Source organism: Pogona vitticeps, chromosome 2 (assembly GCF_051106095.1).
Source record: "Pogona vitticeps strain Pit_001003342236 chromosome 2, PviZW2.1, whole genome shotgun sequence".
Lineage (NCBI taxonomy): Eukaryota > Metazoa > Chordata > Lepidosauria > Squamata > Agamidae > Pogona > Pogona vitticeps.
Window position 1 is genome coordinate 109,333,594 of NC_135784.1, and position 72,089 is coordinate 109,405,682.

A 72,089-nucleotide genomic window follows, 5' to 3' on the forward strand; every position below is an offset into this window, starting at 1 on the left:
GTTTCCCCTCATTTGATGCCCATATCCTTCCTGTTCTCCTTCTCACTCTGCAGGTCTGTTCAGCTTTCTGAAATGTTCTCTGCTTCACCCCTCCCACCATTTTGACCTGCTGCTGTCCCTAAATACACAAGTTTACCAGGGAACAGCCATTTCTCCATTCCACCCAACCCCATTGGCTTTAAAAGAGAATTTTGTTCCAAGTGGGTAGAAAGTAGGCTACTGTCCTCCACTTATGCCTCTCTCTTCCTTTCCTCTGGACCATCCATTCAGCCTTTCATTCATCTTGTTTATAACTTGCCTTTCTCTCAATAAAAGAAAAGCTTTTTTAAAAGATTTCAACTTGCAGAATCCTACTCCCATGCCCCGTTCTGGCTGTGGGAGTCTGGAAGTGTCAATATTTTTAAAAGGAATGTTTTCCATCTCTGTTATAGGTCTATGTGGGCTGTAGTGAAAGAAGATGTAGGGTCCAGAAAGATGCTTAGGAAGCCACTGTTTATACAGTAGACACTGGAATATAGGGGAACAAAGACAAAGGAGGAGTATGACATTTCTGTTTCTCTTTCAGGACACTTTATATTTCCCCAAAGCAAGAAACATTCACTGTTTTGCCTTAAGTCAGGTGCATGGATTATGTTTTGTTTCTAGATTGCTTGAATCAATCATCATGACACCTGCTAGGACACGAATAGCCACCCGTTGCGGATATGCTCTAATGCAGAATCCTGGAATGACTGAGAATTCACTTAAATGAAAGCCAGTCCTGAATTAATGACAAAATGAAAACCCATAAATACATCTCTGTATTGATGCTGTTTGGTTCTCTCATTCATAGCGCAGTTGCTCTGAGGTGCATATGCTGGAATCCAGATTTCCTAGATGAATCACAGCTGATGTTCCAAATCTGTGTGCCATTTGATTTAATAAAAGAAAAATGGGAAAACTGCACAATTTCTTACCAAACCAAGGAGACTCCATCTAATGATCTGCTATGCAAGATTTCATCAGCTGTTTATAATGTTCATGTGAATAGGAGGGGTTTAATGATTATCAGTGAAATGTGAGTATTTTCAGAGTCTGAATCCAACAATGGCTGTAAAGGGAGATCTCTCATAAAAACTATCTTGACATTAGATGTTATCAGTTTCACTTATTTCTCTATGCGTATCTGATTATCATTGGCTGATAGAACTCACATTATTTGTAAGCCATTGTGCATATTTCTAAATAACAAACAAATCAAAATTGCATTTTAAAAATCAGCTTTGATTTTTCTTATTTCTTTAGCTTCAAATCATTGATATATGCTGCAAAACACCTCAACTTAATATCATCCCCAATCAATAGTATACATCTTGAGTTCTTATGTATTCTCAAGGTTGATCTGAGATAGTTCATCAGATTGTTACTTGCAGGTCTCTGAAGGTGTCCATCCACAGCTTTTCATGTAATGTTGGTGGATTTCTTCGAATCTTTTATTAATAAGTCAATAAAACAGTATGATGTCTCAAAGAACATATCCCACTCTTTCTCTTGCCTATGTGCCCTTATCTGTTTGGCAGCTTTTAAGCTAAGATTATGGCAAGTATCCCACTTCTAACCTCAAATCAAGTAGACTCAGTTGCTGAGTTATAAAATATCATCTTTATAGATCACTAAAATCTCACAAACAGAAGATAGCTTTTCACATCGTTTGTTTCGTTTAGTCGTTTAGTTGTGTCCGACTCTTCGTGACCCCATGGACCAGAGCACGCCAGGCCCTCCTATCTTTCACTGCCTCCCGGAGTTGTGTCAAATTCATGTTGGTTGCTTCAATGACACTGTCCAACCATCTCATCCTCTGTCGTCCCCTTCTTCTCTTGCCTTCACACTTTCCCAACATCAAGGTCTTTTCCAAGGAGTCTTCTCTTCTCATGAGATGGCCAAAGTACTGGAGACTCAGCTTCAAAATCTGTCCTTCCAGTGAGCACTCAGGGTTGATTTCCTTTAGAATGGATAGGTTTGTTCTCCTTGAAGTCCAGGGGACTCTCAAGAGCCTCCTCCAGCACCTCAATTCAAAGGCATCAATTCTTTGGTGGTCAGCTTTCTTTATGGTCCAGCTCTCACTTCCATACATCACTACAGGAAAAACCATAGCTTTGACTATTCGGACTTTTGTTGGCAAGGTGATGTCTCTGCTTTTAAAGATGCTGTCAAGTTTGTGATCGCTTTCCTCCCAAGAAGTAGGTGTCTTTTAATTCCGTGGCTGCTGCCACCATCTGCAGCGATCATGGAGCCCAAGAAAGTAAAATCTGTCACTGCCTCCATACCTTCCCCTTCTATTTGCCAGGAGGTGATGGGACCAGTGGCCATGATCTTTGTTTTTTTGATGTTGAGTTTCAGACCGTTTTTTGCACTCTCCTCTTTCACCCTCATTACAAGGTTCTTTAGTTCCTCCTCACTTTCTGCCATCAGAGTGGGATCATCTGCACATCGGAGGTTGTTGATATTTCTTTCGGAAAACTTAATTCCGGCTTGGGATTCCTCCAGTCCAGCCTTCCGCATGATGTATTCTGCATATAAGTTAAATAAGCCGGGGAACAGTATACAGCCTTGTCGTACTCCTTTCCCAATTTTGAACCAATCAGTTGTTCCATATCCTGTTCTAACTGTTGCTTCCTGTGCCACATATAGATTTCTCAGGAGACAGACAAGGTGGTCAGGCACTCCCATTTCTTTAAGGACTTGCCATAGTTTGCTGTGGTCCACACAGTCAAAGGCTTTTGCATAGTCAATGAAGCAGAAGTAGATATTTTTCTGGAACTCTCTGGCTTTCTCCATGATCCAGCGTATGTTAGCAATTTGGTCTCTAGTTCCTCTGCCCCTTTGGAATCCAGCTTGTACTTCTGGGAGTTCTCAGTCCACATACTGCTGAAGCCTACCTTGGAGGATTTTGAGCATAACCTTGCTAGCGTGTGAAATGAGTGCAATTGTACGGTAGTTTGAGCATTTTTTGGCACTGCCCTTTTTTGGGACTGGGATGTAGACTGATATTTTCCAGTCCTCTGGCCACTGTTAAGTTTTCCAAACTTGCTGGCATATTGAATATAGCACTTTACCAGCATCATCTTTCAAGATTTTAAATAGTTCAACTGGAATGCCATCACCTCCACTGGCCTTGTTGTTAGCCAGGCTTTCTAAAGCCCACTTGACTTCACTCTCCAGGATGTCTGGCTCAAGGTCAGCAACTACATTGTCTGGGTTGTCCGGGATATCCAAATCATTCTGATATAATTCCTCTGTGTATTGTTGCCACCTCTTCTTGATGTCTTCTGCTTCTGTTAGGTCCCTCCCATTTTTGTCTTTTATCATGTCCATCTTTGCACAAAATGTTCCTCTAATATCTCCAATTTTCCTGAACAGATCTCTGGTTTTTCCTTTTATGTTATTTTCCTCTATTTCTTTACATTCATTTAAGAAGGCCCTCTTGTCTCTCCTTGATATTCTTTGGAAGTCTGCATTCACTTTTCTGTAACTTTCCCTATCTCCCCTGCATATTGTTTCCCTTCTCCTCTCTACTATTTCTAAGGCCTTGTTGGACAGCCACTTAGCTTTTTTGCATTTCCTTTGGGATGGTTTTTGTTGCTGCCTCCTGGACAATGTTACGAGCCTCTATCCAAAGTTCTTCATGCACTCTGTCCACCAAATCTAGTTCCTTAAATCTATTCTTCACTTCCACTGTGTATTCATAAGGGATTTGGTTTAGATTATACCTGAGGAGCCCAGTGGTTTTCCCTACTCTCTTCAGTTTAAGCTTAAATTTTGCTATGAGAAGCTGATGATCAGAGCCACAATCAGCTCCAGGGCTTTTGACATCACATAAGCCTTAATCAGTCTGGACATTATAGAGTTGGGGCAGATGTGCAGAAGTAATTGAAAAGTTCCCAAATCCATGGCTAGATGTGCAAGCCTGGCTTCCTTATTTAAAGCAAGTTCCAAAATGGAAATTGCAAGATGACTCAGAGTGGGTTTTAGACTTCACCTGTGGCAGTGTGGATCAGACTGTTCCTACCAAGCTTCCAGTCTCTTAGTTCCTCCCCCATTGCCTTATATGAAAACCAATGGTTCCTAGTTTGGCTGGGTAGAGAGGAACAGAGAAATTTGTCAAACCTTTTGTTAGAGAAGTAGGGATAAAATTTAGTTATACACTAGATAAACCAGTTGCAGATTTAAAATATTTCCTTGTGGTTGGAGGAAAATATTGCCCTCAGTTTACAGTTCTGCTTGGGCTATGTTGAATGTCTTTGCCTGCTTGTAGATGCTATCCTGGTAAGATGTTCAGGATGAAAATTAAAAACATACACCAACAGACAAGAGTGTTTCCAGTTGGGACCAGCAGTATGGCATATACCTACACTCCACACCAATGCATACTATTATTTAAATCCCAAAATAAATGTCCTTATAAAACATGTGAAGAAACTGAGAAAATAGCAGAATATGGACTCCATCTAGAAAATTCAGGCTTTGTGAGTTTCTGAAAAGAGCTAGCTGAGAATGTGGAGGTCACTGTCTGCCAAGTATCAATAAGGAAGTAACAATGCAGCTTATCTCTTATGAGAAAGGCCTTTAAGCCTATGTTGACTTCTTCCCTGGTTCTACACTATGTTGACTTCTTCCCTGGTTCTACACTAACTAGGAGATGATTTCAGCTGTGTGAAGCAAGTGGGACAGAAAGCACTCTTGTCTTCATCAACATTCAAGGTAACTCAAAACCTGATTAGCAGACCATTAGCAGAAGGTTCCAGAATGGGATGTTTAATGGATAAAAGGGGGATTAGAAATTATTTAGTTGGCTTAATTTACCTGTCAGGAGATGTTATGCTCAGTTACTGTCTTGCTATGCCATGTCTAGAAGGACACACCCTATAGGTATGTTTCAGAACTATGGTGACTCTATGCTAATGTGTGAGTATTAGATAAATTACTTTGTTATTTTCTCTGTATTCTTTTAATTGCTTTAGAGCAAAATACTATCTGAGACAAAGCTAAAGCAATTGTGACATTGTTTTGAAAATTTTTGCCTTTTTGTTGTCTTTAATAAAGTAAAAATATCTTTAACCAACTGTCTGGGGTGTTGGCTCAAAGGATTTGTGGTACTGAAACCAAATTTTGCCTTGACTGGCTACCGGGTATTTTTGTGGGTATGGTGGCGGTCTACCTTGCAAGATGGGTATGTTGGTTCTAAATGCCTAGTGTAATGTTTACCACGTAGCCCCTGCTTGTTTCACCAAACAAAGGACTCACGCTATGTATCCCACTAGCTGACACCAATTGTGACATGCCCCTCACGTGTCCCCAGGTTGTTTCACTAGCCTGAGGCACAAGACACGTTCTCTCCTTTACACTGCCACCAGTTGACCTCTGTCAACACCCTTTAATTAGAAAGATTCAGGTCCAAGCTAAACATAAAGTTGAATAACACAGGTTTATCGTGGCGCAGTGGTTAAAACGCTGTACTGCAGCTAAAACTGTGCTCACGACCTGGGGTTCAAATCCCAGGTAGCCGGCTCAAGGTTGACTCAGCCTTCCATCCTTCCGAGGTCGGTAAAATGAGTACCCAGCTTGCTGGGGGGGGCAATGTGTAGCCTTTATAATTAAAATTGTAAACCGCCCGGAGAGTGCTTGTAGCGCTATGGGGCGGTATATAAGTCCAATAAATAAATAAAATAAATAAATTACAGTTCGCTTAAACAGGTTCTTCACAGACTTTAATGTATTCATTAGATTAGTAATAACTTATTTCTCTCTTATTGCTCTATAAGTTCCACACTCTTAAGTCCTAAGTATGCCACACACTCTCTGACTACCACAGACTAACTTCTACTTCAGACTGTCATCAGTGATTGAACTCTCCAAACTCTGACTCACCCTCCCTTCTGGTTTCTCTGGCTCCGCCTCCCAACAGTTCTCATTGGTATATGCAAATAACCTACTACATGAGCCAAAGCAGGGTGATCGCCACACCTAGCCTTGTGAATTTTTGGACTCTCTGGAAGCACTGCTAGGTTTGGGAAGATTGGCACATTGGGAGGCATCAGTGCCAGGTTGGTTCCATAGTCTACATCACAATTGGCTCTCCTGGGTTTACCCACCCCAGCACATATATGCTGTATGGCTCGTTGGCTGGAGAGGGGGGCCCTGAACCTCTTACCATCAGAAAGCATATGTGCTTATAAAAGAAATCCAAGATCTCTCTATTTATTAATTTACAATCAATTAGAAGAGGCATGTATCATATGAAATACTCCTTAAAATATTGGTCCAATACCAAACTTTTACTATATCTTGATTGCTATGTATAGACGTAGAATGAGGTGTACATTGTTGGGTTGCTGAATGTGGTTTCCATTGGAGTACTGGAAAAACCAGGTCTATATGTCTGGTAGTGCAAGTCAATGTTGCTTCAAGATGCATTGGTAAAACTCTCAATTACATTTATATGGCTAGGGTAAAATTCAATAGGAGTCTGTCTAATAAAGTTTTGGAGTCATGAGGATTTCAGCCCTTATTCAGACAGCACTGCATTGAAATATGGCTGCCTAATTAGATATACAATGAAGTAAGATAATGAGGACTTCTGAGACAAGTATAAAATAATGGGTGCTCCACTTCATGTCTATAAATATGTTCTCTTTTAAATCAATAGCAACCTGATTGCAGTCAGACTGAAAAGGAAATTAGCCTTCTGAAATATCACAGCCAAACCAATAGACTTGCTTTCTTATTAACGAATATATTCATGTATTCCAGTATAAATGAATAAACTCAATAGTTTTGCATTTGGATACCTTAACTTATTTTATTTTACATAAGCTTATTCATTCTTGCTTGATGGAATGTGTTGAACACCAAGTATAGCCTAAGTATGTGATATCATCAAACTATTGCAATTTATTATTATGTTGTTGTTCATTTAGTAGATACCAGCATTTTTCTGTTAATAAAACTGGAAAGCCACTATGAGGAGTTAGGAATTATTTCACATATATACATGTGACTCAGCTTCAATTACACGTAGCCCAGTGCTCTTCAGCATTTTTGTTAATGACTTGGATGAGGGGGTGCAGGTAATGGAAAAATCAATATGCATTAAATCACTTCATCAGGACAAGCATTTTTTGTGATGATGCCGGCCTGCCTGCCTACCTAAAATCCTGTTGCTTAACAGAAGAAAATGTGTAACGTTCAGTTCTAGCCAGCAAATAAACAGTCCCTGGCATGATTCTCAGGAGCATTCAAACACAAGACAAACCAACATGCACACCTTTTGAATTGTGGTAGGGACTCTCTATTTGCTAACTAGGGACAGATGGAAAGTTAGGAATTTTCTTATGCTGATTATAAAGAACATGGGTCTCTGGAATGGGGTTGCAAGAGGCAATCGGGGGTAGACAACCTGTAAGGTTCAGAGGGCTGTGCTGGCATCTCCTCAAACCCACCAGGAGCCATATATCATTTGCTAAGTAGCCCAACTTCATTTGCGCAAGAGCGGTAACAAAACAAAACAAAACAAAAACAAACAAACAAACAAACAAAAAAAGCCCTACCTCCACAAACTTTTGCTTTAAAAGAAGAAGTATGAGGAATGTTCACCTTGTTTTTAACCCAAAGTAGGCTCCAGGAGATTTCTGGCAATATAATTCAACTTGAAGGTTTTAAATTAAAAGTGCCTTCCCCTCCACCCATTTATGGCTGCTACTCTTGCTGGTGGGCTGTGGAAATTTAGCAGCACAAAAATACAGTTGGCACAAAAGCAGATGGAACCCCCTGAGACATGCAGACCACATGTTGCCTTCCCCTATTCTTTTCCAAACACAAACACACACATATATACATCTGCCTCTGCATGAATCTCCTGTGTTTACTAATGAGGGCAACACACATTTTTACTGGCTGTTCCTTAACTGCTGTTGACAGATCTGGTAGAATTCAGTCACTTGGACAGAAATTGTTAATATTGTTGCTATGGTTTTCATACTAAAACTTGGAGAGGGAATGCATTAGAATGGTGGTCGGGAGAAAGCAAAATGGGCATTCCATGGGCACACTGGACAGTGGCTTTACTGTATGTGTACAGATGTCTGAGAAGGACTAAAGTTAGACTTTCAGTCCCTTTGTGTGACATGCTGTTTCCAGAGATGAGAAAAGGCCACTAAACCTTCTTCTAACCCTTTTTGCATTTTCCCCACACTGTTTCAGGCTTCTGACTTACCAGTGACTGTCCAGGTCCAACTAAAATTGTAGAACAATAGAACCAGAAAATAATGAAATTGGAAGGGGCCTATAAGATCAGCAAATTAGATAGTATGAGAAGCTGGACTTCATTTATGATTTTTCTTTTTTGCCAAAGAAATCAATGTACAGTAAGTTCAGTATTTCAAAATACATATAAAAATAAATCTCGGAACTCAACACCTGGGGAATGAATCTTAAAGCCTAAAGTTTTAGGCCAAAGTCTAATGCCTAGTAACTCAAATTCAAGCTCTTAAAAAGGCTTCTTAGTTCAAGAATCCTTCTCTCTCATAGAAAAGTAGATATGTCATGTGAAAAGACTGCTGCCTTCAAGCCAGCAGTTGCATGCCATTGCCCATGGCACATCTGTGGGACTGATGCTGATCTCAATATAATTAACAACTTAACAAAAGTGGAAGAACCATAGTAAGAGTCAGAAAGCCGAGCTGAAGACTAGAATTATATTGCAACTGGCTATGATTTTCTCATCTTGCTTTCAGACAGCTTTTATTGTGCTTGCTGGTAGAGCACTTCTAACATTTGTGGAAAGAAAAAAGCCTTCAGCATCTGCTCAATATATATAGTAGAACATGCCCTGCATTTATAACTACAATGGCGCCATCGCAGAATAAATCCTAGTTGGCTTAGACCAATGGGTGGGGAAATACTTGGTTTATTTGTTTATTTTATTAGATTTATACCCCCCTCCCATCTAGACAGAATCTACTCTGGGCGGCATTACAAAATTTAAAAACAATAAAAAATAAAAACAATGTTTGGGGTGGTATTTGTTAAGTGGCCATCTGGAAAGTGAGAAAACTGAAAAGAAATGGAGCTGCTACTTCCCTGGAAGATGATGAGCATCTTAGGTACTCAGGATAAAGAGCATTGCTATTCCCTGTTCATCCTCAGGTTCCTCCTCTTTTTGGGGGTGGGGGTAGGTCCCAGCCCATAATACCACTGCTGCCACAAACTCTTCTTCATTCTCAGGTATGAAATATAGGACACACTCTTATTGTTATTTGGTAGGGGAAAGGATGGACATGGTGTCATGGTGTCCTCCTTTCTTTCTATTAAAGCATACACCTTCTTTCTTGTGGGGAGGGGAGAATCACATGGATGGATGATGTTTTGTTGAAGATCCCATTTGTAACATGGTCTTATATAAAGGCTCATTGACTAGTGAAAGAGAATACATTTCTAGCATACCAGGTGAAAACATGATTGTAGCAATTTAGAAACATATTGCCAACCTTGCAGAATATATCATGCAGAATACATCATGCAAAAGGCTGGACTGGAGGAATCCCAAAATGGAATTAAGATTGCCGGAAGAAATATCAACAACCTTAGATATACAGATGATACCACTCTGATGGCCGAAAGTGAGGAGGAATTAAATAACCTCTTAATGAGGGTGAAAGAGGAGAGTGCAAAAAACGGTCTGAAACTCAACATCAAAAAAACTAAGATCATGGCCACTGGTCCCATCACCTCCTGGGAAACAGAAGGGGAAGATATGGAGGCAGTGACAGATTTTACTTTCTTGGGCTTCATGATCACTGCAGATGGTGACAGCAGCCATGAAATTAAAAGACACCTACATACATTTTTGTATAAAATTTGGCCTAACAATATTCATTCTTCTTGCATGCATTTTCCCCAATACAATGCACATGTATATGTGTGCATGCACACACATTTGTATATACATTTTTAGTTTGCAACATTTACAGAAGTGTAAGTATCTAAGTCTATTAATTCACAAACCATCTCAGGAAGTACCAATTTGGCAATTTGACATTCAAATGCAAACTGGACATGCCACCCCACCCCATGGACTTGTGACATGTAGATACTGGGCTTCTAGATCCTTATGGACCTCTCCTTCCAGATTTCCGAAAAGCCAGATTCGGCAGCTCTTGAAACCAAGAATTCTGACCCCTCCGGAGATGGGGGAAAGGTGTCTTTTTCTTTTTTCAGATGTCACAGAAATGATCTTGCCTTAAAGGATCTTTTGGCTCTGCTGATGCCATCTTGGAGGACTGTGCTGTGCTTTTGTGTTTTGCTTTCTTCTGGTAATGAAAGCTAGGATTACCCTCCTGCTTCTGCCTAATACCTTTTTACTGCACGGCCACTGCCCTCCTGACAGACTATCTACATTTCCTTTGATGGATTATGCAATTGTCCTGGTTCTTATGACATAACATGCTGCACTATCTCTCATTTCAGAAACAGCTGCAGGAAACACTTTTTGGAGATTTTTCTCCCCTTAGCCTTAAGGCAAAACAAAACACTGACTCAATGCTCTTGTAATGGTCCAAATTATTCACTTTAGGTTTATCTCAAGCTCCTTCCATCATGGTTTTTAAAATACATAAATGTGTACATGTGCATGTGTGCCCACACACATTTCTTCTCTTGCTATTTTCAAAATGACCTTGCTGACTTGCAGGACTTCATCCTCTGACTGCCACTGTAGGAACGGGCTTTAAATAGGAATAGCCCAAGACTGAGGCCAATGATAAAATTTTCCTGCTTTCTCTGTTCTGCTTACAGATGGACTGGCATTTGAATTTTGCTTCAACTATGCTACCAGAGTAAAGCTCTCCATATCTGAAGACAGCAGCAGGATAGGTTATGGGGGCAGAGCAGACCCCATGACACAGCAACACCTCAACAAATGCTCTATATGCTTCCAGAGTGAGCTGCCTCAGAAGGGCATCTCTCATGTACACACCAAATGTGCCTGTGAGTGTGGTAGGACCATCGATTTGCTTAGGAATAGGGGCAGAACTGGATTATGGAGAAAGCCAGAGAGTTCGAGAAAAAGATCTACTTCTGCTTTATTGACTACGCAAAAGCCTTTGACTGTGTGGACCACAACAAACTATGGCAAGTCCTTAAAGAAATGGGAGTGCCTGACCGCCTTATCTATCTCCTGAGAAACCTTTATGTGGGACAGGAAGCAACAGTTAGAACTGGATGTGGAACAACTGATTGGTTCAAAATTGGGAAAGGAGTACGACAAGGCTGTATATTGTCCCCCTGCTTATTTAACTTATATGCAGAATACATCATGCAAAAGGCTGGACTGGAGGAATCCCAAACCGGAACTGAGATTGACGGAAGAAATATCAACAACCTCAGATATGTAGATGATATCACTCTGATGGCAGAAAGTGAGGAAGAATTAAAGCACCTCTTAATGAGGGTAAAAGAGGAGAGTGCAAAAAATGGTCTGAAGCTCAACATTAAAAAAAATCCCAAAACCTAAGATCATGGCCACTGGTTCCATCACCTCCTGGCAAATAGAAGGGGAAGGTATGGAGGCAGTGACAGATTTTACTTTCTTGGGCTCCATAATCACTGCAGATGGAGATAGCAGTCACAAAGTTAAAAGATAACTGCTTCTTGGGAGGAAAGCGATGACAAACCTAGACAGCATCTTAAAAAGCAGAGACATCACCTTGCCGACAAAGATCCTCATAGTCAAAGCTATGGTTTTTCCATTAGCGATGTATGGAAGTGAGGGCTGGACCATAAAGAAGGCTGACTGCCGAAGAATTGATGCCTTTGAAATGTGGCGCTGAAGGAGACTCTTGAGAGTCCCCAGGACTGCAAGGAGATCAAACCTATTCATTCTGAAGATTAATCCTAAGTGCTCACTGGAAGGCCAGATCCTGAAGCTGAGGCTTTAATACTTTGGCCCTCTCATGAGAAGAGAAATCTCCCTGGAAAAGACCCTGATGTTGGGAAAGAGTGAAGGCAAGAAGAGAAGAGGATGAAAGAGGACAAGATGGTTGGACAGTGTCATCGAAACTACCAACATGAATTTGACCAAAGTTCAGGAGGCAGTGGAGGACAGGAGGGCCTGGCATACTCTGGTCCATGGGGTCACGAAGAGTTGGACATGGCTTAATGACTAAACAACAACAAGGGGCAGAACTGGCTATAAAAATGAGACATATTTTGGCTGGGCATACTGTTCACTGCAAGCCTATTCATATCTGACTGTAAAGGGTAAATGTAACTTTGTTAACCTGTTAGTCATATGAATAGGCTGTACAATTTGAAGGGTGAGAGGCTACTCAAAATTCTTTCTATCCCTGCCTCTGTTGTTTTTAGGATCAGCTGCTAGTTGGATAGTTTGGTGCTTAGGGATCTGGCTGCAGAGCTAAAGGTCAGGAGTCTGATTCCCAGTGTGCCTCCTGTGTAGCCTTGGGCAAGCTGCACAGACCCAGGGTGGCCCTAGTAGAAGGGAATGGTAAACCATTTCTGTGTATGCTCTACCTAGGTCATCCACTATTTCCAGTTTTGGACACTACACTTTAATAAGGATGTCAACAAACTGGAGCAAGTTTAGAGGAGGGCAACAAGGATGATTAGGGAACTGGAAACCAAGCCCTAGGAGGAAAGGCTGAAAGCACTGGGCATATTTAGCCTTAAGAAAAGAAGATGGAGGGGAGCTATGATAGCACTTTTCAAATACTTGAAAGGAAGTCATACAGAGGAGGGGCAGGACCTATTTTTGATAATCCCAGAGTGCAGGACATACAACAATCGGCTCAAGCTACAGGAAGCTAGATTTCAGCTGTATATCAGGAAAAACTTCATAACCGTTAGAACAGTATGACAATGGAACCAATTACCTCGGGAGGTGGTGAGTGCTCCAGTGCTGGAGGCAGTCAAGAGAAAATTGGACAGCCATCAGTCAGATATGCTTTGTCTTGGATTCCTGCATTGAACTGCGGGTTGAACTGAATAGTTCAACTCAGTTATTCTATGATTCACAGAAGGAACCTGTAACCAATAAATACCTGATAATGTATTTCATACATCTGTTAGACAATTAGGCCAATGGTAGGAATGGGACACAGGATCATATTGCACAACCCACACCCCAGCACGCACCACCCTGCAGACAGGCATCAAATTCATTGTGTTTTAGGGGAAAAAAGAGAATCTTGATCTGGTCACCCATTCTTGTCCTGTAAGTCAGTCATTGAACAGAAACTGTTTTACTCTTTCACCTGCTAGGTTGAACTGCTGCTGGTTCTCTTCACTAAATCTCTTGTAATTTCTCACCAAGAAATAGATTCAAGATCAGTTGGGAAGTGGGAAGAAAAATGATAACATTATGATTTTAATTTTTTTCCTTCAGTGCATATATTTAACCTTCAAGGGGGAGATTAAATACCATGCTTCTTGGTGCTTCTCAGTTAGCACAGGAGTTGTACATGTCTACAATAGGAACTGTAATGTCCAGAGTGACTGATACTCATCATGTTTACAGAGACAAAGAGGTGCAACTGATTCTGCCTCCCCTGGGAGGAAACTAATACAGTCACATCTCAAATGAATTTAGGTTAGGTTAGGCATCCTTCAGTCTCGAAAGACTATGGTGTCGTGCTCTGTATGGAGGACTTGGAACAGCGTCTAGTGTGGCTGAAGAGGCCAATTCGAGAGTGGCAATCTCTTCCACACTGAAGACAAATCCAATCTGTCCCCTGTCCAGCTCCCTGGTTTTGCTGCTTTTGTGACTTCCTCTTTGCCTCGGCCTGCTGGACAAGGGTCTCTTCAAATTGGGAGAGGCCGTGAAGCACTGCCTGCCTCCAGGCTGAACGGTCAGATGTCAGTGTTTCCCATCTGTTGAGGTCTATTCCTAAGGCCTTCAGATCCCGCTTGCAGATATCCTTGTATCGCAGCTGTGGTCTCCCTCTGGGGCGATTTCCCTGCACTAATTCTCCATACAGGAGATCCTTTGGAATCCGACCATCAGCCATTCTCACTACGTGCCCAAGCCAACGTAGACGTCGCTGTTTCAGTAATGTGTGCATGCTGAATATTCCAGCTCGTTCTAGGACTACTCTGTTTGGAACTTTGTCCTGCCAGGTGATGCCAAAAATCCGTCGGAGGCAACGCATATGAAAGGTGTTCAGCTTCCTCTCCTGACGTGCACAAAGGGTCCAGGACTCACTGCAGTACAGAAGTGTGCTCAGGACACAGGCTCTATAGACCTGGATCTTGGTATGTGTCGTCAGCTTCCTATTGAGCCATACTCTCTTTGTGAGTCTAGAGAACATGGTAGCTGCTTTCCCAATGCGTTTATCCAGCTCAACATCCAGGGAGAGGGTGTCAGAGATGGTTGAGCCAAGGTACACAAAGTCATGAACAACCTCCAATTCTTGTGTGGAGATGGTAATAGAAGGAGGTGAGTCCACGCCCTGGCCCATGACTTGTGTTTTCTTCAGGCTGATTGTTAGTCCAAAGTCCTGACAGGCCTTACTGAAACGATTCATGAGTTGTTGGAGGTCTTCAGCAGAGTGAGCAACAATGGCTGCATCATCTGCAAAGAGGAAGTCCCGCATGCATTTCAGTTGGACTTTGGTCTTTGCTCTCAATCTGGAGAGATTAAAGAGCTTTCCGTCTGATCTAGTCCGGAGATAGACACCTTCTGTTGCAGTTCCAAAGGCATGCCTCAGCATGACAGCAAAAAAGATCCCAAAAAGGGTTGGTGCGAGGACACAGCCCTGTTTCACTCCACTTCGGATGTCAAAGGGATCTGATGTTGAGCCGTCAAAAACTACAGTGCCTTTCATTCCCTCATGGAAGGATCTGATGATGTTAAGGAGACGAGGTGGGCATCCAATCTTGGGAAGTATTTTAAAAAGGCCATCCCTGCTAACCAAGTCAAATGCTTTTGTAAGGTCTATGAAGGCCACTAAGAGTGGCTGTTGTTGTTCCCTGCATTTCTCCTGCAACTGTCGGAGGGAGAATACCATGTCAGTGGTGGATCTATTAGCTCGAAATCCACACTGTGATTCTGGATAGACTCTGTCTGCAAGCATCTGGAGCCTCTTCAGCACCACACGGGCAAGCAGCTTCCCTACAACGCTAAGAAGAGAGATGCCACGGTAGTTATTGCAGTCGCCCCTGTCTCCTTTGTTCTTGTACAATGTGATGATGTTTGCATCCTTCATGTCCTGTGGTACTCCACCTTCCCTCCAGCAGAGGCAAAAGATTTCATACAGTTCGGTGGTGATGATCTTCTTACCGCATTTCAGCACTTCAACAGGGATGTTGTCCCTTCCAGGTGCCTTGCCGGGGGCGACGGAATCCAAGGCCGCAGTTATTTCTGCTAGGGTTGGTTCACTGTCCAGCTCTTCCAAGACGGGCAGACACTCAATGTTATTTAATGCTTCTTCGGTTACTGCATTCTCTCTGGAATATAGCTCAGAGTAGTGCTGCACCCAGCGTTCCATCTGCTGTGCTCGGTCCTGGATGATCACACCTGTAGCAGACTTCAAGGGAGCAGATTTCTTCTGTAGTGGACCTAAGGCCTGCTTGATACCATCATACATTCCTTTGATGTTACCTGTGTCCGCTGCTATCTGTATCTGAGAGCAGAGCTGAAGCCAATAATCATTGGAGCATCTCCTGGCAGCCTGTTGGACTTGACTACGAGCAGCTCGAAGAGCTTGCAGGTTGTACTCGCTAGGACAGGTTTTGTATGCTGTTAGAGCTCTTCTCTTATCCTCGATGGCTGGCATTAACTCCTCCGAATGGGCTTCGAACCAGTCAGCCATCTTTCTGGTCTTCTTGCCAAAGGTGGACAAGGCGGTGTTATACACAGTGGTCTTGAAGTGTTCCCATCGTTCGGGTGCATTTACATTAGCTGGACCTGGAAGGGTTTCCTCAAGTGCTTGGGCAAATTCCTTCACTTTTCTTTGATCGCGAGTCTTGCTGATGTCAATACGTGGTCTTCCTTCCTTTTTCGTGTGATACAATTTCTTTGTTCGCAGTTTTACTCTACTACACACCAGGGAGTGATCAGTATCGCAATCAGCACTCTGGTAGCTGCGTGTGATCATAACACTAGAAAGGCTAGAACGTCTAGTGAGGATCAAATCGAGCTGATGCCAATGCTTGGATCTTGGATGTCTCCAGGAAACTCTGTGTTGCAGCTTCGTATTAAAGAATGTGTTGCTCACGCAAAGACCATAATAACAGCAAAACTCCAGTAAGCGTTGGCCATTTTCGTTCATCTTTCCAATGCCAAAACGGCCTAGACAAGTGGGCCAAGAATTGTGATCAGCACCAACTCTAGCATTAAAGTCTCCAAGAATGAACAGTGCCTCTCTTTCGGGGACTTTTTTGATAGTAGCTGCCAGATCGTCATAGAATTTGTCTTTCACTTCTGGGGTGGATGACAGTGTTGGTGCATATGCACTAATGAGGGTTACTGGTCCTGCTGATGAGTGGAGCTGCAGAGACAGGATTCTTTCACTCCCCACAGTAGGTGGAATAATGCATCTCAGAAGGGTGTTTCTGACTGCGAAGCCAACACCATATTCCCTGGTCTCATTCGATGGTTTTCCCTGCCAGAAGAATGAGAAGTTTCTTTCTTTGACAGATCCCGAGTCTGGCAGTCTTGTCTCTTGCAGGGCAACAATGTCCATTTGCAGCCTACTCAGTTCCACATTCATATTCTCCATCTTGGAACTTCAGTGCCCACCCAAATCTTGTGTGGTGGGCCTGCCAGATGATTTGGCCTACTCCGGGAGCTTGAAATGTTGGCTGTTATTCAATGGAAGATTTATATAGGGGAGCAGCATAACTTGTGGAGGCTCAAACATATTTAAGGTACAAGTAGCACTACCTCACCAGACCTCTGCTACCCTCACTCAATCTGCTCTGGCCAGCTTCCTTATTTATAGCCAGCTCATGGGGTGACACTAACTGTTAGCTTCCTCCTTCACCAATGTCTCAGCTTGTCTTTCTGGAACCTAGCTGTCAATCCTCTCCCTACAAAGACTCACAAGCACACAGAACAATTTTCTTCTTGAAGGTGTGGGTTGGTTGTGGGATTGGGATTTCTCAGTCCATGAAGAAGCAGTGGAGGTGGTGAGAGGAGCCAGGAATTGCCCCCCTCCAAAAAAAAAATTGGCAATCCTGGCTAAGGGATTCCTGTGGAAAACTGATTAGTCTGGGGCTCTGTCCCACCCACTGAGCTACTAAACTAATGAGAGGAACTATTGTACGTACTAAGCAGTGCAGGAGTTTAAGTGTTGCAGTTTAATAAAATTTGATTCTGTTCCTAAAATAAAACTTTCCTGATCCATCTCTGTATTATTTATCCAAAAGTTCACCTAACAGGAATCACCTGACACCTGATATTAGCTGAATTTGAGAATGGGATGGCAGATCCAGAACTCAGGGGTCTCGACATTTCAAAGCTACTTGGGTCTTACTGGGGATCTTGGAAGATCTGTGCCCAGCTATGTGCTACAGAACATTGGATGCATTGAATAGTTTTGGGTACCCAAATATATTCGAATCAGAGCCTCTCAAATCTAATATGGGTAAGTATTTTCCGGATCCATTAGAGCCTGGCCCCTCTGATATCCAGAAGGCCAAACCCCCAGATGGCATCAGACCATTAAGAGGTCAGAAGCTTCTGGGGCTGGGTCAGAGGAGTGTGGAACCTCTACTAACGCCTTGTACTGAAGGCAGAAGCTTGTCTTGAAGCTCCTTCAACTGTGGGGAGAGACTCCTCAAGGGAAAGAACTTCCTGAAAAGCAGGTGGTCTCCTTAGAAGAAGGCTGTTCCTCTCAGTGAGACTATAGGCCAAATTCTGCAATTGAGCTCTTCTCCCAGCTGAGCAAACATCTGCAAATGAGTGTCTGCAGAGCTCCAGCAGCTCTGTTATAGAAAAGCTCTCAGAACTGCAATGGGTGGGAGATTTTTATTTTGATATTTTGCTGGTTTATGTTTATCTTATCTGCTCCTTGCTTTTTGGGGGGGGGCGAGGGGGTTACTTGGGTTTGCTTACATGATTCTTGGTATGGCTTCACTTGGGCTGTTTTGGATTCTGACTCTTTTGCCATTGGCTTATCCTACACTCTTCATAGCCTCTGTTTGCTGGTGTGATGGTCACAACAGAAGCTTTAGCTTGCTTTGTTCTGTGATTGGTCTTTAGTCCATAAGCAGGTTCTTCTTTTTTCACACATGAAAAACTGCCTTAAGTATCTTGAACAGTAATGTCATTTCAGCTCTAATTAGAGATTATCTCTCATTTATAGTTTGGCCCTTTGTCTGATAACAAATCCTGGAGCTTCAACACATCTCTCCCCCACCTTCTAAGTTGATTAAACACCCTAGAGGATTTGAAAGCTTGCATTCTGATTGATATTTTAGTAGTCCAATAAGAGTATAGACAACCCTAATTTGGGGTTTTGCCCATGGTTTGCACAGCTGTGTTTCGTTTCTTTATCGTCCAAACACAAAATAGCTTTTATCCTTAAATGTGGTGTCCTGTAAGATTTCAACTTTCTCCAGAACACTGCATTGAAGGACAACGGTGTTTTTCCTCTTTTAAAAAAGGGATATTGCTTAAGGTTTCAAATTGCCTCACTACACTTTTGATAATATCTCTTGTAAACAATGGCTGAGTTCCTGTAACTGCCATTAATTAGTTAAGAGATTAAGCTCAATTAATTGCCACAACTTGGAAAGTAAAAAGAATTTTCTCCCCGTGTTTGTAACACTTTATAACCTTGCTGATTTTTGTGTTTCATACTAGACAGAACTTGTATTTTGCAAAAATACTGAAGGGTGGGTTTTTATGTGTGCATAAAATACAATATGCAAGAGAATTTCAGGTTTGCAACGCTGCCGCGAATCTTTTGTAAATAAGATGAATTGAAACATTCATAGTCTTCCTCTGCAGGAAGAATAAACACTTGAAATTTTGCATTTTCTCCTGCAAGAATAAAGTACATGGAAGATTTCCATCCTTATTGTATGTGAGAAGGAAAACAGCAAATGTGAGGGGGAAAGCCCTGGAAGGGGGGGTTACACCACTTCTATCAAGTTGTTTTTTCGATTTGTTTTTGTAGGTGTGATTTTTTTAAAAAAAATGTTTAGTAAAAAAAATTAAAAAATAAACCACTTCTATCTCTGAATGACAGTTCTGGTATGGATTGGAGCCCAACGCACTTGCTTGTAATTATATATAAATAAAAGAAGAGAGTGTCTTTGTTTTCCAAAGCCACAAAGTTGTAAGAATGACAATAAAAAGAAAAGAAAGTACAGTGCTGGCAGGACTTTCTGCTCAGCAAAAGCCCAAGAGCATTAAGAGTATCTTGAAAACCCTATTAGGCTTGCTGTAAGTTGGAGCTGACTTGAGGGCATATAACACACACATACACAGGGTCAGGTGTGGAGAGGTGCTTTCTTGCCAGTTTCTACAGAAATATCACACACTCACATGCAAGGAGACAGATGCAAGGGAAACAAATTCCTCCTTTTTACAGTTGTCTCTGTTGCATTTTATCACACACACACACACACACACACACACACACACACACACACACACACACACACACACACACACACACACACACACACACACACACACACACACACACACACACACACACACACACACACACACACACACACACACACACACACACACACACACAAAATTTGGGGACTGCTTCTGTGTTCTGTACAGGCTGTTCTTAGGTCTGATATCTAATTCCAAAACCAAGCGATCCCTAAGCCAAACCAAGGATAGGTAGTATATGGTAGATAGTATTCTGCGAACTGGAATGCTGTTCCTTAGAGCTGGAATGGATAATCATGGTGGTATCTTGTATTCTTTCAGGACCTGAAATGAATACTATAGAAGTCAGAAGCTGTGGTGTTGCAATGGGATTTGGAGTTTCAGATTTTAGTCTGCAGTGAGTCACTAGGTGATTCTCACCTGGTCACTCTTGCCACTTGGAAGAAGCTGGTAACAAATAATAGGTTAGGTGTAGAGATGGGGATGAATATAAAAATGGATCGCTTTTTCTGACGAATATAGCCGGTTCATTAAATATTCGTCAATCCGTATTTGTGGGTTCCAGAAACCCCCACAAATACAAAGGGATGAATATTTATCCGTTTTTATTCATCCTTCGTTGTGCTTCGGAGTTTCTAAGTCGGGGGAAGCTGGGGAAGCTTTCCTGGGGGGGGATCCTCTTTGTGACTATATAACTAGGGGGTTCATGATCCAATGTTCACCAAACTTTCAGGAGTTGTAGAAAAGTGTCTGAGGAAGCTTCCCTGCATATTTGGTGTCTCTAGGTGGTTGGGGGCCAGTTTTTATAGCCATTTAAAATGCAGATGAATCGACAGATTGAGTCATCAATTTGTCAAAGAATATTCATGTTTGTTGATCTGTTAACCTTGATGAATAACGGATCAAAACGAATCCCCATTTTTTTGACTTGTCCCCATCTCTAGCTATGTGCAATTAATTCCAGTGTTCTTACTTAAGGCCAGCAGCATGGGTTGTGCCAATCTGGGGTTTCTTTGTTTTTCAAAATCTTGTTAGTTTTTTGTAATAATAAGAAGAAAGTTACTTTAAGAATTCTATAATGACAACTAACTACTTTTTTTGGGGGGGGGGTTAGATTATACCTATTTACTCTAATTTTTTATTTTCTATGCTTTGCTTTCTGTGTCAGAATGACCTTCACAGACTAGCTCTGAGGATTAAGTGTGAAGGACGAGCAGCCACTGGGCTTCATCAGCCAGAAACATCCTGGGTTTCTTTACAAACAAACAAACAAAAGATTTGCATGGACTAAAGCATGCAACTCGGGCCTGGAATGAGAAAATGAAGAAGATGCTACTGCAACAAGGCATTGAGCATGGTGATGCAGATCAATGCTCGTATATCAGAAGCAAAAACTGCCATTTAACTTTTATTCTTGCCTTTGCAGATGACTTAATGGTTGCTACTCAAAGGGAATAGGAGTAAAGAGATTGCACACCATCTTAATAGAGATTTGGTGTGAACCTCACCAGTCCCAATTGGGTCAGTGGGGCATCCTTCTTCCCTTCTTACATACATATATTCAGACTGATAGTTGGAACTGCAACAGGATTTATTGAACTTGGGAAAGCATTGACAACAAGTAACTCCGAGTTCAGTCCCATGTCTCTAGGCTGGGTTGATGCCACCAGCAAAGTCTGTTTGCAAAGTCTCTGGTTCCCTGGTTCCACTCACCAAGGAAGAAAAAGGGAATTGGGGAGCCCAGTTCTCTTAGTCCCAGACTATCATGTCCAGGATGTCTGGACCCTCCTCCTAATAACAAGGGCTGATACACCTGCAGTGAATGCAGTCAGAGAAAGTATTTCCTTCCCAGCAATGGTGTTGGTCTCACCTTTCTGAGGCGGCTTGCTCTGATTTCTCCCTGCATTGACACTCCTGCTGCCTCCTCTTCTGCCAGTGTCAAGTCTGTGAATTGGTTGGCTCTCCCACCTTCCTTACAGCCTTCTGCTCATGTTCCCAGTAAGGTATGTGGTAAGGGGCTTTGGGTGCTTGTGCTTTTCTCCCCTCCCTTGGGAACTCATAGTTGCAATAGGACCCTGCAACAAGGACTTTCCTTATAAATATAATCCCATTCTCCTGGGACTACTGCTAATTCTTTTGGCGAATGTTCTGTCTAATATGAAATACAAAAAACCAATACAGTAGGCTTAACAGAATATGCTGAATGAGTTCAGTCCTATGGCCCATCTGCCAGTTCCCCTTTAGTTCCCCTATGGAGTACAGCATATATGATTAGTGTACTCTACAGAATGACATTCAGGTGCTGTTACGTTTGAACCTGTATGTAAGCTAACACATTATGTTTTATCTATTTAAATTACTTGATTATTAAACATAGTCACTTTGATTTTGTTTCATACACCACATGCTTCCGTTTGATGGTTGAAGTCTGCATATAAACTCCCTGGGACATCTTGAGCCTGCTTTTCTCTCTTAAGCTCTCTCTCTCTCTCTCAGCCTGACTAACCTGATGAGATTGTTGTGTAGATGACGGCAGGGGAAGGAGGAGAGTCAAGACCCCTGCCCTGAGTGTCTTGGCTCCAGATCTCATCCACAGTTTCCAGTAGGGCTGGAACAGTCCCATTTGGCTGTCCTTTGAGCAAAACTGGCTAGTTGCTAGCAGGACATTATAGACATGATTGGTTCCCATTTCTTAATTGAACTGGACAGGAGCCTTTTTCCCTGCCTCTCTTCTGTCATGCCAGGTGGACCGTGGGATGTTTTCTTAAGCAGAGATTCCAGAGTCTTAGATTTAATACCATTTGATGTACTTGCCAGTTGGCAAATATATTAAGGCATATGACATCAATCAATCAATCAATCAATCAATCAATCAATCAATCAATCAATCAATCAATCAATCAATCAATCAATCAATCAATCAATCAATCAATCAATCAATTCTTTATTTGCAGTCCTTAGACCTATAATACACAGAAGTGGACAACCCAGATCCACACAATCTCTGCAATACAGTGGTGCCTCGCTTTACGATTGGCCCGCATTACGACGAAACCACAATATGACGATCTTTTTGCGATCGCAATTCCCTGCTTCGGGAACTGATTCTTCACAAAACAATGATTTTAAAACAGCCGATCGGCGGTTTCAAAATGGCCACCGGGTAAACAAAATGGCTCCATGCTGTTTTCTGGGACGGATTCCTCAGAAGACAGGGAGCGAAAACAGTTGTCCTATGGAGGATTTTCACTGGATGGTGAGTTTTGATCCCATTGGATCGCATTGAAGGGGTTTCAATGCATTTCAATGGGTTTTTTCGCTTTATCATGTTTTCGCTTAACAGCGATTTTCCTGGAATGGATTATCGCCATTAAGCGGGGCACCACTGTACGTAAAAGCATCAAGGTAAAGGTTCCCTGTGTCCGACTCTAGGGCATGGTGCTTATCCCCGTCTCCAAGCCATAGAGCCAGCGTTGGTCCGAAGACAGTTTCCGTGGTCACGTGGCCAGCATGACTAGACATGGAACACCATTACCTTCCACCGTGGTGGTACCTATTTATTTACTTGCATTTACATACTTTCAAACTGCTAGGTTGGCAGGAGCTGAGACAGGTGACAGGAGCTCACTCCGTCATGTGGATTTAATCTTATAACTGCTGGTCTTCTGACCCTGCAGCACAGAAGCTTCTGCGGTTTAACCCACAGCGCCACCATGTCCCTCAAACATAGACATAAAAGCATCAAACATAGGTAGAAAACAAACACGTATACAAGCAATTCAAAACCCTCTATACCAATACCAGAGTCAGGTATGGGGAAATTTCTGGAACTTGAGAATCGCCAGACAGAACCCAGCTACCTCGTACCCAGCTATCTTACTATCCCTGTCTGAGAAGAGATACTCTAGTCTAGTTTTCTCTGATTGGCCAGAGATGTTTTCAATCAATGGAGTAATGATCTGATTTCGTGCTACTGCATAATGCGGGCAGCGGAAAAACATGGGCTCCATGGACTTGACCTCACCAAGGGAGCAGGAACACAGCCTCTCAGCAAGTGGGAGCACACCTTGCCAGAGTAAAAGCTCTCCTAAACCCTTTTACTTCCAGCGACGTTAGATACCTGTAACATTTTTAATATAGGCCCTTGCCATAGTGTTTTGTACCCTGGAAAGATCTGATTGGTGCTCAATATCCTCAATTCTCTGCTTAACAGTTGTTGGTTTTTTGCCTGGTCTAATCCATATAATAAAAGGGAATGGGGATGGACACCAATTTTCACCATATACCTCTGAACAGATATGTCCCAGTTCGATTGGAAGTTATCAGTGAATATCAGGGGAAGCAGCCCTTGTGGGATAAGATAGGGCTTTAACCACGTGTAAATAGAGAGAATACTTATCCAGGCTTCTACTTTTATTTATTTTATTTATTTAACTTATATGCTGCCCACACTACCTAAAGGTCTCTGGGTGGCTTACAACAATTAAAATACAGTAAAAACGAAAACAAAACAATTAAAATATATACTCCAAAAATTGCCATCAGGACCCACAGTTGATATTATTTCAATTAAAAGCCTTCTGGAACAGAAAGGTTTTGACCTGGTGCTGAAATGTCATCAGTGTCGGCACCAGACAAATCTCAATTGGGATGACATTCCATAGTCTGGGGGCAGTTGCCAAAAAGGCCCTTTGTCTACAAGTCATCCCTCTTGCCTCCTTGAGGGATGGCTCTTTCAAAAGGGACCCCTGGCTAGATCTTAACTGCTGGGTAGGTTCATATGGAAGGAGGTGGTTCTTCAGATATCCAGGGCCCAAGCTGTGGGCCCTGGATACCTGAAGGTATATATGTTAGACATCCTGTCTCCAGTCTTATCCTGGCATTTGGGACAGATATGGGGACTTGTAAGATGGTTCTTAAAAAATTGGATTGTACCCTTTCCTGAGGTGAAAATGTGCGCTGACTGGGCCTAGAAATGACCCATATAACAGTTGGGATAATGTCTTGGCCTTATAGAGTTTTAGCACTGCTGGAACAAACGCACCCCCTTGAGAGTAGTGAAATTTTACTATGCTGTTTCTTTCTCCTTGGTCTGCAGCGTATTCGCTGTGTTGAAGTTTAGAGCCTGAAGCTTGTAGAAATACCCCAAGATATTTAAAGTTGTTTACCTGCCCAATATAGTTTCCATTTATTGACCATACTCTCTTCTTTGGTCTGTGCCCAAAGGCAACTATCTTGGTTTTCTGGAAATTGTCAGGGATTCATCTTCGCAACAGGTATTCTGGAAAGTATTACTGTGTCATCCGCATACAATGATACTGGTACTGTTCACCAAGTCTGGTGTGTGTGCTTGTGAATACCGGGAGTATTTAGGCAGTTGGGTAGACCATTTATATAAAAAATGAATAATGCAGGTGCTAAAAGACATCCTCGTCTGACACCTCTGTAGGTTTGAATAGGTTCAGTTAAATGACTTTGTATGCTACATCTAACTCTCAAATATGTTTGTTCATATAGGGCCCTTATTAGATAGAGGAGTCTTCTATCAATAGTTTAGCTATTAGGTTTATCCCAAAGTCATCATCTAGATATTGAGGATGTTATTTAGTCATAGGCTTAAAATTCATTCAGCATAACTCTTCACTCTCCCTCAGACTGCCTTATTAAAACCGCCCTCTCTTGGATCATACTTTCCCTCACATTGCTCCAAAAACCTATCCAACCATTCTTCCCAACATTCCATGCTCCTCACTTACTAATGCATTTCAAAATAACACATACTTACCATCACCATATAAACAATAACATTTAAACATGGCTGGGCTTCAAAACTTTTCTTTTGTAAAATTGTTTTTAATTCATATTGTTGTTGCTTTGTGGTTGTAAGCCGCCTAGAGTAATCTTAATTGATTAGATAGGCGGGATAGAAATCAAATAAATCAAATAAATAAATAATGTCCCTTAAAATAGGGCAAAATCATCCCAGCCCCCTAGAGATCACAAGGAAACTTTCTGAGGGGAAAAAATGGTGTGTGGGATGATGGAGGCTACCTCTTCAAGCCATGTGTCGGCCATCCCTGCAATAAGAGATAGAAGTACAGTGGTGCCTTGCTTGATGATGTTAATCCATTCCATTGAAATCACTGTAGAGCGAAATCGTCATCAAGCAAAATAAAAAAGCCCATTGAAATGCATTGAAAACTGTTCAACGTGTTCTAATGGGCTAAATACCTGCTGGTCCAGCGAAGATCCTCCATGGGGGGGGGCATTTTCTGCTCCCTGTAGAGTGAAGAATCCGTCCCTAACACAGCGGGGAGCCATTTTGCACAGTGGGTGACCATTTTGAAAATGCGTAGATCAGCTGTTTTGATTGTTCTAAAGCGAGAAATTGGTTCATCGTAAAGCGGTTTTTCCTATCTAAACATCGTTTTGTGATCGCAAAAAACCTAATCATTAAGCGGATTTGTCGTGGAGCGGGGTAATCATTAAGTGGGGCACCACTGTAAAACTTATAATCCTCCTCATTGCTCCAATATATAACATGAATCAAACAAGAGAAGAAAACCATGGAGTGCAATGCACAAATGTCTTCACAATACCTATCCAGCATCAACACATACACAACATGTCTTTCTGAAGTAGGCGATTATCTAGGCTCCTCACATATATTTTCTTCAATGTGTAGAAGACTCAAAAGTTCAAACTAGAACTTCTGGTTTTAGTTAGAATAATCTGAATGATAGAAATCTTAATAGAAGCACAACCCATGGTCTGACTATGCCATGGAGACTGGAAAGGACAATCTTGATGTGTTTTTATGTTGAATGCTGTATGGATGTTTTAAAGATACTTATATTGTTGCTTGATGTTAGACCCTTATTTTATTCCCTGCACTCCCTCTTGGGTTTATATTCATGAGTACTATCTATATAATGTTGTTGAATGATATTGTTGTTTCCATGTTGATTTAATATTTATTGATATTTCCAGCTACCCTCGAGGAGCACATGGTGCTGGAAAATGTTAGGTGTTGTATATAAACTCTGAAATTGTCCTTCAGCTTTCTTTCCTATTCTTTCTTTCTGTCAACTTCTTGGCCTTCTTTTTTCCAATTCTTGACAGTTTCCTTTGTTGAGTCTCTCCAGTAGAACTTGTGGCACACAGTGAATCTCCATTCTTTTCATTGCGAAGCGCACAATATATAACCACACAGGGGTGGGGAAGTAAGCCTTCTGGGACCACATTCATTCATGTTTGCTCAGAAGAGCAAATCAAAATGGTTGCCTGGAGCATTGCCTTTCTTTCAGATCTTGGGTCTGTGCAAGATGTGCAGCTTGATGATAACAAGGCCCATCTGAGTGAGCTGCAAAATAAATAGTTTCCTATTGTGCTGTTTTTCTGAAGCTTCCTAGCAGTGACATCAAACGGGGGGGGAGGGCAAGGAGCAGGAGGAAGGCTGAGACAATGCATAGTTCTACATGCATGCATGCATAATTAAATGCATGCATAATTAAAACACTCAGTGGAAACCAATGGAAGAAAGCAAAAGAAAAGCAAACATTTCCTTCATTTTTTTCTCAGTCATATATTCAGGCCCTGATTTCTAACCTCCTGCAACCTTTGGGTTATTGCTAAATTGCCCATCAACTTTCTTCCTGAGAATCTGGTTTCTCTGTCAAACAACTCAAGTTCTCCACATGACCAAACCTCTGTATCTTTACAATGTATATCTGTGCTTTCTTTAGTTTTTTTTTTTTTTTGGTGTTTGTGTTAAATTTTACTTACTTACTTATTTTATTTACCATATTTTCCCATTTACAAGACAATCCACTGTATAAGACGACCCCCCCTTTTCTAACACCCAAATTAGAAAATTTGAGGGCAGCGCACGCACGCGCCCTTTCTCGGCTGCCTTTCTCGCTTTCTGTGCCCTGCGGAGTTTAGGAAATGGCTAGTGCAGCCATGAAAAGAGAACGCGCGTGCGCCGCTTTGATCCTCGCACCTTTCCTGGCTGCCTTTCCTGCCTTCTAAGCCCTGCGGACCTTAGGAAATGGCTAGTGCAGCTATGAAAGAGCAGTGCACGTGCGCCCCTTTGATCCTCTTTCATGGCTGCTTCAGGATCAAAGGGTTGCGAGTGTGCTGCCCTTTCACGGCTGCTTTACTCTGTAGCTTCACACAAGGCAGGGAAAGCGGCTGCCTGCCCTGTATAAAAGTGACCCTCAATTTTTGGTCCAATTATTTAAATAAAAAGTCGCATCTTATACACGGAAAAATATAGTATATCCTGCCTTTCTCCAGGGTTTGCTGGCGCACCCATGATTGTTTCTTGTTGCTGGATCTCCCTATATACTTTATCCAAAGATATATTCCTGCCCAAGTTGTCTGACAGACGATAATATTAAGACTGTCAATATATCTTGTGCTCAGAAGATCGAGGGGAGATATGACAGCACTTTTCAAATACTTGAAAAGAAGTCATACAGAAGAGGGGCAGGAACTGTTCTTGTTCATTCCAGAGTGCAGGACATGTAACAATGGGCTCATGCTACAGGAAGCCAGATTTTGGCTGAGTATCAGGAAAATGTGTTAACTGTTAGAGCTGTATGACAATGGAACAATTACTTCAGGAGGTGGTGAGGGCTCCAATGCTGGAGGCAGTCAAGAAAAAAATTGAGCAACTATTTATCAGATCCACTTTGATTTTGATTCCTGCCTTGGGCAAGGAATTGGACTTGATGGCCTTATAGCCCCCTTCCAATTCAATCGTTCTGTGAGTCTCACCTTTTCCCTAAGACTTTGAGAATCCTTTCTGCTCAGTAATAGAGAAAAACTAACAGGACGGTTTGCTAGATAAGTTTGTGTTGCCACTTTATTCTTGACTGAATAGCTCCTTGATCAGTCCTCAGTCCATGGTGGAATTTCGTGCATTTTACTGCCTCCCTTCACTTCTGGCCTGTAACACCTAAGAGATACAAATTGATCTGTGCAACTGCATGTATTAACTCAACAAACTGAAGTGCGAAAGCACCCTTCTCAATTTCTCCAGGTGTACTTTGAAGGAGATAATGTTATTTTACTCACCTATTAGGAAATATCTGTGATCTCTAGCAAAGTGACTTTGATCATCAAAAAGTCCCTCATCCATGCAAAGGTATATCAACAAGCAAGTCCCATGAAGAAAGAACGTGGTGTACAGTACCTTATAGGAAGGCAAGTGTCATAGATGATCAGTGTGATATATGCAATTAAACAAATGAGCCAATTTTAATTTACCGTATATTGTCACCAGAATATCCAATTGGCTGGATTTCCATTTGCAGATGAAAAGTGGTAAAGGCAAAGATTGACAACAATGGCATCATTGTCTCCTCCAGTTTTCTTTTTCCTTGCCCTCTTCCTTACCCAAATAGTTCCTGATGAGAAATTGCCCAGAAGTGTCTGATGCCATTTAACTAATGAGAAAAGGTATTGTTAAAAACAAAAATGATGCCACCAGTAAATAACCATTTTCCAAGATCATTGCTCACATATGATGATCTTCCATTTTCAGACTTGCTACCATAATCTATACTGAATTGCGTTTGTGGGGAGAGAAATTAGGGTTCTTTATTAAAGTATTGCTGATTAGTTAAAGCACAGCTGATTGCTTTGAATGTCAGACTATATACAGTAAATTCATTTGAATGAAGAGGAAGAGAGAACTATCTTTTGCAGGTCTAATAAATACAGAGAAATTGTTATTTTTTTCACTTAAAAGCAAGGGTGGGTGAAGTCTAGGGCAGGCATTCTCAACCCCCTTTTTTGGCCACAGTCACAAATATGGAAGAAATATATTCCAAATCAAGATTATGTAAGTCTCATAATGAACCTTATGCGGTTGTATGTGAAGAATTGTTTCCAGCCTGTGGCCTCCTTAAAATGTGCCAGGACCCTCTCAGGGGCCACATGTCACCTGTTGATAAGGACTGTTCAAAAGATTTGAGGACTGCCCATCTGTAGACTTTTCCTACCATTTTCTCTTACAAATCAGTTAAAAAAAATCCAAACCTCCCAAAACTAAAAAGCTCTGTCACACCCTCCAGAGGCCAGTCTTGTAAAAGGAGCTCCTCAAAACATGGTAAAATTGGTAAAAAAAAAACGATATAGTTCAAAAAGCCCCTTTGTGCCCTCTCAGAAGGGGCCAATTTTACCATGTTTTGAGGAGCTCCTTGCATGTGGGGAGACTACATCTTCTGACTTTTAGGTTTGTTTTAAAAGACTGGCCTCTGGAGGATGTGACAGAGCTTATTAGTTTTTAGCTTTTTAGTTTTATATACCGTATTTTTCGCTCCATAAGACGCACCTCTCCATAAGACGCACCAAATTTTTAGGAGAAGAAAACAGGAAAAAAAATCTCTTTTCTTCTCCTAAAACTTGGTGAGCCTTATGGAGAGGTCCATCTTATGGAACACACCCTAGGACCCTTTGGAGGCTCACCCTGCCCCCCTGGAGGCCAGAGGGGGCAAAATACCACCTTCTGGGACTCTTCTGAAGCTTCCCAAGCCTCAAAAGCATCCCAGAAGGTGGCGATTTCACCTGCACTGGCCCCATGGGGGGTGGGGGGAGCGTCGCAAGGGTCTGAGTGAGCCTTCCAGGACCCTTGCGATGCTCTCCCCACCTGGAAGCTGGCGATTTCACCAGCGCTGGCCCCGTGGGGGGTGGGGTGGGGAGCATTGCAAGGGTCCTGGAAGGCTCACTCAGACCCTTGCGACGCTCCTCCCACGGGGCCAGTGGGGGCAAAATCGTGGCCTTCGCTCCATAAAACGCACAGACTCCCCCCCACTTTTTTGGGGGGGGAGTGCGTCTTATGGAGCAAAAACTACGGTACCTAAAAAAATTAGTGGAAGGCAGAAAGACATGAGGAAATATGAATGTAAAATGGAGTGACTCAAGAAAGGAGGTTGTAGCCTTCACTTAACAAGACCTGGTGTTAACAGAGGGATCTTTCAAGGTCTCTAATTCATAGGGTCACTGTGTGGGAACCCTGACTGTGACTGTGGTCACACTTGCAAAATGTTTCCAAGTTACTTTTTGTGAAATTTGACTCTCCTTTTGGGTTCAGATGACGCTTGGCCATTATCGATTCTTTTGTTCCCGTTCTGTGCTATGTACACATCAAATCCAAACCCACTGGGAGGTTACTACTATTTTTGTTCCACATTTCATAGCACAGTACTACCAGCATTGCATTCGGTGTGTACTCCTAAATCGATTTATTTCCTTTATGTCTGGTGTGCTTCCCTCACTTACTTTTGATTGACTCTTATTTTTCAAAAAAAAAATCAGTTTTCAAACAGGAATGTCAGTGTGTTGGTATTCTTGTGTCAAATGTGTCTTAAAGTATGCGAGTACATTGTGGGTTCTCCTCCATAGGGGGTAATGCAGTGTGGAAATAGGAAAAAATGGCACAGATCATGATGTGGCCAGCAATGGGTCACTCTTGCACTTGCTGGCAAAAGGTTTTCTGCCATTGGTGCAAAGAGCAAGCTTTGGCAATCTAAGGAGGCCTGCATAGGCAGCTTGTATTGAAAAGACGGGCTGGGTGGGCGTTAGGGAGGTGGGCCAGGGTGTACGAAGGCTCATTAAGGAGAAGCCAATCCCCAATCCCCTCCTGACTGGTAAACTACAACAGCCCTGAGTTGACTCCGGCTTGACTTTGAGGAAGCTGAGCGGTTCTCTCCTTGAGGAGGTAGCTCGTCATCCGGTGTGATTCACATGACACATGAGATCATGCCCCCCCTTCCCCAACCCTCTACCCAAGACCCCTCCCAGTCTCAGCCTTGCTCTCTTTCTCCACACAAGGAAAATGTGGGTTGAGACCATTTTTGCCGCTGCTGGGAAGGACTGGAGGAAGAGCTTTTGTTCTTTTTAAATGACTAATCCAGTTGGGGTGATGAGGTGGTCGTGCATGACTCTGTGAAGGCATGCATAGGGGAGTGGGGAGGTGCTCAGGCATGTGTTTCAACCCAAGGGGCCACTGAGAATCTAATAACAGACAGAATGTAATAACTTGTTAAGTTTTCGAAGATCATCACTGCGGTATGTAATAAAGGCTGAAGTCAAGGCACATTATACACTATCTTATATTGGTCTGGTATTTAATAATTTCAGTTATTATAAGAGATATTTCACACTGTTTAGAAAGGAAAACAGTTTTTTGTGAATGGCCAGTCTCTTTAGCAGACTGTAGTATCACTAAAAATACAGCAGACAATCTAAGGTCTATTGCTCCCATTTTATGAACGAGACTTCCAGCCTTCTTCATGAACTTATATCCATGATGTTTGGCCATTGTTGTTTTATTAAATCACATGTGCTACATTCAATTTTAGTCCCAACCAGAACAAATCAATCCAGATGTCCATGACTAATTAGTCAACACAAATCAGGTCCTATTGATCTGAATGTGTCTACTTTAATTGGCATTAACGTTAGATTGAGTCCATTGATTTGTTTCCTTTAATCAACTCTTTCTTAGCTGATTGGCAGCTACAAGCAGTGGATTTTTTTCTTTTTCTTTTTCTGCACTTATCAGACTAACAAAGTTACATAAGTGTATTCAACCCTGACTGCAAAAATCTACTTCACTGCCTTATGCTGATGTTCATGATGTTTCTTCATGCAATATTATGAAAATATGAACTAAACCTTAATAAAGGACTTGCCTGCTTTTACTGCTAGCCACTGTAGAATATGTGGTAAATATTCCCATTCTTCAATGAGTAATTTAGGCCAAGAGGAAATGAGGTCTTATTTAATTTGTTCTGTGCCAGTGTACAGGAAATATGTTTTGGTTTTGGCTGGGAATATACTTCAGATCTGGAATTTATTCAGGTTCTGAAGCAAAGCAGGAGTATTTGTCCATTTTCAGAGTGATCCAATGAAGTGTTTTGCAGGTTTTTGAATTTCTAGTAAAATTCATTTTGCTACATAATAGCAGTACAGAGACCCACAGAAGAGAATAGCCGCAAATTCACAATAATCCACCCCTTTCTCACTAACTAGCATTTAAAGTCTCAACAACTCACTCTGAAACATTTGTAGCAGAAAGAAATTTCTTTTTACAGTTGTTGAAATTACAAACATGTACGCTGCTTTTTTCTGCACACATACTTAGCAACCAACTGGACAGATCGATAGGAAATAAACAATAGCCACCAACCAAGGAAAGAAAGGAAAAGAAAACACTCAGCAGAGAGGTGAGACCTTTTTTGAATTTAATGGCTGGAAAGAACAATTGTTTAGTGCTGGATACATAGACAATTACCCCAGCTCAGAAAAGTCCCTCCAAGTCCCTCAAACTACACCATGTGAGGTTGTAAATTAAACTCCAGCACATCACTCCCAGTTTTCTTATGGCTGTTAGTTCTTCTAGTCATCATTAAGGATTTTTCTGTCTCATAGGAAAATCAAAGATCCTTAAAACATGTACTTAGTTTTCTCTCATTGAAGAGCAAATACATAATGTTCAGTGAAGCAATAATATGCTCTAAGTCTAGAAAAACCAGATTAGATAATTCAAAGAGATGTGGAACCAGAAAGGTGAACATCACTTTAATGGCATTGCACTGCAGCCATTTGGTGATTTGTGGGAAAGCAGGTATGTATTAGAACTTTGTTAAAATTAAGGGGTTCATCTGGGGTTAAATGCACAGTTTACAAAGGTATGTTAAAACATTCAGCTGTCTATTTATGTAATAGTTGCATTGCAGGTAGTTGTGAGAATATAGCACCCACCCACATAATTTGTTACCTTATTTTCCCTTTTGCTACATTTAAGTAGGGACCTAACAGAAGCAGAAGATATCTAGAAGAGGTGGCAAGAATGCACAAAAGAATTATAGCGGAAGGATCTGGATGTCCCGGACAACCCAGATAGTGTGGTTGCTGACTTTGAGCCAGACATCCTGGAGAATCAAGTCAAGTGGGCTTTAGAAAGCATGGCTAACAACAAGGTCAGTGAAGGTGATAGCATTCCAGTGGAACTATTTAAAATCTTAAAAGATGACACTGTTAAAGTGCTACACTCAATATGCCAGCAAGTTTGGAGAACTCAGCATTGGCCAGAGGATTGGAAAAGATCAGTCTACATCCCAATCCCAAAGAAGGGCAGTGTCAAAGAATGCTCCAACTGCAGAGATATCACCTTGCTGACAAAGGTCCGCATGGTCAAAGCTATGGTTTTTCCAATGTATGGAAGTGAGAACTGGACCATAAAGAAGGCTGACCGCCGAAGAATTGATGCTTTTGAATTGTGGTGTTGGAGGAGGCTCTTGAGAGTCCCCTGGATTGCAAGGGAGAACAAACCTATCCATTCTGAAGGAAATCAACACCGAATGCTCACTGGAAGGACAGATCCTGAAGCTGAGGCTCCAATACTTTGGCCATCTCACGAGAAGATAAGACTTCCTGGAAAATACCCTGATGTTGGGAAAGAGTGAAGGCAAAAAAGGGGGATGACAGAGGACGAGATGTTTGGACAGTGTCATCGAAGCTACCAACATGAATTTGACCCAACTCCAAGAGGCAGTGGAAGACCGGAGGGCCTGACATGCTCTGGTCCATGGGGTCATGAAGAGTCAGACACAACTAAATGACTAAACAACAATGAGAATGGAGAAAAAGTTTATTTATTTAACTATTTGCTTGTTATATTTTTATATCATCTTTCTTCTGATGTGCTCAAGATAGACTACATGGTTTTCCTGCTCTCTATCTTATCCTCAAAACTCTCCTGTAAGGTAGGACAGGCAAACACAGAATAACTGACCCAGGGTCACTCAGAAATTTTCATGACTCCATGGGGACTTGATTGTGGGTCTTCCAATTTCCAACAACTTATTCTGAACATCCCCATAAACACTGTTATGGCAAAATACGGACTTCATCTATTAGAACCAAAGCTCAGTTCATTTTTCAACAAATGTTCTCATGAATCCTATGCAAAAGCTATTTCCATATATATGTCCTGATGCTAACCCCAATGAAATTCTAGAGTAGCTGTTTTTAATTTTGTTGCAGAAGGCAAATGTTGCCCCTGTTGTTCAGTGGCACAGGACACATTTGATGAGATTGACAATTGGGGGCAAAGCTAATACTTCTCTCTGATAAACATATTTGGTGACTTCCCCAGATGAAATATTCATAATACCCTGCTTCATAAATATGCATGTGTCATCATGGAAATTGCACCTCCTCCTAAAGTAGACACTTAAGCTAATGAGGAGACAGCTAACCATTAGAATTACAAAATATTAAAAGATTAATACCAGATTTATTTTAAAAGTCTCCTTGAAAACAAATCACAGGTAGCGTGCCTCCTTGAAGTGTTGATTAGCCACAAAAGAAGAGAAACTCCTAGAAAAGTTCAACAGGAGGCAGTCAATAAGCTGGCAAGCTCTAGTTATAGAAAAGGAAAAGTGGAAGCTCTGCATCCAGGTAGGCCTTGTTGTGGTTCGTTTTGCTAGGAGTAGATGAGGAGATGCTAGGAGTTTTAATCCGGAAATGTTTCCTGACCTTTCATCATAAGTCTCCAGGGTCCAGACACTAGAAAACTAAAGCCCTTGAGTCTATTCTAGGGATGGTCTAATGAAATGGGAAAAACCAGTAAGGCCTTTCATGCAGGGAATGTGTAACCAGCACTGAGGGTGTGATCACACAGGGAAATCAATCACATTTTGGATCACTTATGGAGCAGCTGGGTGCACTCTATTTCCCACTGATCACATGACGTACAGGGAATTGGGCTTCACCCCAAGCATGATCTGTATCCAAACTGGATCTTTTTTGGTCCAGCCATAGAGTGACTACTTTTTGGGGCCCAGCTGGAGCAATTCCCTGCCAGAGGGATGTAGGAAATCACTCCTGGATTACTGCCACCGGGATTGGGACTGCTAGTGGTGATCCAGTGGTGACTATTTTATTATTTTGTTATTACACTTCCAATAAGTAGGCTTCCAAGTTCTTCCCCTGGGTGAAAGGGAGTCCTAGAGAGCCTTGGAACCTAAAACTGGGGGAGAGGAAGCAACAGGATTATGCCTGCTACTTTAATAGTAATCATTTCTAAATTTTCACTTACTTACAATAGCATGTACATGTTTTATGCAAATCTCTTTTCTTCATTCCTTGGCCCTCTGTTTTGGTGCTGCATGACCTATTCTGCACTATAGTTAACAAAAGGCTTTATGAATTGAAAAAAAAAAACCCACAGAAGAGAGATCCATGAATATGGAGAAGTGGCTGAGAATCTTTGTACAGTGGGGTCTCTACTTAAGAACGTCTCTACTTAAGAACAATCCAACTTAAGAACAGCTCCATTTGCTAAATTTTGCTTCTACTTGAGAACAGAAATCCAAGATAAGAACAGGAAAAAAACCTTTCCTGCTCTTTTTTTAACCTTAGGTCATCTTAGGTTAAAAAAAATTCTCCCCCTAGTGGTAGAGTGAGTATTAACCAGCTTTGCATTAGTTCCTATGGGAACTAATGCTTCAATGTACGAACGCACCTCTACATAACAAAAAAACAGCCAGAACGGATTAATTGGTTTTCAGTCCATTCCTATGGGAAATCTTGCTTCAACTTAAGAATGTTTCAACTTAAGAACACCATTCCAAAACGGATTAAGTTCTTAAGTAGAGGTTCCACTGTAGTTTCTATGGACGGAAAAGAGCAGATACGGATTAAATGGTTTTCAATGCATTCCTATGGGAAATGCAGATTCAACATAAGAACGTTTCAACTTGAGAACCACCTTCCAATACGGATTAAGTTCTTAAGTAGAGACCCCACTGTAGGCGCTTGATGTGCAGATAATCCTGTGGACAAGCCATCTCAACTGATGTTAGGACACTCGCTTGGTCTTGTGGGGAAATGGAGGGAAAAAATCCACTCTTTTCTCCTAGCACTGCGATTTCTTTATTTAGATTTCCCCTCCCTCCTAGAAATCTTGTGGCATCTCTTAGAATTTTGATGGCCATTTATTTTCCTGTAAGAAATGCCGAGCTATGCAGACACTAGTTCTGCATAGATGACCTCTTTTCTGTGCAGGATTGACCAGGAAAGAGCAGAAGATATATCAGGTTGTGTAAGATTTTTACACTTCTGACACTGAATGGCATCTTTCCTGTACATCAGTGGTTCTCAACCTTGGGTCCTCATGTGTTCTTGAACTACAATTCTCAGAAATCCTGGCCAGCACAGCTAGTGAGGAAGGCTTCTGGGAGTTGCAATCCAAGAACCTCTGGCAACTCAAGGTTGAGAACCACTGCTGTACAGGATTGTGAGCAGGTGCATTCAAGGAGGGTTTTCCTCAATGTCCCAAAGCTATATGGTGGGGATGTACTGGATACTTTCCTTTGAGCACTATCCAGAAGCAAATGCTCAAAAGAAACTAGGAAGTAGAAGAGTCCCAGAAGAACTAGAGACAACTAGGACAGAGGAAGAAGAGGAGAGAGATATAAAGGATGGAGCTGATGCTTTGAATTGGGGAGATGACAAGATTATGTTCCAGGAGCATAGCCTGGAAGGAGCATAGCCTGGAAGAGCCCCCCCCCCGCACCAAGCCAAAAGATATGATACACCCTTCAGTCAATTAACTCATTCTTATTTTTCTTCTTTTATTCTTGCCATCTTGGGACTCTTTGCTTTAAATTAACTGTTAAAATCGTAAATTTATATTACATTTTATATCATTTTGTTTTTAATGTAAAACTGTATATTTTAAATTGTTTTTATCTTCTGAATTGTGAGCCGCCCAGAGTAGACTATGTCTAGATGGGCGGCATATAAATGCAATAAATAAATAAATAAATAAATAAATAAATAAATAAATAAATAAATAAATAAATGTGCCTATGCAAGGATGTTTCAACTGGAAGGACCAGACCCCCCAAACCAACATTGCTGTCTCCACTGAGAAAGACATTTCCAATGGATGCATCACGAGTCTCGGGACATAAGGGGAGGAAAGCTGAAAGTTCGCAAGTTATGACAACGTTACCCATTGATCTCCCTGTTAATGTATTTGTGTGGAACAGAAATACATTTGTGGTTAGTTTCCTATTGTGCAGGATATCCTCCTGTTGTCTTAAACGTAACAGCTTTGATCTGGCACCAATATTCTTAGCAATTTTCTATAGCAATAGGAATAGATGCAGGTAGAAACAGCAGCTAGCTAAGCCCAAGACTTTGGGGGTTTAAGCTAATCAAGATGTTATCAAGACAAATCTGATATTACAGTGTTTCGAAAATAAAATGGTGATTCAGAGTAGAGTGAACGTGTAGAACAGTGAAACCAAGAAGAATTCTTTCTGAAGAAAACATAACGAAGTGACAATTTTTAGAAGCTTCACTTTTATACAGGCCTCAACAAAGGTTCAGTCACTAGCAGACTGTTGTATACACTTCAGAACAGTAAAGAGCTGGGTGTACAGCAGCATACATTGCTGTAGAAGGAATAGTTTAGGATTGTTGCTGGGAGAGTGAGATGAAAGGAAGAAAAGCTCACTCATAGAAACCAAGCTTCTTAAATGTGAAGAAAAATAAGCACCCACTCAGAGAGGGAGAGAGAGAGAGAGAGAGAGAGAGAGAGAGAGAGAGAGAGAGAGAGAGAGAGAGAAATAGTTTTAAGAATCTGTAATGGATTTACTGACATAGTCAACACTTTGGGTGGGGTAGGTGGGGCTCGTCAGCCATGGAAGGCAGCCCATCTAGGAGAAGGAAAACTCCGATTTCAAACCTCCACTGCCTTGTGGCTATATCCACTCATGGAAAAGGCTTCAGGAGTTAACCTCGAGGCAAAATCCGGAGCTGGAGTCCCGAAGGCAGCATGTGTCATTCTGCCAACTCCTGCGATGTTGCTGGAACCAGTTGTATTGGCTCTTGCCTTTCCATTGGACCATTTCAGCAACGTGGAGAGGGGGGATTTGCTGCTTGGGTAACAGCCTGTCCTCCATATTACCTTACCCAGGCTTCATGCTCTGGAGAGGACACTCCAGAGCATGTTACCATAGTCTCTCGAGACTGAAGGATGCCTATGCTATGCAACACTTTGGTAGTTCATTATAAGTAGCATGGATAGCAGGTGACATTTTTCTTTTAACCTCCAATCCCTCACATTGTTTCTTTAATTTATTCTAATTAATTACTTGTCATTCATTTCTTTTTTCAATAGTGAAGGTATGGGGAGACTGAGCTGTAAGTGAACCACAGCAATTCCATACAATAGTTTTTACTGATCCAGGTTCACTAAAGATAGTTGCTTTACCTATAATGGTCTGATCAGTTGTAAAATAAAGAAGCTTACTCTCAGACAAATCCAAAGGAAACTTACTTACCTGATGTAGTGACACCTACTGGAATTTGTTGTCTAAACAAATAGAAGTCTGAATCATTTGCTGAATATTTGAAAATTAGATTATGTACCAGGCTTCTGATTAGATTATGTTTTCAGGCTCAGCCATCTGAAGACCAGTAAGGAACAGGCTTTGGGTTCACGCCTGTTTATGTATTAGTGCAATTTTGTGAATAGGAAGTAATTGGACAGATCATCACCTCTCACTTCACATAATGGTCTATGAACTTGGAAGAATATGTTTCCAAAATCCTCAACAAGTTTGATCAAAAGAGTATTGTGTGGAGCACCCACACTCCCCTCCATAATCACACAATGAGTACATGCAAAACCAAGTTATTTTATTGGAGCAATGCAGGCTCTTAATGAGCCAAAAGGGCTCAGCCATAGGAACTTTTCGGACACCAAGGATTTGACTTCACTCCCCCAAAGTCTGAAAAGATGATAGAAACATACAACAGTCTTTTATTAGGATGAGTGGAGCCCCACCTCCTCTACCAGTTCAAGAACACCATGTAGGTGGGCAAAGTAAGGAGTTCCACAACATAGGTGCTGGGTACAAACATTAAAATGTCCTTGAAGTAGTGTAGCATGGAGTCCTTCCTCCACTACCCTTCCATAGTCTCCACTAGCGGCAGCTTTTTCATATGTGCAGTATTCTCCCTAAAGTTGTGGCCAAAGTCTATCTATTCCCTCATCAAAAAGTTTCCTAAAAGAGAGGCATAAGAATATTGGTAAGAATTCTGTCAACATGAGTTGGTGGATGGTGTTATTCCAGGAAGCCTTGATATGCATTTTTTTTAAAGATTAGCCACATCAAGCCAGCTCAGCTCTTGTATCATTAGAACACCTTTGCTGAAACTCTCCATGTATATTTTATGTAAGAGGCTTTGGAGAGATAATTTACCGGTTTAATTTTCTGCAAAAATAGCAAGCACTCTTAAAAGTGCTTTTAATCAATCAAGTGACAGAAAATGATAACACGAATACTTTCATGTCTAATACCTGCAGGCTGTCACAGGTACTATATCTCAGCAAGCAGCTGGAGAAGTCACAAAGAAAATAGTATCTGCTAAGGATGACTTTAAAAGTGGGTAACTTTGCATTTAAAATGATAGACAGGTACAATTTTCGTGTGGGCTTGTGAAGCTTCAGGACTATCTTGCTACCTCTCAAGAGCTCCCAAAAAGGGTATGCAGTGGGATAAAAACATAAGAAGAACAATACTACATCAGATGAGAAGTGCATCTCATCCAGTGTTCTCTTTTTGAAAATTTTGGAATAAATTTGTTAGACTATAACCAATACAAAACTAATTTATAAGGGGGGGAAAACTGTGAACTACTAACATTCAACAGAGAAATCCTAATTCATTATATTTTTATGATTTCTGGAGGACAGTAGTTCGAAGTTTTTAATCTTGTAAATTAGTTTTGTATTGGCTGTAAGATAACAAATACATTTCATTCTACAATTTCTGCTGTGGAATGCTTGTAGGCATATGAGATGTTTAGGATAATTCATTACAGATACTTAAGGGCTTTGATAGTGGTTTTGTATATTGCTGAAAATGTTTTATTGAACTTTGACAAACTGTGTTTTACATTTCCCCCCATTCATTTCTCTTACAGGTTAATGAGCCTTACAGTGAACATGTGAAACACCAGAGAGCATTGTCTGCTGCCTGACATGAGAAATAATATGTTTCATGCTTAAGCATATTTCGGGACAGATGCTTTTCAGTTAGACCAATGGCTCTTAGATTTGTGATGGGTCTTGATGCATTTACTGCCATCTTAACAGGTGATCCTATTAAAACCCTGGTTGATCTGTGAAATGGGGAAATGGCCAAAGTGGTGGAAGTGAGACCTCTTAAGTATTTCCTCCCATGGAGTGGAGCCCAACTGGCACCTTGGTTTATTAGGCAGTTGCTGACAATTAAAATAGTGAGGTGGAGGGAAACTCAGAGCAGATCTTACTGCATGTGGCTTATAGATCATTGGAAGCCCCTTTCTATTCTAGTGTGTCCTCTGTCCCCATGGCATCTGCACCAAGCTGTCAAGCAGAACTGATTCACATGGTCAAGAGCTTAATTACTGTAGGAACTTATCTCCCCATAAAAGCCTTCCTGGGCCCTTAAGATCATCAAATGAGGTCCTCCTCTTGGTCCAATTTCCAATGCAGGCATGTTTCATAGAATTGTAGAAAAGTGAAGTCGGAAGGGGCCTACAAGGCCATCAAGTCCAACCCCCTGCTCCATGCAGGAATGCAATCAAAGCATATCTGCCAGGTGATTATCTAAGGGTTTTTAAAATGCCTCCAGCGATGGAGCATTCACCACCTCCCGAGGTAATTGGTTCCATTGTTGTACTGCTCTAACAGTTAGGAAGTTTTTCTGATATTCAACCAAAATCTAGCTTCCTTTAACTTGAGCCCATTGTTACATGTCCTGCACTCTGGAATGATTGAGAAGAGATTCTGCCCCCCCCCCCCCCGTATGACAGCCTTTCAAGTATTTGAAAAGTGCTATCATATCACTCCTTAGTCTTTTTTTCTCAAGGCTAAACATGCCCAGTTCTTTCAGCCTTTCCTCATAAAGTTTGGTTTCCAGCCCCCTGATCATCCTTGTCACCCTCCTCTGAACTTGTTCCAATTTCTCAGCATCCTTCTTGAGGTGTGGTGTCCAGAACTGGACACAGTACTCTAGATTAGGCCTAACCAGTGCTGAATAAGGGGGCAGGGGCTAGCACTTTGCGGGTTTTGGAAACTATACTTCTATTAATGCAGCCAAAAATAGCATTTGCTTTTTTTGTAGCCACATCACACTGTTGGATCATATTTAGCTTGTAATCTATGACAATTCCAAGGTCCTTTTCACTCATAGTTTTTGCTGAGCCAGGTATCTCCCATCTTGCAACTATGCAATTGGTTTCTTTTTCTGAGGTGCAGGTGTTTGGCAGGGACATGAGAGAAGGGCTTCTCTTTGGCTATTCCCAGGTTGTGAAATGCTCTCCATCAGGAGGTTAGATTGGCTTCCTCCCTTTTATATGTACATTGACAGCTGAAGATCCACCTCTTTAGGCAGGCTTTTTTAAAATTAATACATTTTATTAGTTTTTCACTCTATCTATATTCGATTTGTGCTTGCCAAACTATTTGTTTTTTACATCTCAGTATCTTCCTAGTTGTCCCCTCAAATTCCACACATCTTTCATTCAAACCATTCATATATGTATTTTAGTATATAATATTGGCTACTATCATAATATTACTTTCATAGTGTACAATGTTCTCAAGATCTTCTAATGACATACTTAATAAAAGTAATTCCAGTTCCATGCCCCAACCTTATATCTAGTTTACCTACCCCCCCCCATCATATTATGCCTTTACCCTGATTAGTGCTCCCTTATTTTAGTTTAATTCTCTTTTTTTAATATAAAGGATATGCTCCTTTACAATTCCTGAAGTTAGGTATATACAACATTGAATTCAACATGCTTTTCAACATTAAGGGGCCCCTTCCTGTTTTGCCCTTTTTCATCTTTCCAAGTAATTCCCTCTCTTATTTCTCTTTTTTCACTTTTTGTATCTGTCTCTCTAAGCATTTTGCCATCTTTTGTGCCCTCTAAAATCATTTTGTGCATCTGATTTATCTCCACTAGATCTTTATGCATCTGGTCTATCTCCAATAGATCTTCCAGGCTATTTTTAATTAATTCTGCTGATTTTCTCCCCTTATCTTCCCTTAATGCTCTCCTTGGATCCAAGATTAAAATTGTTTCTCCTAGGTTTTCCCCATTAATTTCCTCCAGCTCCTCTTTTGATTGGCATACATAATCCGGCACCCTCCCATTTTCTTTTTCGTTATTCCCTGTCTCCTGTTGACTATAATTCTTATTTGGCTGTTCCTTGAATAATTTTGTCTCTTGGTAGTGGGATCTCACTATTTCTAGGATTGTTTGAAGGGTAGATTTTGTTTCATCCCAAAATTGTCCTTGTTGTGCCATTATGTTCCAGTTGCCCAAGAGCTTAAGCCAAGATGTGAAACACCTGAGTATCACAGTCCAGTTCGATGGTTGTATCCTTCGCCTGATTGATCCCTGGCAAATTGATGCCACCCAAACTTATATTCCAAGTCTCCAGAGTCAGTTCAAAGAGTCCTCTTTGGCCAAATAGACCTGAATCAAAATTTAAACCCCCAAAATACCAAGGTACAATTCAATGGTTGTATCCGTGGTCTGATGGCCTAATTCCCACAGGTTTACACCAGCTAGTCAAATACAAACACTTCCAGCTCCAGGGGCGGTTTCAAAGGATCTACTTTGGCCAAATAGGCCTGAACCAAGGTTCAAAACCCCCAAATTTCACGGTTCAATTCAGTGGTTGTATCCATGGCCCGGTAGCCTAGTTCCCGCAACTCTGCATCAGCCAAAACTGTAATTCCAGCCAAAACCCTGGAAATGGTTCAAAAAGTTCACTTTGGCTCAATATATTGATTCCCAAAGTACAGTTACACTTTAGGATTAATTTGTCTATGTTCCAGCCAGTCATGAAAAAATCAAAAAGAATTAAAAAACAAGTTTCCAAGCTTTAAACAGCAGTAGAGTGCTCAAGGTCACTGTTCTGACATTCTGCCAAAAGACTTCAGGTAGCCATAACATAACAACTCCAAACTTGCTGCTTAACTGATAATAGTTTACGATAAAACTTAAAATATATTTTAAATGTATTTAAGTGAGTGGTTAATGTCCCATTAATCTTTAAATTATTTTCTTTGCATCAATTATCCCTCTCTCCAGATTCTCCACTGCTCTATAAGTGGTGAGGTGATAGAAGATTCTTTTTTCTGTATATAGGAATTGTCTTGTCCAGGGATAATCATAAGCAATTAGTTGTAAAAATATATTTCACCCAATAATAACACTGATGTTGAATAGCTGATTGTTGCTTCTCTATTTGCCGGCTGCTGCCGACTTGCAAGCAAGCTTTCTAGCTGCTTGTTTCTGCCTGGGCTGATTGGAGAGTTTCCTGGATCAAATGGGGATGACTGCCACCCCCCCCCCATGATCAATAGGCTTCCCCCCAGTTCACCACCTCTTTGGGGTGGTTTCAACCCCCTGAGGTGTCCCAAATAGGTCAGAATTCAGCCTAGGGGACAGAGCTCCATCCTCCTCCTGCTGTCTTGTCGCAGCGTCAAGCCGGTCTCTCGTCTTAGGCAGGCTTTATTGACCATGACTGAGTCCCTGAATGCTGGTTTTTAGCTGAGTAAATTTGTTTTTATTTAATGTTTTAAATAATTCAATGTATCTTTATTATTATTACTATAGTTTAATTACTTTTTAATGTATAATTTAATGTGTTTTTTTAACAGTGTAAGCTGCCTTGAGTCTTCTTAAGCATATTTTTTTACAGTTCCATTGTTGCAGAAAAGTGGGCTATATATGAGACAAATGAATGAATAAAGATTATATATTTACCATCAGCAACAGGATACAGACCTGCTGTGAAGAATCTGCATAGTATTTTGCTCAGGTCGTGGCTTAGATGCTGTCGTTGACACAGGTCCTGAGGATGCAACTTTGGCACATGCTTGTCCCATGATAATGAATATATTTCATTTTGTCCCAGGATGGGGACAGGTTCCTAGAGAAGTGAGAGCCACCCTGTCTGTGCTGAACACTTGCTCTTCCTTACTTACGAAGATGGCTTTGGTCACTTTGGAGAATAACCTCCACTGGGAACTGGACATATAGAACCCTAAGAATAACAATATAAGATTGAATAATTGTCAGCACAGATCAGAGTGTGTAAGGGAATATATAGGAAATTTGAGAAGGTATTCTTTCTCTCTCTCTCTCCTTCCCCATGCAAAGACATGAATCTTTTTGACTGGAAGCTGAGTTGCACTCAGTCATCTCCAACAATGGTATGCCTTCCCTTAGGAGGCCACATTGGCCATTTCCCTGCTGTACAGTGGGGTCTCTACTTAAGAATTTAATCCGTATTGGAAGGTGGTTCTCAAGTTGAAACGTTCTTATGTTGAATCTGCATTTCCCATAGGAATGCATTGAAAACCATTTAATCCGTATCTGCTCTTTTCCGTCCATAGAAACTACAGTGGAACCTCTACTTAAGAACTTAATCCATTTTGGAATGGTGTTCTTAAATTGAAACATTCTTAAGTTGAAGCAAAATTTCCCATAGGAATGGATTGAAAACCAATTAATCCGTTCTGGCTGTTTTTTTTTTGTTATGTAGAGGTGCGTTCGTACATTGAAGCATTAGTTCCCATAGGAACTAATGCAAAGCTGGTTAATACGTACTCTACCACTAGGGGGAGAATTTTTTTTAACCTAAGATGACCTAAGGTAAAAAAAAGAGCAGGAAAGGTTTTTTTTTCCTGTTCTTATCTTGGATTTCTGTTCTCAAGCAGAAGCAAAATTTAGCAAATGGAGCTGTTCTTAAGTTGGATTGTTCTTAAGTAGGGACGTTCTTAAGTAGAGACCCCACTGTACTTTAGTGGAAGAAACATCTTATCAGTGGAAATGGTCAGCTGAACTTTACTGCAGAATGTGGTTTTTACTGCTTTCCATGTGTGTATGTTTTTAAGTGTTTTCAAATTGTTTTTAACTAGAGATTTTAAAATATGATTCTTAATCCTATACCTTATGGATTGAAATCTTGTTTGCTTTCACATAATATAAAGTTGTGCCTGAACAAATACATTTGTCTTTGCATATTTCATTTTTAGCCTATTGTTTTGTAATTTGATATATGTAATGTCCGTGTACTGAATTGGTGCAAATATTGGGATGATTTCAGTGCTGGTCCTAAAATGAGTAGACCCATTGAAATGAGTGGAATTTACATTACTTGTGCAACCATATTGACAAATTATATGGGAGATGCTCTGGGAATGAGACGGTTAGAGCCGTATTATTTTCCATTGGCTACTTGTCATACAAGCCAATACAAATCAGCACAGAGTTCCCCACCACCCCTCTGCCTTTGGGGCTTCTCCTTTTTCTTTTCTTTCCTTTTTGGCAAATGAATGCTTTCACATTGGTTTGATGTGACTGCTTGTGCCAATGCAGAAAAGCATGTGTAATGGTGCTGGCAGGCTGGAGAGGCTGGGGAGAAAGGAAACAAAAGGTCACTCATGAGGCTGTCAGTTCCCTTCAACCAAGGTTGATGATGCCAGAGCTGGAACAAAGTTGTTCTAGAGCAGCTAGGAGACTGAATTAAAAAAAAAAAAGAATAAATAATTTTTTTAAAAAAAAAGAGGGAGGAAGAAAGGGAGAGAAAGAGGAATAAATTGCCATTCAGCCCTTGTTTGCAACTTCTTAAGACAGTTTCCATGCCTCTTGCAAATCTAGATGGCTATAGCAGAGCTATCTTAACAAGCTGCAAACAAGGCAGTTTCCCAATATCCTCCTTTCTTTCTACTGATGCTTATTTATTTGGCTAAACAAATTCACCTGAGGAAACCCAAACTTCCAGGTATGAATTTCTGGCAGATCAAGGTACATTTACCCTACTGTAGTTAGCATTTTATTTACATTAGCCAGAGGAATATAAAATTTGCAAAGATATAAAATCAATATATTAAAATGAAGCTAATAAATGCATGTACATTAGATATATATACTTATACGAAAATTAAATAAGTAGATTGATAAAAGGTTACTATTAAAAATCATATTTAAATTAATTTTAATTGCTTCTGCTAAAAGTTTATCTCAGTCCACAAGAAGAAAACATACAGAGAAATCAGATGAATGATCTGACCCTTCTATTTTTTTTAAATATGATTTTTCACAAGGATAGGAGGCTACGGTATGATATTACAGTAGCAACTGTGACCACATATGAAGAACAGTTGCTGCTGATTTTAAAATAGGGGTCTTATCACTGAAAGTATCCTCTAGGATGGTCTTGCTCAGTAGATGACCCTTGTCACTAAACAAAGGTGGCCAGCACTCTGTCCCCTATTTGCTTTCCCCCTTTCCACCTTCATTTGAAACTCAAAGAGTTTCTATTTGGCTGGGGAGGGGGGGGAAACAGGATAACAGAGACGCGTCATAAATTTCAAACCACTGGCTGAAGAGGGGACTAAAATCACACTCTTTTCCCACAAACATCTTGCAGACTGCAAACTATAGCTCTCTCCATCTAAGAAGCTACACCTACCCCCCCCCCAACAGCAGCCACAAAACTTTTGGGACTTTAATATAAACATGTAATTTTGGAGCTTCCCACTAGAAGTTGGGGCACAACCTAAGGAAGATGAATTGGCTTTTTAAAAAGTTTTTGTTTATTTTTAATGGTCCAATAAAGGTATCACCTGTTCTTGCATTCGTATTTTTTGAGGACCGTACAGCCTTGTTCTGATTTTTTTCTGAATCATGTTATCAGTCCCAGCTAGGCAACAGCTACTGAAACAATAGGAAGTTGATAAGTCAACACTTATATAAGTTCCACTGGTTCTGTGGATCTACCCTCATACATTTCACTATAGTGGCATAGAATATGCATTTGGGATATTGTGCAAAGCACCAAAGATGATACTATGGTATCCATAGTAGCAGTTCTGCTTATGCTTTTGAAATTTCAGAACATTAGCAGAACTGCAAGGCTAGGCATGAATAATATTGTGTAGGAATAAGAAGGAAGTTAAATGAGGTATGTAGCTGAGTGCCAAAATTGGAAACACATATGAGAGTCAAATATTCATTATTTTTGCCTCTCTCTCTTGATATCCCTTTCCTCTTCCTGACAAATCTTTTCAGTCTCTACATACATCATCTATCCATAGCTTCTTCTGAAGAATTTATGGAACTTAGGCTGCCACTTAGAGTTTAAAAAAATCTGTTTCATATGGTATGAAAGTATTTCTTCTCCATCTATTAAATGAATGTTGGGGGCCTTGGAACTGTAATGGTAACTGATTACTCTGGAGAAGGAGTATGTCAGATCTCACGTAGAGACACTGCATGATCTCCCTCACCAGCCAACCCTAAAGGCAGATTTACAGAGCAAATCAGAGCAAATCACAGAAGCCTATGCGCTGTTTATAGCTATCAAAAGCTTTCTAGGTTCATCATAGCTGACAATATCCCAATAAAGGGTTAATACTGGAATGAAATCAGACAGTCATAGACAAGCATTTCCAAACTTTACATGGGTATCCTGGTACATGATGAGGCAAGAAAACCTCTCGGATTTTAAAAGGTCAACAAAAAAGAGACAGTACATGTGGTTCAAATTTTTATTACATAATCTAAAAGTGCATGGAATACAGTTTGTTTTCATATAGTTTTTCATCGTCCAGATGGTGGCCATCATTCGTAATACACATTTGCAGTTGATTTTGAAGTTTTGCACCATCCGATTGCTGAAGTATTGCTGCAATTTCTTGGTGTATAGCAGCCTGCAGTTCATCAATAGTTGTTGGTCAATGTTTGTAGACCTCAGCTTTCAGATAGCCCCGGAGAACCTGTGGCCCTGAAATTTTCAACCCATAACAATATTGTTCTGTTGGTCTGGAACAGCAGCACTTCAACTGAGCATTAATTGCATACAAAAAGCTCTCTGCACCTTGATCACAGATTCAGGTTGTTGTTTTTAATAAATGCTTCACTGACGAACACAGAGTGAATACCAGTCCAATCCATGGTGGCGACTGAAAATATACTACTGAAAGACCTCACTAGTAACTACCTCACTTCACTATAGTTGATCCAACTGCTAAGTGAAACCTGGGAGGGTTTTTTTTTGCCTCACCCTATATAAGTATTTTCTTCATTGCAATCATTCCAGCAACTCCAAACTTCTTGTACTTTTTCACAGGTTTTACTTGTCTATGCAACTTCAAAATACAGGAACAATATACAAACAAATAGCAGAAAGAATGTTTTAAGTTACATTCTTTATAGCCTATAAAGGCATAAAATCAATCTCTTTGGAAGTTAAGAGATTATGTATATCAAAAGATGCAAAGGTTTTCTTAAAAGTGCTTGAAGAAATATCAAAGTTCTGGAAAGGAGAATATATAACATAAAAAGCATTATTTAGCTCTAAGATATTAAGACACACAGGAAAACATTTCTGAACAAATCTCACCCTTGCACATATTTTCATTTTAAGTAATATCCATTGTTTTGTTTCCTATAGCTGCTTTCTTATCTGTGGCCTTGATAAGATGCTTTTGCAGCTCCCTGTCACTCTGATTCCTCTGCCCATCTGTTAGATCTGTGAGAAATAAAGGCTGTTTTATAGTCTAATCTTTACTCATGTAAATAGCTAGCAAGCAGCCACTCCCACTAATCAGCAGGATTGTTTACCTGGTTGCTATTGCTAATAAGCAGAAAGAAAAACAATTTGACATCACACTATCCTAGAAGAAAAGCAAAATGTATTCACACCAGTCATCCCTTAGTTGGCAGTAGTATTTTTATATCTCTTATGTAAGGACTGGAAAGCAAAACAAAACTGTAGGTTGCCAAAAAGTTTTATTCTTTGAATTACCTTGGTAGTGCCAATTGTATTGAACAATGTTTTTATGCTGCAAGTTTTTTTTTTAAATTACTTTACTTGTAGGCAGTTTTAAAATGATTTCCAATAACCTCTATCATGGTTTTAATTTTGAAACAGTCAGGGTAAGAAACCCTGACAAGAAAGAGGGCCATAGTGTTCAGAGGCGAATCAAAGTTGAAGAAGACAAAGGCTGCAACTTGTTTGCCCTAACAGGGCATCTTGGGAGATATGCTCTTTCCCTGGTGTGAAGGTCAAGGACATAGCAGGGAGTTTGCCAAGACTCACCAGGCTCATTAATTTCGGGGAGAAGCAGCCAGTTGAGATTAGCTGGGGGAGGCAGTGGATGGATAAAGAGATGTGGAAAGCAGGGGATAAAGGCAGGGGAAGGACAGCAGCCAGTTAGGTCCTTCTCTTCCTCCCCCTATTTATGTCAAATAAAATGTGTCAGTGTATCAGGTGCTACAAGCTTCTTTATCACTTTTCCCCTAACAGACTAACAGGGTGAAACTCCATCCTTTGAAATTTTTACAAATAAAGATATTACCAGTTGGGCTGTTCATGAGTCTCCAGATTCATTTCAGAGGCTTGTTTGGGGCTTCAGGATGTATGTATTCCAGATCAGATCTGATTTAATTGTGCCCCTAAGTCCAAATGGATTTGTAAATTCAGATTGCTAGCCTCCCTGCTGATTTGTCAAAATGGTTCATTTGCTTTTCTTTTTGCATCAATGCAAACGAAATTTGAAGACATCACAGACCCCTTAAGAGAAGAATAAACATGCCAAATTTCAGACATCTAGCTTCAGCAATTTGTATACGGTACTAGTTTCTTTTATCAAATTTTCTTTTTTTCTCCCCAAAAACCAAAGTGCAACTTTCAGAAGCATGCACACTCAGTTGAACACTCAATTTTGCCTACTTGTGCTGCTTTAGTTTGCAAATGCACATGCATATGATAACATCTACAAGTAATAAAGATGTAAAGAAAAAAGGCCACATAGAAAAAGCAAAGGAGACATGTAACAACCATTAAGGCTGGTGGAATGTGGGGGAGAGAGAAAGATTTCCTTACTTTAAAAAACCAGGTAGATGCACACACAATAAAGGAATTAGTTCATATAGGATTAGGCTAAACTATTCTAATTTGCAAGATAAAGCAGTGGGAAGAGAAATGAAGAGAACAACAAACCACACCCATTGCAGTAACAACTAAATGTAGGAAGAGCTGTGTGAAATAATTGATTTGACTATATTAAATTTCCATGACCTCATATATTCCCTCCTGGCAAGCATTGTGACTGGACGTGCTGGTGCGATTCCTGCCTCAGATTGCAAGTTAGTGTTCTGAACAAATAAAGAATAAAAAGAACAAAGAATAATTTATAAAAGAATAAAACAACAACTAGCACCCCTCCTTCTCCTCTCATTCACACCACTATTTCATATTCACATTGTTCCTCTCCAAAATCTGGTATTTCCTGCTCACATTGAATATCTGAACCACCAAAGCAATCTGGATTGCCTGGGACAATTCACTTCATAACAGAACTGAATCTGACTTTTCTGCTTTGTTGTAGATGTTGTACAAATTCATCCCAATTCAGGCCAATTCGGTTTGCAATTTGGGATCTGGCTCAAGGTGACTGGCCTAAATCTCCAGTACATTTACTATGAATAACAGATGTGTTAGTGTACAGTATAAGAATAGACTATGCAACACAGATTGACAGTAGAAGGCAGTGGCTGAAATCCTATTGCACAATTTAAATAAAAGGGTGATGCTGTCACCACAGGGAGCAATTTTAATAATTTAAAAGTTCCCCTATTTGTTCTGTGGCCATTCTGACCCTTGCATAATTCCTTTCATTGCAAAGAAGCTAGAGGAACTGTGGCACAAAAGGAAGAAGTCTTCCATTACTAATTTTTTTCTGTAATTAAATACTTGGTCCTTCCATCCTATGCTTCCTATGCTTTCAAGTCTGTGAAAGAGATGAAAAATATGTTTGAAAAGCTGTGGGACAGAAGAATTTGTATTCTCGAAGGCTTTCATGGCCTGGATCCGATGGTTGTTGTAGGTTTTTTGGGCTGTTTGGACGTTTTCTTCCTAAAGAAAGAAAAACCTTCAGAACACGGCCAAACAGCCTGAAAAACCTACAACTAAGTTTCTAATTACAGTGGTGCCTCGCATAACGAGCGCACTTTTAATGTTCTGTATAGGCAAAACATCGCATTGCAATGATCGGTAAGCGTTTCGCTTACCGATCTTCGCATTGCGATTTTTTTAAAACAGCTGATCGGCGGTTTCAAAATGGCCGCCGGGTGCCCAAAATGGCAGCTGCAAGTGTTTTTGCGCCCTGCCCTCACTTACCGAGGGCGCAAAAATGGCGGCGCTATGGAGGAACATCGCTGAATGGTGAGTTTTGGAGCCATAGGAATGCATTAAACGAAGCTTAATGGCTTTTTGGTGGCTTTTTACGTTCTGTTTAGTGATGTTTTTGCATAGCGATGATTAATCCGGAACGGAAGTTTTGGAAGGCCTTGATATAGAGCTCAGACTAAAACAATCTTTAAAATGTATTTTAAAAATCACAGATCATGAGCAAAGCAGTCAACTCACCAGAAAAAATACTGAGATTTCTTTTACCAACAGTCACAATGCAGTAAAATCCTCTGGAAGAAAATTTGCTCACAATAGTAAACAATATGCAGGTTCTATGTCTGCCTCTTTTGACTATTTCACCCACCCTGATGGATGGCCTGTGCTGGGAGACTCATAAGGCAAATCTGGTCTTTTAAATTCTCCTGGACCTTTTATAAAGGCAAAGACCCTCTTTTAATGGAAAAAAGGACAAATGTTTTTAAATAAATTGTAAATACATTGGCATCTGCCCCTAGGTTACAAAACAGGGCAAAGCAATGAAAGGATGCTTTTATCAAATTCAGCCATGCCCACTAAGAAAGTATCATTAAGGAACATCAAGGACATTTCTGCTGGCATTTTCCTGTTTTTGCTATTCACCCTTGCTCTCCCAGGAAGCATATAATTTTAAATTCTGTTTTTTAAAAAGAAAACACCTTGCATTTTTCTTTCTTCGCTTACCTCAGCAGCAGCTTTTTGTAAGCTTCTTTTTGTTTGTTCGAGTGAATGGGGCAGGCACCTGGAGAATATGTGAGAGGAGGCAAGGGAATCTTACCAGCGCATTCAGTCATTCTAAAAGAAGCCATTCTAGTGGCTGAAAATCATGCAACATGACCAGCTTGTGAACTCTAGTTAAGAAAAAGATTTCTCTCTCTCTAAATCTGAAAAGAGTTCTAAGACAGTTATTGCTACTTTTTGGTGGCCCGACACATCAGAAGCGTATACAGCAATGGCTTATGTAAGAACACGAGAAAAGCTGTGTTAGGTCAAATTATGTTCTACCAGGACCATAGGCAACTCATGGACCAGGACAGAATGGGCACCTCATCCCAAATCTCTTGGGTCAACTTCCACCTTCGTCACAAGCCACTGGCAACAACTTTGTCCTGCAGTTTCCTTCACAGCTGCCAACCAAATGCCTCCGGGGAAGTCCATGAGCAGCATATAAGGGCAAAACCTACTTATGTTTCCCATCTGGTGTCTAGAAGCATTGTGCCTTGAGGGTAAATCTCTAGCCATTGATAGTGACGGTACTGATGATGATTCATTTCATTTATATACTGCTTTTTCCACAACGTATTGCACTCAAAGCATTTCTCAGGAACAAATATATATAATATCAATTATTACTGTTATCTAATATTATTTAATATAGCAGTATCTAATAATTATCTGTAATCTAATACAGTATAGCATTAATACTGCACAATACATCTAATGCCTAAAATTCAGTAGTAAGTCACAATTAGAGTAGGTCCATTATGGAGTCATGTCCTCCTCATGATCCATTAATTATTGGGTCTACTCTAGTTGCAACTGAATACTGGCTTTTAACCACTGTATTGTAAAATTAAAATTCATGTAAAACATTTTCCCCAAAAAGGGAGAGTAAGAACACATGCCAGTTATGTCAACACTAATATAATGAACAGTATGCTGAATAGTATAAAGTTCATTTAACAGTTTGTATCAAAAGAACCAACAAAAAGGCAACCTGCTCACCCCAAATTCAAAGCAGAAGAACAAAATTCAAACAATTTCTAAGAGGCCTCTCAGATGGGCCTCCTACCTCCAGCAAAAGAAGGAGACGGGCCTCTCACTAGGATCACATGCGCTCAGCATGAAAAGAGCTTTTGACTTGCCAGATTCTAAGCAACAGAGTAGAGATGTGCAGAAACCCCCTGACTGGCTCTCTTACCAAGTAAAAGGCATATAGGTTTGGTTAGGCCCTCTCGATGCACATTCAATCCTAAGCCTTCTCTGGGTCCATGGTAGGACTTACATGTTTCTGTTCTCTGTGAGAAGCCCAATTTCTGTGAAATGGAGTAAGTAGCAGCATGTAATTGGCTTCTAGGAATAGGAACAGGGCACAACAGGTGGGAAAAGCCAAGACCTGATGGTAACAAATACCCAGTCTCTCTCAGTCCATCGTTTTCTCCAGTTTGTCCAATGTACTTTTACAACTGTCCATGTTGGTGGCTGTCATTACATACTACGGTAGCAAACTCCCTAGTTTGAGTATGAAGGGTGCAAAGACACACTTCCTTTTGTTGGCCCTGAATCTCTTTATGAAAGATATGTGTTTTCAGAGGATGACCCCAGATTCTGGTGCTCTGACAGAGGAAGGAAATCTCATTATTGGATTTTTCTGCAGCCTGCATGATTTTATGCATCTGTGCCACACAGCCTCTTACTCACCTATTTTTGTAGCCTTACCTACAAAACCTCCAGAAATTACAGCCTAGCAAGGAAGCCCTTTGGTTATTTGGGATGCCCTTTTTGTGCACTTTCTCTGGCAGCATGATTTGATTACTAATATCCCACAGATTTGTATGAAGGATTGTGACATTCATGGTTTTATTTACAATTCTTTTTTCTAATGATCGCCCCAATGGCATGTTGAGATTTTAAGACTTCTGGGTGCTTGCCATTTACTGATTTATCCTGGCTGGAGAGTACTTTATATTGTTATTGGGATTCTATTGTTCTTCATCCCATGTTAACAATTGTAAGGTATGTTATATGGAGAACTTTTATAAGAGGAAGTAGCACTGAAAGATAAAAGGTATAGGTTCCCCTTGACAATTTTTGTCCAGTCGTGTTTGACTCTAGGGGGCAGTCCTCATCCCCGTTTCCAAGCCATAGAGCCAGTGTTTGTCCAAAGAAAATCTTCCGTGGTCACATGGCCAGCGCGACTTAGACACCGAATGCCGTTACCTTCCCACCGTGGTGGTACCTATTTATCTACTTGCATTTGCATGCTTTCAAACTGCTAGGTTGGCAGGAGCTGGGACAAGTGATGGGAGCTCACTCTGTCGCATGGATTCAATCTTACGACTGTTGGTCTTCTGATCTTGCAGCCCAGAGGCTTCTGCGGTTTAACCCGCAGTGCCACCATGTCCCTGTAGCATTGAAAATCTGTTAGTAAATAAGTAGAAAATTAGGTTTCAAAAATATTTCAACAGCAAAAAAACAAGTTTTGTATTCATCATTTCATTTTCATGCTTTTCCAGTATTCATTGAGTATGGAAATGCATGGCATTCTCAATAGAAGCAGCCAACATGGATGCTTATGTGTAGATGGAAATTCATGAAGGTAATATGGATCAGTACTGAATATGACACATTTCATGGAAATACAATACATAAGAGTTCATGGGAGCACTACTGTGTTTTCCTGAAAATAAGACAGGGTCTTATATTAATTTTTGCTCCAAAAATGCATTAGGGCTTATTTTCAGGGGATGTTTTATTTTTTTCATGTACAACAATCTACATTTATTCAAATACAGTCATCTCATCATCCTCTAGTTGCTGCAAAATGGTGGAGGGTGGGATTTCACTCAACTGGGGCTTATTTTGGGGGTAGGGCTCATATTACAAGGATCCTGAAAAATCATACTAGGGCTTATTTTTAGGTTAGGTCTTATTTTCGGGGAAACAGGGTAATGATTATTTAAAATCCCAAACAGCTGATGTTATCACTGGTAATAGCGTGAAATGATTAAAATAGTATAACCCCAAATCATCTCTCAAATATGTGGGTGGCAGGGCACCTATGCGTGTGGGTGAGTGGGTCATGTGGGTGGGTGGGCGTGCTTGGGGGAGTGTGTTTGGGGGATGGGAGATCTGTCTCCATGGCCCAGTCCTACCAAGGCCACAGACTGGCACCAGGCCGTGGACCAGGGGTTGGGGACCCCTGGCCTAGGTGACTATGGGCCACCCAAACAGCCTAATTAGTCACATGCAGGCCCAAGGCTGTGCCTGTTCTAATCCCGTCCTAGAAATTTCCACAGAGACAGCTGTTTGTCTACCATCGGTGAATAGTGGTTCCTGCTTCTGAGAAAAGCCGACAGGAGCTTTCTCGCTTTACCAGCTGCATTCCTTGCTGATCTAAGGAATCCAGGAGGAAAGAGTACTACTACTTTGACAGGGGCTTTGAACATCTTGAGATTCTGTAGCAAGCATTTGCCACAGTGTCAAAGGGTTTCGTCCTTGTTGTGTCATTTCATGAAGTCTTGCCCGTCAGCCTCTGGTAGCTGATGTGAGAGAGCAAACTGCAAGTGTTTGGTGTCCAAATATTGAGTAATTTTCCCTAAGTTGAATGTCAACTTTCTTATACTGTATATCCATGCCCACGCCTCGCATGGTATTCAACATAGTCTATCTTGCAGCGAGGGATAAAATAGCTTTTAGTAGGTGCAGGGCCTTCTTTATGGCATGCCCAGTTATTGGGAATGTCCTCCTTACAGAGTTTTGCATAGTTACCAGCTGGCTGGTTCTTGACTTATTTATTTATTACATAGATGAACTCAAAGTAGTGCACATGTTTCTCCCCATTGTCACCTGAACCTCACAACACATTCTCACACAACATTTTTAAAGAAGGGTGTGCAAACACATCTTCCAGACTGGCATATGATGTTTAATTTGTCCTGCTGTGCTGCCATTCCCCCCCTTCCCCAACTATGCACTTAATTTGCAGTATTTTAATGACTTTAACTACCTTAGTTGATGTTATTTGGGTTTTATGGTGGGGCTTTTAGTTGATTTTATGATTAAATCAGGTTTTCTTTTTGCGAAAATTGTAAGCAGCCTTCACTGCTACCTTGTAGCAGAAAGGCAGGATGTAAATAAATGATAATAAAAGAATAACACCACTGTGAGGTAGGTCATTCCAAGAGAGAGTGTCTGGCACATTGTGGCTAACTGGGGGCCTGCCCAAACTGGATGTTTTGGTGAGGGCTGGATTGGGTTGCAAAGGGTCAGTTGAGATTGGGGTGGGTGGGGAGGAGCACTATGCCATTTGGTGCTCTCCTCCCATCCAAACAACATGTTGACATTTGGCTTGTTCCACTGTAAATTAAACACTTCCCCTAATCATCTGTGGAGGGTCTGGGGAAGCAAAATGTTTAAAATGTCTGCTAGATTGTCACTGGTGTGATGAATCATTTCAAATAATTTTATTAAAAATATTTTTCTTTGCCTGAGAAACTGCCCGCAGCTGTGGTTTTGATCAGTACTACACAGACAAAGAAACATTTGTTTTTCTAAATTTAATCAAAGTGATTCATTGCCTTACTGATGATCTAGAAGACATAATAAAATTTTTTTTCACTTCTCCTGACCCTCCCCAGATGATCAGGGAAAGCATTCAATTTCTTATATCCTGAAGCGATTCATAAGCCACTTTAGGATACCAGAAACTGATACTTGAAGGAGCTGCAAGGCTGCAATTTAATCCATCCCAAATGACTACATTCACTGGGAACAGACTAAAGATGGATCCCTCCAAACCACAGCAAAATAGCAGAACCCCCTAATCCATAAATACCCACATGTGGACACTGGAAAAAAGAGCAGACAAACCTGACTCATCAGCACACCAAACAGCGGAACAAACACCCATCTGGACCAGCCTTTGAGTTTCTTAGCTCAGTGGATACTAGAGATTGGATCTTCCAAGTCCTAGTTCAGTACTATAATCACTATTACACATCGGTAGTTTCAGGAAATGTTGGAGAATTGATGCTAAGGACTAACTGCTGCTGGATTCTTTACTCTTTTAGATGATTGTATCATTGTGCTTCTCCGCCTCCCCCATTGTTATTGCAACCACAAATTTTCTGTGACTGCTAGCTCTTTAATTTTTATAGCATTATTTTATTGGGTTTGTATATGTGAAGTACTATGGTTTTTGAGAATAGTAGCAAGGAAATGCTTACAAACAAACAAAGAAAAAGAAGAGCACATTAAGATTCAGATTGTCACTATTTATTTAAATTGATTTTCCCACGCAGCAAATAAGTGAATGAATGAATCATTCTATTTAAATTCTCTGCATAGAAACCAGGATTCTATTCTCACTGGATTATGGAAGGGGATGTATAAAGCAAGAACTCTAGAGCCGTCTGCATTCTACAGCTGCTACAACTCTCCTAATTATTAATGAGAATACAAGGGCTTACAGAAGTTAGGTAAAAGGGATTGTGCCAGGCCAGTGTCAGTGGCTGGCACTGCCAGGCTCTTTTTGAGATGTACATGTTGGCGGGGGATCCTTAGAACTTGTTGGTCGTGCCTGTTGGACTCCAGACCTTCTGGGCCACCCTAGCCTATTCTCTTTCTCACATCTAGAAGAGTGTGAGGAATGACAGGAATGTGATAAGAAGCAGCTGGTGGAATCAGCGCTATATGGAAGTTGTGACAGGAAAGGGCCCCCATGGAGGACTTCCTGCCCAGAGCCCCCCCTGAAATCCAAAAGCTGGGACTGGCCCCATCTTCATTGTCTTTCTGATTTGAAGAGCTGCAGACTGTTCTGTTAACACTCGCGCAGAACCTTGACGTCACGCTGAGCAATCTGGAGTAGTAAACATGCCTGATGTGCCATTCACTCGACAGACACAGACATAAATAAAGGGAAAAGACAGACACCCACAGCTCTTTGATTGTCAGGCCCTTACAGGACTACAGTTCTATATATAGTTCCTGACTACATCTTTCTTTTGGCTTGCACCTCCAAGCAATGAGGGAACAGCAAAACGAAATAATGTTCTTTGCCATTCCTGACTTTTAAAAATAGGAGCAAACCTGCAGAGGCTGATGAATCTCCTGACTTCATCCCACTACAATTGAAAAACGCCCACTGATCACAGCTATAATAAGCATGATGTTACAAACGAACAAGACAGGTCTCGGCCCCAAGGAGTTTATAATCTAAAATTTGATAGGGGAGGCAAGTGAGTCTGTGCTTGAAAGATTTGAGAAAGGACATAAATGAAGGAATGAGATAAAATCAGAGGCAAAGAAAGATGATTTGCTGCCCAAGACAGAGCAGCAAATGGTACCCTGTACCCACCTAAGTCAAGGTATCTTGAGTACCTAAAGCCATCCAAGTTATTTCAGCAAGGCTAGATTGTGATGGTTTTCCTATTGCACATATGCCAAAAAGTGGTTTCTTTAATGTTTTGAAATAGTCGTGAGGAACACCTCAACATTTCACACCTGGGTGCTTGGTTGCCCTGGGCTAGAAGTTTACTTCTTCTGCTCTAGAAAAAAAGCATGATGATTTTGCTTTTGTTCTCACCTGTAACATAAGGTTATGTTTGTTTCTCAGATGAAGAGAAGTAAATCTTTGACAGTGTTGTTTCAGAATCAAGGACTGTTTTAAATGCATTGTGGTTTATGTGAAAGTTTCCTTCAAGGCCAGCAACAATCATCCGACTGAGTTATCTTAGTCTTAAAAGGGCCTTTGGCTAACTCTTACCAGACAAACCTATAGACTATAAAACTGAAATGGGAGCAAAAAGGAGACAGTTTAAGAAAAAGAGCTGAACCCCTTTCCCAGACACATGCTATAGATGTGGGTGGATAAATAATATGTTTATTTCTTAGTGTGTACATAAACACAGGTATCAAAGCTTAGAAGTGTTACTTTTTGAGCCTCAGCTGTCAAAATCCATGAGCCAGCATGCCCATAGGTAATAACCTATATGAAATAACTTACAGGCAATAACTCCAAACTCGGTTTCTTTGTCTTCACCTCACTTCTCTCTCTCTGTCTCCACACATACAATTTTTAAAGCATCAAACAGCACTTTGAGCAAGTCTGCACTAGATCCCACAAGGATTTGGTCAACCACTTAAAACACACATTTAGTGGAGAGCCTAACAAGACAGATGAAATAACATTACAGCAAAATAATTTGGCTTCTTCCTCCTTCAGTTTCTATGGATGAAAGAAACTGTGTTGTTTCCAAGGTGGCAGTTGCAGAGCCCTGGGGACAGTAAATTCCAAAACAGAGAGAGGGTGGTGATGGCTGCCCTCTAAGCTCAGGTCACAAAGTGCTTAGGGGCCCAAGTCTGTAAATCCAGAGATCTCCCACCCCCTTTCCTAAGGGACCCCTTTCTGTCCCAATCACTGACAAATCAGAAAGGCAATGATATTCTGAATAAATTGGTGAGACACTTTCTCTGAATATCACAGATTATCTGACTTGTCAGTGACTGAGATAGAAATACCATCAAATTCAAGGATATTTGCATGTTTCGACAAAACTGTTTCTCTGTTTGAGTATTCTGTTATCACAATCCAAATAGAAAATAGGCACATAAATTGAATTTCATACAAGTTTTGAGATCAGCCACATTTTTCTTGTCAGTCTTCTATTCATTGGGTAAGACATTAATCAAACAGAAGTCTAATCTTTTTGATGCATTTGCCAATTGGGAAAATAAAACTGAGTGCTGGGAATCCTAGAGTATCCACAATTCACATGCATTGGAGACAAATTAGCATCCTTCTGAAATTGCTCTGAGCTCTCTTTTCTTTTCCCTTTCCCTTTCTCTAAAGACATTGACAAACCGCTCAAAGAAGAATATAAAGATACAGATTGACATTTCACCTGCTTCCTTTGGCCATGCCTGAAATAATTGGCTGTCCTGACAGGAAAGAAGACTTTTAAGATATGAGGGGAAATAATAGTGCTTATTGGGCTGTAAATAGCCACATGAGCAAACTGTGGCTCTTTGTTTACTACCACCACACTCATGTTGGTGATAGAATTCCTCAGCAAGTTCAGAAGTTGGATCTGATGGTGAAACCCCAATGTTTCACTGGAGAGAATACAGTGGGGTCTTGACTTGAGAACTTAATCCGTATTGGAAGGCGGTTCTCAAGTCAAAAAGTTCTCAAGTCAAATCTGCATTTCCCATAGTAATGCATTGAAAACCATTTGATCCGTATCTGCTCTTTTCTGTCCATAGAAACTAATGGGAAGCTGCTATTCTGCCTTCGACCACTAGAGGGGGATATTTTGTTTCTTTTTTTTCTTAGGTCAAGAAAGGTTCAGGGAAGGCAGGGAAAAGACAGTCCAGGCAGTACAGTACCAGGCAGTCCGAAGACTGTCTCCCAATCCACTCTCTAAACGCTGGGAGGAGTGAGGAAGCAGACAGGCACCCTTTTCACTGGCCAACAGTTAACTAAAAGTTCAAATTTTGCACTTTCCCTGCCTCCCACGTGGGTTTTTTCAGTTCTTAACTCAAATCTAAGTACTTAAGTCAATATTTTCCTATGAGAGTGGTTCTTAAGTCAAAATGTTCTTAACTCGAGCCGTTCTTAAGTCAAGACCCCACTGTAAACGAATATTGCTCATTCTAAGTCTCATTCTTTGCCTCACAGTTTGGAACTTATACAATTGAGTTAAAATATTCCTTAACTGCCTGCCATTGAAAAGATTCTAGATATTTGAATAAAAAGAGAATCACAACTGGCTAAAATCCTGTTGCATAGCTTATGCCTGTGGAAGGGTGTTAACGTCACCAGCTGGGGAAAATATTCAGTACTTGAAGACTTCCTACCTCTCTCCCATGGCTTTTCTGACCCTATTTAATCCCTTTCATCATGTAAAAGCTGTAGGACCCACAGAATGGAAGGGGGAACCTCTCCTCCAGCGCCATATTTCACACCCATACATAGTGATCAGAACTACAAGAGTGTGGATGATCTTGGTTTTGGTCTCCAGGGACACATTCTTACACTTGATGATTTTCTAGTTCTCCTCAGAGTCCCAGACTTCTTTTGATTTCTTGGCTTCAGTCTCCATGCGGATTCATGACTGAATCAGAGTATAAAAAGGTAAAGGTAAAGGTTCCCCTTGACAATTTGTCCAGTCGTGTCTGACTCTAGGCGGCAGTGCTCATCTCTGTTTCCAACTCATAGAGCTAGTGTTTTGTCCACAGACAATCCTCCGTGGTCACGTGGCCAGCGTGACTAGACACAGAACATTGTTTACCTTCCCACCATGGTGGTACCTATTTATCTACTCGCATTTTTACATGCTTTCAAACTGCTAGGTTGGCAGGAGCTGGGACAAGCAACGGGGGCTCACTCTGTCGCGTGGCTTTGCTCTTACAACTGCAAGTCTTCTGACCTTGTGTAGTTCTTCGGTAGTTATTATTTTATTCTTATACAGGAGTTGGAAATGACAGGGGATAGAAGTCAAATGTTTTTAATTACTGAGCCCCCCCGCCAGTTACATCATCACTCTTTCACAGGGGTAAGTTATGCAGCAGGATCTTAGCCACAGCCATATAAACACAATATAGCAAAAACATTAAATAGCCACAATAAAATACGACCACCAGTTAAACTAAAGCATACTCTAAAGCCCGTTTGCCCACAAATAGGAAAATGTGAGTTATGGACTAGGTGTCAACTGATCTTGGATTTTTCCCTTATCTGTCATAAGGTAGATATTATTTATTGCACCACATTATTTAGAATTATTCATTTTAGTGCAAGTGATTAGAAGAAAGTGCCACATTAAAAGAGGAACTCCTGTCTCTCTCTCTCTTTCATACACAGACATAAAGAGAGAGAGAGTGAGAGACTAGACTGTAGGAGTATGCAGAAATCAACAATAACAGCAATAAATTGAATTAGCTAATTGAGTTAGCTTTGGCTCATGAGAGGATAAATCAGTACAGATTGTATTTATACTAAAAGCATACATTAACTCTTAGAGATAAGTTGGAGCTTAAACTGTAGTCCCTTTAAGTTACCTTATATTGAAAATCTAAAAAGCAGTACTTGTGGCTGCAAAGTTCACCTGCCACACTCTTCGTTGGCTCTCAACTCCACATCATATGCCTCTGGCACAGGTGGCAAAGCCTGGCAAACAAAGATTGCAGGTAGTCTCATTCCCCTCATCCCCCCCCCCCGCTGCCTAAGCCACTTGCCTCTCAGAGAAGCATGGAAGACAAAAGGGAAGTGACCTATGTATGCTCCAGCTGAGAGGCTGGCTTTGGGAGGCCTGGGAAATCTTTGTCTGAGGGGACTCAGAATTTGTCTCTAGGTCCAAGATGTGAGTTCAGAACTTTGTACATGAGTGCAGCTCATGGTAGGGAGATAAGATTTCCAAGAGCTGTTTATGGATTCCTCCCTTTGAATTTATATCAAGCACCAGCCATTCTTTCCCATCCCTCTCCTTATGCAGGAAATGTCTTTCTATAACCAGTTCATCTGATCTTACATTCTTCATTCTGTAGCTTGCGGGAATGGGTGGACTGTGGGAGATTAACAATGACTTTCTTTTGTTTGTGAATAATCTAGACAGACTTTAGAACCTGTGCTTGATAGTTTTCTTACATTTTAAATCATATCCTTGATGAAATGGGAATTAAAGCACATTCTTTGATATGTCTATTCAGATATACCGTAGGTTCCACTGAATTCAATGAAGCTTACTCCCAGGTAAGGGCTACAGCATTGCAGCATTTCTTAATTGTGAATACTTAGGAAGACTGAGAGGAATTTTTAACGCACCCTAATGCAGCAGTTTATGTAACAGACTCAGTTTCCATGGTTAAATAAAAATTCTAACTGCTATCCTATGCATGCATACTAAAACTGTAACTCATGATTTTAGCGTGCAAAGCTTCATTACCCTAACTGGTTAAGCTTGGATCACATGAGGGACAGTAGAGAAGATAGAGAAATGGGGATTAGCAATCTGATCATGTGACTGGCCATGTTTTGCATTGAGTTAGCATATTTTTTCTGTCTGGCTGTCTAGCTGGAGGTAGTGGAGGTTGCTCGGATGAGTGAGTTCACACATTGCCAACAGCAAATAACAAGAAGTGTGTTTGCCTGGCCAGTAGCAAATTTCTGCACCCTCTCAATTTACACTCTCAAAAGTATCAAGTGTGAGATCCTGCAAGGTCGAGATCTATTGATCACATACTTCATTGCAGCATTACCCTGAAGCATTTTCTGTCTCCATTATATCCCAAGACCTAAAGCTGCTTCCTCAGGTGGGTAGCTTAGAGAGTTAAGTATCTGGCTGCAGAGCCAGAGGCTGGGAGTTCAATTTCCCATTGTGCCGCCCAGGAAAAGAGCCAGCCTATGTGGCCTTGGGCAAACTGCACTGCCCTAGGGCACCCCTCAAGGAAGAGACTGGTAAGCTACCTCTGAGTACTCTATAGTTACTCTAGAGTTACCATACATTATTATTATGAAACCTGCTTGGGGTTCTCAACCTGCTCACAAGGCAATCTCTATCATGATTTTCATTGCTTCATCAGAACCCAGGCCTTGATCCCACTGTTTCCATTATCTGAAGAATCCCATGAATTCTTAAATAGTCATGGCACTGATGGACTTCCAGGTTTTCTGCCTTCTCTATAGTGATGGTGCCTCCCACAAGCAATCCTTTCATATTTGTTCTGGAAGATGATACCCATTTCATATGCCTTATTTAGCAGGGCAAGTTATGCCCTTTTATATTCGTGAAGGCTTTCACGGCCGGGATCATTATGCCCTTTCATTAGTTTTTGCTGCTGGTGGAGTACGCCAGCTAAAGAGTATTACGTTCTGTTTTACACTCTGGTTCTGAACCCTGTAATTTCAGGGATCAGTCTTTGCATGTTTTCTCTAATATAAGGATTTGTAATGGCTGGTATTTGTTGAGGTTCATCATCAACATGTCAACAAAATGTGGACTCTCTCATGACGTCCTACTTACAACAAGGACCTGGCTCACTTAATTCTATACATCTGCTTGAACTGTATCTGTTTGCATAATCAGAATACACAGAAATTTCAAACTAATGAGACATCTTGGATTCTTGTTGTTGTCATAGAGCTTATCCTGTTGGTTGTTATTGCCAAATATCACCAAAACAAAACTACTTCATTGGGTCCTTGCAGCTACCCATCTAATGCAATATCTGGCTTACTCATCATGTTGAAAAGTTCTCAAGGTATCTGGGCAAAACACAATAGGGAAGAACTTGTGCAAGTAAGTATATCAGTGTTCAGTGGGGTGAAACATGTATATTGGGTCATTTCATTTTGGATCTATCTTGGAAACTTGATGCAGTTGGAGACTTTAGGCATAAAGCTTACTGAGGGTGCAACTAGGTTGACAAGGAATGAAGGAAATGCTCCAGGATTTTCCATTGATAAAAGCCTGGAGCTTTCCCCTCAAGTCTGCAGTTCTTCCCCTCTGCCACTGGGCTTCTATTTTTGAAACTCAGTCTATCCACATTGAGCTGGTGTGGAGGGATTTGCAGCCATTGCATTTAAAGCCATTCCAGCTGGCTCCAGCAGCAATGAGAGAGGCAGGGCAGTAGTGAAACTGTCTGCCAGAATCCTACCCTCTCCAAACCTGGTGCCTAGATCTGCTTCCTTTCCCTTCCCTTCCTTTTTCTTGGTAAACTTTGCTGTCTTAGTGCTAGAGCAACTGAAGAGGGATGGGAAGCAAAGAAATGGGGAGAGAGGAGGAAGTCTTGAGGTAGCTGTGCTATGGCCATCCAAATTTGCAGGAAGCATGATTAAACCAGAGTTACCTTAAAGCTTCCTTCTGTCTCTCTGCTGACCCCCCCTCACACCTTCCCCCGCTTTCATCAGCCAGATGCCCTACTGCTAGGATTGTTGTTGTTGTTTAGTCCTTAAGTCCTGTCCGACTCTTCGACTCTTCGTGACCCCATGTACCAGAGCACGCCAGGCCCTCCTGCCTTCCACTGCCTCCCCCTGCTAGGATAGCAAGCCTTTAAAAGAAAAGAAAGAAACAAAAGGGAGGAGAAGGGAAAATGAAAGCAGGCCACTCTATGGCATAATAGTGTGGCAAATATAACATTGGGGGAATGGCAGACAGAGAACCATGTATATAGCACCTGAACCTCCTGGAAGAAAGGCAAAATATAAATATGTGGGTTTTAAAAATAAAAATAACACAAAACGGTCACACAAGAATTATTTCCCAGTGACAGGTGGCATATATCCTTAGGATAGGGTACAATGTGATTGACAGAAAGTGTTAGGTATAAAAATCAAAGGTATAGGACAGCTGATTTCTCAGTGAAGTGACAAGCCCATTCAGAAGGCCATTAACATTGATAATATCCCATTGGTAGGGTGCTTCAAAAATGTACTACTTGTGGCCTTCCTATAGGCTTGTGGTTAGTCACTGTGCAAACAGAAAGCTGGACTAAATCAGCCTTTTATTTAATCCAACGGGGCTCTTTGTCTGCCCTTATGTTCCTAATGCTTGATCATGTTATCTATCAAAAGTTTACACGGAGGAAGGAAATATTTTTTTCCAAGCTGAACTGGAGGCTTCTGAGCGTCATCCATAAAAAATAGGATTTGGTGAGCCAGTCAAACAGTGCATGTTTTTGCTATTAATACACTGGCTACACATGCTTGCGGCAGTGACCTAAAAATAGTCCTCACACACTTTGACTTTTTACTCTATTGCTAGCTGATGCAAATCTCAAGGGAAGTGATGGTGCAGAAAACCACAGATTTCATGGCCTATATATATTCTATACATGAAAACAGACATGATTGGAACATCACTTGAACTTTAGTACCTGAGACATTCTTGGCAGGGAGCAATTGCACAATATTTTTAAAATCTCCTTTGAAGGAACAAATGACACACCATTCATGCTTTTTGCATAAATGCTATTCTTTTTTAGGCACCAGGGGGTGCTTGAGTTCAGATCTGGTCTTAACATACCTTTGACAAACACAGTCTGCTTCCTCTTCGGATGATAAGGATTGTAAGGTTGGACTGCAGAATACTAACATATGGGGTCAGTTTTTCATCCTGAATTTATAATTCCAGTTTGGATGTGTCATTTATGATACTGGATCCTTAAAACTGGTTTAGAGATGGGAATGAAGCACTTATGCTGGGTTGTCTTAAGTCTTTGGTGCAGCACCCTCTTGCGCAATCTTCCAGTCCTAGCAGGAGCATGGACTTTTTGAAGAATTTATATCCTTCAGTTGCTATATTCCAATCATGGAAGTCATTCTACCAGGTTTCAGTTATTCCTATTAAGTCATATTTCCCCGCCTGAACTAAGATATCCCATTCTTGTTGTTTGTTTCCCATATTCCTGGCATTTGAATATAGACACCGGAGGTTGTGTGATTTGTGGCCTGCATTTCTGTATGGATTGTTATTAATGTTAATGTTATTATTGACCCCCATTAGAACTGATTGGTCCATTCCTCTTGTTGTGCGTAAGGCTTCATCTGTCTTTATCTCTGTGCTTGCATGCCCTCCCCCTCCCAATTCAATTTAAAACCTTCCTGATGAAGTTCTTCATGCTGTGGCCAAACACGTTCTTCCCAGTCCTTGTAAGGTGCAAGCCATCTCTTGCTAGCAGTCCATCTTCCCGGAAGCTTAGCTCGTGATCCCAAAAACCAAATCTCTCACATCAATACCACTTTGAACTGCAATATTTTCCTTTCCCTTTCTTTTCCTCTTCTGAGTACTGGTAGGATGAATGAGAAAACTACTCTTCTCTCATTTGTGCATCTACATTTGCATAAGGATATGCAGTTAAATCAGCTTACTCAGTTTCTCCCCTCAGAGGTCCAATTCCTTCTTCTTAGCAATGTTCTCCCTCCTGTCTCCTCTCCTCTCCTCTGTTTTGTTAAGGAGGTGGGGTCTGTGCCTTGACTGACAGCGTCCAAGGCCCAGCTGTCAATCTTATCTCATCACTTTGATCCAGGCTTTGTTGGCCAGCTTTCTCAGATGACTCTGTGGAATGACAGCTCCCATCATGCTTCATTTGTGGTGCTTGAGGATGGTGAAACTCTTGCAAAATGTGGGTTGCCGATGCTGGGAGAAGCTACTCTGTCCCTTCACCTTTGATATTCTCTTTTGAGGGCATAAGCTTTACATCTTCAGCTGTGGATTCTGCCCCAGCAACAGATGACTCATGCCTGGATATGCATGCTTCACCTTTTTCTTGTGTGGCTCCAGGCTCACAGTGTCTCAGGGAAACTCTGGGCTCCATCTTGAGCCACCATCAAGGCATTGGGTTTTTGTTCTTCGGGAGCTGGTAGTCCTACCTGACATTTTCTATTTGGGAGTATGTCTGGCACAAAAGGATCCAGATATAGTATAGGTTGAGAAACCTTTGATTTTCCTGATTTCGGGATGAAACAACCTCCAAGACATCCCAAAATTTCTTTATACATTCAGCTGAAAAACAAAAACCCCTGCAGTTTAGAAAGAAATGAATGTGACAGACAGAATAATAGCTTATAGCTGTGGAACTGAAAACCCTGTACATTTGGCCATGTTTCCATGATAAAGAGTTAAGGAGGCTAACAGATTTGTTGTTCTTATCTTATATAAGAGCACAACATTTTTTTCTCTATGAATTTCTCTATAAGACATTCTAGTAGTATTTCCTGAATGTGGCAATGCAGATGGTTGAGAAATTCATTCAAGCCGTGTTTTTGTAAAAGCTTTCCAAAATTAGCAAATCTGTTACAGGCTGAAATCTAATAGGAAGTCACAACTAGAGCAGACCCTCCCCCCCCAAACCAGTGGGGATTTGGTGAGTTAACATCTATGTAAATTCCACTGGTTCAATGGGCCTACTCTAGTTGTGACATGTTACTGGATTTCAGCTAATAACTTTAATGGAAATACGTTGAAATGCGGTACTTGGTGGTATTTATATGCTGTAAACCACCCAGAGTGTCCTCGGCCAAATGGGCGGTATAAAAATGGAATAAATAATAATAAACAAATATGAGAGACAGTGAAGCACATTCCCTCAGGCTGACCAAACTACTGTATTTGCTGGCGTATAAGACTAATTTTTTGCCCTGAAAAACATACCTCCAATTGGGGGCAGGTCATCTTATACGCCAGGTGCACTTCAGTTGGGATAGATATTAGCTGCCCATAGTGGCCTTCCGATGCTCGCCCGGTGCCCATAGTAGCATCCTGATGCCTGCCCACCTCATTCTACATACTGTCCAGTATCGCGTGGTATCCAGCGCGGCGGCGACAAGCATCAGCAGCGAGACAGGGTTGCCAGACTTTTCGATGTGACCGCCCCGTTCTGCTCGGCGGGAACCAGCGGCGCTCCGGCCCGCCCCTTGTCTAAGCAGAGCTCACACATGTGCATTTGCGCACTAGTGCCGGTCACAGGGAGATGCAGGAGCGGGCCGGAGGTGCTGCGGTCGTGCTGTGGCCGTACAATGGTGACAATGAATAGCACCTTATATTTGGTGTGTGGAAGGTGTGCGGAAGAGGGGGTAGTCTTATATGGTGAGTATATAACAAACTCCATATTTTGAGTGGAAATGTTGGGGGGTCGTCTTATATGCCCAGTCGTCTTATACACCGGCAAATATATATACAACATGAAGGCAGGAACCAGATTGATAGGAAAGATACAGAAGAGGAAGCAGTCTGAGAGACAGCAATATTGCTAGTTCTGGCAAACAAAGAAACAAGGAAAGGTGAGCATGTTGAGGATCCGGGATCATTCTGAGCCCTCCTCATACAAGGTCCCTAGGCCACACACAGCATGGACCCCACAGTGTCCTCACTCTTACTTAAAGATCATCTTTTATCAAACACAGCTGAATAGAGAAACAGAAAGTTGACTTAAAACACAGAGGGGTAGGAATAAGACATCACATAAATTATGGAGCAAAATCAAAGAACAAGTATAAGATGTTGGCACAGTATAGGGCAGACCCTCACATTTTGGCAGTGATGAGATTTCTTCTCTTCTGGCAAACTTTCCCTCAGTGATTGGCTTCCTGAGTGGAGTTTTTAAAAGGCTTGTTGTGCTTTATGGCTTTGCATGTATTTTTGGTATAGATTTTGTTTACCATTTCTCAGGGTGGTATTTGTTTGATCTTTTTTTCTATTTGCATACTTACAATTTTTTTAGCTTTAAATATGGTTTCTTAATGATGTAAGACACCCTGGGTCTTTTTTAAGGGGAAAGGTGGGGTAAAATATTTTAAGTAAATAAATATATAATACATTGGTGTGGCACACACAAATGTCACACAGAAGGAGGACTTCTTAATGCATCAGTTGTGATGCTTCTTCACAAAAAACAAGAACTGGAGCTAACACTAAAGCAACTTTTTCCATGCCTGAGTGCAGTGAATAATTAAAAACAGCTGGAAGAAAGAGGCTTCTAACTGAAGTTACAGGGAATCGGATTTATTTCCAAGGTGCAGAAGTAAATCAGCCATAGGGATAGGGACTGCTGGATAGTGTAGCTCCACATTAAGTGTTATGACAAATCAGCATCTTATTTTTCCTGTTCAGTCACAGAAGAAAAGCAGTGCCCAGCTTTGCTAAAATATATCCAATAGTTCTACTGGAAAATTAAACTTATAGTTTCTTCCTAACATCTCAAGAGCCACATCCTTTTAAAAAACAGATGAGGTGAAATGAATTTTTTATACTGAGCACAGGCACATCAATCAAAGTGAAGCATTGTAAAAGAATATAGGGATAGTTAGGGTTACAGAATGAGTCACAAATCAGGCTGCTCATTTTATTCACACAATCTATGGGACGGCTGGGTGGTGGAGGAAAGATCCTGCAGCATTCACTTTGAGAGAAAAAGGAGTCATAGATGCTGGGGGAGGAGGAAATTGTACTTTGGACTGTTCATCCAGATATATCTGAAGATGGCATGACCCTGAAAGGCTTCAAAGTAATTCTGTTCAGTGCAAAAATAAGTTGACCACCTGGGATGAAGACAATGGAGAAAAATAAAACCCATAAAAATTATTTGGGGAAAACTGTTATTTAAGTGTAACTTGGTAAAGTATTTCATACGGAAGCAATTGTGCAATGCTTTGTTTGCTGCAAAATGACAGCTGCTTTTAGCACGAAACTACACATTTGGCGAAGTTTCCTGATTCTTGGTGGGGGAGATGTTCACATAATGCATCCACCAAGGATGCGGTGAGTTGATCTGAAATGGGAGTCTAGTGCTGGAAGGGAAGGCTCGTGCCCCTTTCCTCTGCTGCTTTCAATTTTAGAGGGTAACCGGAACTCCTGAAGCAGCTCATGGTAGGTAGAGCCACAGAGGTAGGTAAGGCCAGTAGTCTGTGGCAGCAATAGGCAGAGCCCATGTCAGCCTGCAAAAAATCAGCCAGACAGTTAGAATCACCCAGTCCCAGTCTGAAACCCTGGCATACACCTTCTGTAGCTGATGAATGAAGATCAGAGACAAAGAAAACTCTCTATACCCCCCCCCCAAACACACCTACACAGGGTGTAGCAGCAGAAGCATGTGCACACCCACCCACTCCCACCCACCCTAGAATTCAAACAATTAAATCAAATGGAGAACAAACAAACCACAGTATCATTTTGCCCCCAAAATTTGTTTTACTCCCTAGCTGCACTAGAAAGTATTACGTCCTGTCTCTAACCAGATGTAATGCTCAGAGCACGCAAACAGCCGAGGCATTTAAAAAAATGGCCCATTCCAGTCAATGCACATGTCTCAAATGCTTAAGTGAGGGTTATTTTTCCCCCTTGCTTTCATTATTATTGATTTGGAGACTGGAGAATAATTGGTCCTCCCAACACAGGGAGATGGATGGTTTTTCTATCCCGCTGCTGCCACAGGCTAGGGCTGCACCACCTCCATCAACAACTGGAAAAATTACTTTTTTTAGGCTATAGCTCCTGGAATTGCACAGCCAAAATAGGCACTGCTTGTACCGGTTGTAAGATTCTGTTAGGTGTAGTAAAAAAAAAAAAGACTCTCCAGTCTTTCTGGTAATAGCACAAATCCCCTCCCCTTCTGTGTGCACTCACTAACTGGTGTTTGCACTACCGCTTCATAAAGCTTCTTTATTGATCTCATGACTATTGAAATAATTTTTAAAAAAACTGAATGAATATTGCCAAATAAGCTACATATGATTGAAATCTTCATCAATCAGGAAAGGATATTGTTTTAAAAGTCCTTTCTGCAATCAAGTACAGTACCTTGAGCACTGAAACTACTTTTGAAAGCCAATGTAACAGAGGGATCTGTTGTTAGGAGTTAGACCTCGTGACCCATCACTGTCAACTCACCCTCACTTGAGCA

General features: G+C 41.1%; 2 long non-coding RNA genes across 3 annotated transcripts; one reads left to right on the forward strand and one right to left on the reverse strand.

Annotated features, from left to right (window-relative positions):
- Window positions 1-17,750: 17,750 nt before the first annotated feature.
- On the forward strand, window positions 17,751-21,294 carry LOC144586851 (uncharacterized). The gene is made up of 2 exons (XR_013541909.1): window positions 17,751-18,008; window positions 20,796-21,294. It is a non-coding gene; the product is annotated as an uncharacterized LOC144586851 (long non-coding RNA).
- A 14,612-nt stretch (window positions 21,295-35,906) lies between these two features.
- LOC140704142 (uncharacterized) lies at window positions 35,907-52,685 on the reverse strand. 2 transcript variants are annotated; one of them, XR_012083265.2, is made up of 3 exons: window positions 52,656-52,685; window positions 50,823-50,899; window positions 35,907-49,271 (listed from the first exon to the last, which is right to left on the reverse strand). It is a non-coding gene; the product is annotated as an uncharacterized LOC140704142 (long non-coding RNA). The 2 variants fall into 2 exon arrangements; XR_012083266.2 differs by having other exon boundaries at window positions 35,907-50,315.
- Between the last annotated feature and the right edge of the window lie 19,404 nt (window positions 52,686-72,089).